Here is a 60,948-nt window from a genome sequence, read left to right as displayed (position 1 = left end):
AGATTATTTTTTAAAAAAATGAAATGAAAGTCAGTCTCACTCATTTCAAACACTGACTTCTGCATAAATTGCACTTTTTTCCTGTTGCTATTTGTATAATTTTGAAGAAATTATACAAATTCATACTCAACAGTGATTCAAATTCATTGATACAGATGTTTTCATTTGTGTGCTATGACAGATTGGAGGCCAACATCAGGAGTACAGCAGTTTTACTAATAGAAACGCTGTTGTGAAAATTGAACCGAAACAATTGTTAAACACTGTAATAGTTAATCTAACCTTGTCACCACTTCAGGAGCCTGATTCTTCATGTGCCCAGATAAGATTTTAGCATATAATATACTTTTTTTTTTTAGTTAGACATGCTTAGTCCATGCCAGATTGTTTGCTTCTCCGGCCAGATAAACTTAGCGTCAGGCTCAACATGTGTCTGTTCTCTTTAAATGCTGCCACCTGGTGGCTTATTTAAACTGGGACAGCTACATTTAGGAGGTGTCACATATTTCCAGGTCAGGAAATTGGATTTTTAAAGCCTCTATAATTTATTTTAATTCCACTCGTTACTTTGATTTAGTCTCAAACAGAAAAGGAGTTTTGAGTTTGGATAAAAGTGAGTTGTAGGTTTGGTTCACTCTGGATTAAAGCCAACTGATCAGTGATGATCAAATGAGCAGTAAAAAAAAAAAACAAAGCAGAAAATCCCTGCTGTTTATTTCATTAGTCTACTCCTTCCTCTTGGCTCTCCTCGAGGACTTCTTGGACTGCTGGGATTCAACCAGTCTAACGCTGCTGCGTTTGATCTCCTCGCGGGACGGAGAGCACTCTTCTCCATCATCACTGAGCTGGGAGGTGTCTGGGATGAAGAAAGAAAGAAAGACAAAGGCACTAATGACAGATAGTCTTTTATGTAAAATATGATTTTTAAAGACATTTCCAACTTTCACATCCTTGATCTAACAAGTCAATTGACACATTTATGGATGTTTTGTATTAATGCTGCAGTGCATCAGAGAGGAGAAGAAGAAGGCACTTTTTTATGATCATATTTTTATTCATACCACTATAACACCTATATGTCTTGAGCCAATGATGGGATGTCAGGTGTGACTGTAGTCATCGTGCATGTCCAGTTTGTTCTGCTTTGATGGTGACCAGAGTGCTAAAGCGGTCTCTGACGGGTATATTGTGAGGAATGGAAAGATGGCGAGCTCATTGTAACTGTCTCTTCTTGTTTTCAGTGTTCTCTTCTCTTGGAAAATGTGTCAGTAGCTCTGGTTGTTGTAACAAACACCACGTCTTTACTCTTGTGAGAAGGTAAGCTGCTTTTTATTTTCAACTTAACATACACATTTTAGAAAAAAATACATATATCAGAAAATATTGATCTTGAATTTCACTGTTTATTTTACATATTTATTGAAGAATGTGACCAAAAGCTTTGGTGACCTCATAGTGGGGAACCAGTGCTCTAACCCGTTATAATATTTCAGCAATATATGTGCTATTTTTAAAAAATGAAGACATTTGTATTTAAACCTTGATTCTTGCGGGGTTTTTTGCCCCAAACTGGACTCAGAACTCCTCTTACCAGATCTCACTTTTCAGTCAATACTTGTGTATTTCTCTCAACAATAATAAGTTCTGTATGTTCCTCCTCACCTATAGGGGTACTTGGTCTCTTATTGTTCCTCGAATCCGTCGTGTTGAGCAGTTCCAGAAAACTGAAAACCTGAAGAAGTAAAAGACTCAGAGGGTTATTAGGGGTTAACACACAGACCAGAACTGGCAGGTTTATGGTCACACCTATGAAATGTCTTAAAATAAAAATCAAGATAATCAATCAATAAAATCAAGATAGAAAGATAGAAATTAGAACATTGTCCAATTTCAAGTTGCTGAAATCTGCACAAAAAAAAAACTGGGTGTTGGTAGCTGCATTACATATTATGCTATATTACAAATAATATGGAATATCAGCACAAAACAACATGGATACAGATACAGAACATTGGCCTGTCCCATCCTCCAGACCAAAACAGAGAACTGAGGTAATGAGAGCGGACAGAGAAACTAAGCACCCTCTCCTGGTCCTCGCTACTGATCACAGGTTTCCGCTCTGACGCTCTCTGCAGTAACGTTGGCAGACGGGCGCTGATGTCCTTCAGTTTGTCTACGTTGTCAGTGCAGGGCGCGCTGGGCAGCCCCTGAAGAAGAAAGAACAACGAGCAACACAATCAGATGTTTGGAGATTCCCGCCCTTTTCTTCAAGAGCACCGGTGTTTTTTTGACTTTTTTGAGTGCATCTTAAGATTTATCCGTTAAGAACACAACTATGTTTTTGGACTCTTCTTACAGATAAATCTCATTTCTTCACAGCCGGTATAGAGAGAAGGACAGACAACAGCTACCCATGACGCCATCAAGGTACATATGGCATGTGAGTCCTGTATTAAGATAGATAAACCTGAATCTCACCTTTAAAGAGTAAAAAAAGTTTCCTAAAATATAGTACAGAGCAGAAAGTGAGAGTCTAGAGAGGACTCTTCATGGTCCAGACCTCCACGGGCACGCAGCTCATCCTGAAGTAGAGGTTTCCGACGCCCTGCTCAACAGTGTCCAACAGGTCCTGGGACTGCTTCAGCTCGGCCTGCAGTCGTTGAACACGATCCACTTGCAGATCCAGCTTCGCCTGCGTCTCTTCCTTCAGCTTGTCAAACCTTCAGACAAACAGATGGAGTTTTTGAGACAGTCCGTCTGTCCCTACGTTATAAAAGCAATGAAAGCGACCCGTAAACATGTCAGTAATAATGTCTCACTGTAGGATGAGATTCACAATTCTTCCTTTGCAAAACTGTCGTTTCTCATGTTATTTCCCTTCAGTACAAACTGTCCCTGTCCCAGATGTTTAAGAAGATTTAGTGATAAGCGCAGGAAGCGGATCAGATACCGAATATGCTACCGCGCGACAAAAACACTTTGAGAATGTCCCAAAGTGACGGGAGAGAGTGTTGTGAAAAGATCTCCGGAGAAATCAGCGAAGACATCAATCAGGCCCAACATCGCAGCACACAAAAGGACGCCGTTAACAGAGATTTCCTCGCCGTGCCAGACTGATAAATCTTCCATCCAGCCACAGGCGACCTCGCAAAGGCTGCCAGCTCTGAGACGCTTTCACATTATCATCATCCTCATTATTAAACCCTCCACACAGCTACAGGCATTAAACTACTACCTGACATGTGAATCAAAAAATGGATGCACTAACCCAGATTGATGGCTCGTATCATGTGACCAGCCCTGCCTCTATAATAGATTGAGTGGACGAGAGATGCTACATTTTGTGCTTATCTGTGTTTATTGTCTGTGAAGCATTAAGTCTTAAACTAGTCCTGATATAAGTTAAAAACTACACTAGACGACTAGATTGTTTGTGCCATTTCCAAAAACAATGAAAGTAATTTCATGCTGCTTAAATTACATTCAAATCTGACATATAGCAGGTCAGTCTGACCCATTTTGGCTGTACAACATATTTCACTATTTATAATTGGTGACAAATAAAGCTTCAACATGACACTTGACTATGATATTAACATTTGAACACTATGGAAAACTCAATGACGATACCTTGTAGCTGCAGGTTTGACACTGAACTTGAGTTCTGCATGCTGCAGCTCCAGTTCAGCCAAGGTTCTGGCCTCCTGCCTGACCAGTTCCTCACACTGGGTGATCTCAGTGAGGAGCTGCTGTGTGGTAGCCCGCTGAGACACCACCTTGTTCACTAGGTCCTAGTAAGACAGGCACACACCACCTGATACAGGCTATATACAGTATGTGTGTGTGTGTGTGTGTACAATCATAACTGTGTAGGACATAAGTTAATACATTAACACATCAGAAAGCATCCCTCAAAGACTCACTAACACAAACTCACAAAATGCATACAATACATCAGACATTTATTATGAAGTATACCAAGTGAACATATACTGTAATACTGTACCAACTACATACAGTGTATAATCACAGTTTATGCCTCTCATGTATTATTATTATATTCCAGCCGTCCACCAAATACCCGACCATCTTTGGAAAACACAAGTTGTTTTGTTGAAGGTATTTCCAGATCCAATATGAATGTGTTATTTTGTATAAAAAATATTTTTAAAAAAACCTGGTAAGAAACATCAATATATAACAATATAACTGAACAATTTTTGGTTCACATTGTAGAAACTGAGGGAGGAGATGTGTCATTTTTGGCTGCCATCTTTTTTTGTATTAGGAAACAGAGTCGCAACTTAGAAAAGAAGATGAAAATCTTTATTATCATGCAGCAGATGGAATATTTTAGATGGTTAAAAGAGTCTTTGAGGGTCGCCGTGGTAACCAAACGGTTAGAGAACATGCCACATGATCGCAATATCCCCGGTTCGACTCTGCCCGAGGACCTTTGCTGCATGTTATACCCTTCTCTCTACCCCCCCCCCTCCCCAAAAACAGAAGAAAAGAAAGAGCCTTCTGGAAATACATTCCAAACGGTCTTTTGGGTTGTTTTTTTTTAAATAACTGGGTATTTTTTAATCTACAGACTGGATTCTTAGCTCTGTAATAGTATTACATGAGATGAACAACTCAAAGCTTTATATAATGTCATTATTCTGGAATGTTAAATGTTAAATACTGCAGGTTTTTATAAATCTTAACTTTATGGGCTCATTGAGGTTTGTGTTGTTACATTAAAACAATGTTGTAAACACTGTGAAATATTGTAGCAGCTGTTGTATTCCCCACAGTGTCTTACTATATAAACCTGGTGTTTATTTAACCCACACAGGGATCTGAAGTTGTTTCCTGTACCAGGATTTAGACCTTTTACCTCTTATTTTATTTTTCTATTTGTGTCCCCGTCCTTCTATTCATGCATTTGTTCCGTGTACAACACTTTACAGGAAGTCTGTCTAAAACTAAAACTGCCTCATTAATAATACATGTGAATGTGAGTTGAGTTAAATCGACTACCTGCACGTCAGCGCAGCCCAGAGCTTCTCTCAGAGACTCCATATCCTCCACCAGTTTCATGTCAGACTGGGAAGCACCGCAGATGTCGTAACAGTGATGAGCTGCAGAGACACGAATCAACAGTTTAACTACATGATTGCATCATTTATTTATGTTTACAGTATTATCTCAGTGGGACATGCATTAGACAGAGGGGACAGGTAGCTCTACAGATAGTGCTGGTGTTGTACTAATAATGTATTTTCATGTTTGCGTTTTCAAGTTGAAGAATTCTAATAAGATAATTGTGTCTCAGTGATGGTAGCATGAAGCTCCCTTATTCTATCATGTTGTGTCTTTATTTACAAAAGACACAGGCAGCACATGCAGTTTTTAATATTATACTCCCTGTAGTAACTTAGATGAGGTTAAAAGCTTTAAAAATATAACAAGTAAGATCTTGAATTGAGCTTTTCGGTAAATCTTTTTAAGTCAATTAAAAATTGCAAGAAAACTAGAAAATAACTGCAATAATTTAAAGAAAAATGCACTGATAAGTAAGAAAGTAAAATATTTCTAAAGCACCAAAATCAGGGCCTGTATTTATCAAACTTCTTAGAAATACACTTGAGAAATCAGTAAAGAGTTAAAGTTAAAGAATAAGACATTTACTGATCTGTTTACTTACAGCGATGTGCAGGATGATGGACAGTATATGTTCAAGGGACAGACAGCCAATCAGAGACAAGAATTCACCCTCCAGCTGTCATACTGGTTTTTTTTTTTTTTTATTATTCTGATGACGTTTTACTTAGTGATATGTTTCCTAATTGTGATAAAATTAAAAATGTGTGGAATTGTCATCAATCTAATATGTTTAGAAGATATAATTATAAACATAGGAATATCATAGAAAATATAAACCAACATGGAAACAAATTCTGCTGCTGGTTAATAAGAGGAAACATGTCACAAGGAGAATTCAGTACCACACTTATAAGTGCAGACAATAAAGATGCATGGAAGGTTTAATTGTGTTGTTGCAAAAACAGATGTAACATCCTATCAAATGTTCAAATCAAACACTACTACTTTATTCTGAATGATATGTATTACTCCAGTTACTCATCTTGACCAATGAGATTCTGTACAGTCGCTCCAAAACATCTCTGAGAAAAGTCTGTTTCATCAAGAGTCTCTTAACTCTAAACTTCAATATTTTATAAGCAGCAAGATAAATTTAGGAGTTTATTATTCATTTATTTAGGAGTATGGGTTATCTTCCACTTCAGTCCAAATTTTGCTTTTAGCCGTTAGCTGATAAATATAGTCTCAGAGTTAAAAGGTGCTTCACAGATGCACTTAAAAACACAACTGACCTCATGCAGGAAACACTTGAGTTTTCTTGTACAGAGAATTTTCTCTTGGGTACAAAGAGAACTTACCAGCAGTCTAGACCTGTTGTATGAGTTCAGTATAATGTCTCAGCTTAAATATGATCCTGAAATCAACTAAAATACTCAAAATTCATGCAGCATATTATCATCATCATGGCCAGTTTACTGATTTTATGATTTTTATTGTCATATTTTGGTGCAGCAACTTCTCTCAGTCCGTCGGCTGCCTCTGTGTCTCTGCAGCTCTCTGTTCACTGTTCACTACATCACCTGTAGACTATAATATTCTCTCTTCTAATATCTCAGCCACTGTCACATCCTCTAACCACCAGCGCTGCTCTATGTCATCATATGAATGTTTTCTACTACTGACACTGACACTGTTTGTCTGCTGATTTCTGAAAGCAGGACTTAAAACTCAACAGTGTGAAATTCTTGTGAAATCTACTTTTTGTTAACATTTCTGTGAATGAAACTTGCCCACAAATGGAGCAACAGGTTGCCTTATATGGACATTTTGGGCGTCGATGATGCTAATGATCAGATCTCATGAACGCAGGTGACACTCGTCAGGCTGAAACGAGTAATTTACGACAGTTAAGACAGTTTGTTGAATCCAACCTGGAACACTCATATGAGAGGTTTAGGAAAGAAGAGGAAAATATTCTTGCATGAGGCCAAATAACTGGAACTGCAACGAGAATCTCGATGGTCCCAGTAAAAATGATTTTTTGTTGGTATACCTTCAACAGGACTTGAGTGTGCTTCCTCTTCCTCTTCCTCCCCTTCTTCAACTTCCTGCATGTGAAAAAAGACAGATACCGACAACAAATGAACGTACAGTAAATCAATCATAACAGTTATCTTGTTATTGACCTTCATCACAATCTCAGATACGTTCCTCTTCCACTCACCCGCTCTTTCTGTCTGCTCGGTGCTGCTGGGCTGAGAGGACGCCCAAATGTTTCCATAAGCTCTTTCAGCTCACTCTCCATCTGTCTCTTCTTCTCCATTATCTCATTCTCCATCTGAAACATCTCGTCCTGATGGAGTGAAAAGAAAGAAAAGAACACAGGTCACATTTTCAACTCTGAGAATCAGTTTTATTATTATTAGTACAAGGAATTTTACAGCACTGCAGCCTTCATTATAAAGGAATTCTTTCACATTGTGTCACTTCTTGTTCTGACAGCTTGATTGCATTTATGAGACACCGTAAGCTTTTTTCAGGCCATGTAGGACCATGAAATCCTTGCGGTGAAGTTCAATAAACAGAGTGGAAAGAGTGTCCAGCTTCAAATTCCTGGGCACCTCATGTGGACAACCAGCACCGCCTCTCTGGTGAAAAACGGAAGCAGCTCTACTTCCTCAGGACGGTGAGGAAGGCCAACCTGTCTGAGCATCTCCTGGTGTCTTTCTATCACTGCTTCATAGAAAGCACACTCACCTACTGCGTCTCATTACGGTACGCCAGCTCTTCTGCAGATGACGAGAAGTCTCTCCAGAGTCATTAAATCAGAACCAGAAAATCACCAACACGACCCTGCCAACATCGGAGGATGTGGTGCCTCCACAGAGCCACAAACAGCATCAGAGACTCCTGATCCCATCCTGGCCTCCATCTTTTTGTCCTCCTCCCCTCTGGAAGGTGCTACAGATTCCTGAATAGTCTTTACCCAGGAGCCATAACTGAACTCTTCCCCGAGATTCTGAAAGACTAATGCATGCCCTCAAACACCGGTCTGAAATCCTCGCTGTGGTTTGTGGTGGTGACGTCTTACCTGTGCGCTTTCTGCAGCAGCTGCTGCTGACTGGAACATTTTGCATGCTTTGTCCACCTCCGCTTGTCCAATGGCAACCGCACGCTCCTTCTGGTCCAGGACCTTGAACATCCCACGGACTTCCTGCCCGCATTACAAATAGAAAACATCAGATGATGGAGACGATTATTATTCCACAGGTTACACGGCTGCTTGCAGCTTTTCATGTGGCTACAAGGACCAGCATCTCAATGTGGTACTTTTAGTACATTACAAACAGATTTATTTCATTAATACAGTATGTTACATAATTGCGAGTTCTGTTTTGCACTTAGTTAGACAGCTTAACCCTTACTCCTGCTTTCACAAGCCTCGCTGAGAGCATGTCAGTTCTCACTAGTGAGTTAATTTTACCCAGTTCATCAGATCTCTCACTGACATGTTATATTTTACAGAGACCAGCCTCACAGCTTCAAAATATGAGTTATTTTGTCCTTCACAGCAGCACCAGGTTTCATATTACAGATCCCTCACACACAGCAGCTACCCAATAAAATCACATGATATGTCTGTCTGATTGTTTGTTGTCTAATTATTTGAATAAAAACTGCTGATGCATTTTTAATAAATAACAAAGGAGTAATTGTAGTTGTAGTTGTAGTTATTCCTGTTAGTTCTGAAGCAATATTTTTACAGTTTAGGGCACTTATAAAGTGAAACTTGTAGTGAAGCTGCAATAGAGCTTACAAATGTTTATTCTCATAATTTCTTCCAAAAGTAAAAATAATGGTAATTTCATATCATCCCTCTCATCAGTATGTACTCATTAAGTATCAGTATTGATAAAATCCTAAGGATACCCAAACCTCCCAACCATCACCTGCTGCAGGTGCTCAAGCATGTGCAGGTAAGTGCTCTGGACTCTCTTAGCCGCTAAGATCTTCAACTTCATCTTCTCTCGGTTGTTCTCCAGCTGCCTTATTTGCTGACATTACAAAATAAAACAAAGAGTTAAAAGTCTGTAATAAAGAGATTAGATTGTCTGCTAAGATATGCTACACCTCGAAATGTAAACTGATTCATCCAGCATTCGTTTTCCTTGTTAATGGTGCAAAAGAGTGAGTTGCATTGAACAGTTTATGTGGATGCTTGCTAACAGGTGAAGAGGTGCAAAAGTAGTGAAGAAAAACGTTTCAATTAATGTAAACTAAACCCACTTCCTTTTAAGAGTCTATCATTTAACAGGCATCCAATGTGTCAATTTCATTTACATGTCTCATTAAATTGCAAATCTCACTCAGTTTAGCTTAAATTGCAGTTTTAGCCTAAGGGGGAGAGAAATTGGGCCTGGGGGAGGAGGTACAGTATGTCAGGCATAGTTCAACTATATTAGTTAATATTGATATGAGTTTACAGGTCAGACTATTGACGTGTGTGCAACATAGTTCATATGCTGAGTTAAAGCTGCATTAATCTTTTTTTATATCAACAATGGCTCAAGTGATTTGTGTCACTCAGGGGTTAAGACACCGACCACGAACCGCAACTAAAAAAGGTATAAAATGGAAAATGGCAAAAAACTAATTAAAGAAAGTGTCCTCAACAAATCTACAGAGAATTTTCAGCAACTCTGCAGCTCCACCAAGGTTTTTAGCCTCTTTTGGCTCACTCTCATCAACCTGATCTCCAGCAGTAGCAGGCAGCTGTTTTCAGTGACAAAAGGTAAGATGAACCCACCTGCCCAGCAGTAGACAATGTAAGTGACTAGCTGACATAGTGGAGCATTGAGCAGCCAAAGATAAATTTTGTAGGAGTTAAAAGAAGAGTGAATATTGGACTTGAATTCAGAACTCCAAATGAATGCTAACGTTGCACCATTGTCTGCTGTATGGTGGTGATATGTCACATGTTGTGTTTTCTGCTTCCCTCAAGTGGACAAAAGCTTGAAATATTTTAAAGCTACCATGTTGTTGTGGGGGTGCTGCTGACGGTGGATGCCCAGGAGTATCCTTGAGAGCTCATGTACCTGTTGAGCTGTATCTTCACTGTTGTCATCTGTAGTCTTTGGTTCCATTGTTTTCAATAACTCCTGCAGCTCCTTTAACTTTGTTTCTTTTTCCTTCGCAGCAAACTTTAGTCTGTTGTACTCATTAACTAAGACATTCTTCTCCCGCTTCGCGTGTTCAATTTTTCTCTGAGTGTGCAGAAAAAATGAAAAAAGTTTAAATCTGAATACTTTAAGTTAAACTTCCTCATTTAGAAGAAAGAGTTTCCCAATTTAAAATCCTCATTTGTTAGTGAAACAGTCAGCATAAAGTAAACCTTTACCTCCAGAGGTAGTCCTGGCTTGCACAGAGGCTTTAGTCTTATTGTCAGTTTGTCATGGCTGTCCAAGGCCTGTTTAGCTGCACTGTCCTCTGCTTCAATCTGTTTCTCTAAAAATGAAAATCAAGCTTTGTTATTACTTTGTGAAAGTGGATATATGGTGGACCAGGGTCCAGGTATCATCGGATAATTCGTAATTCATTTGTAATTCAAAAACCCAAAAATGGTAAATCGGTTATTTGTTTCAAAACAAAAAACTGCTTTTGGTGTCGGAATCAAATAACGAAAAACCAATCAAACCCGGCCCGTTTTTGGTTTTTGCCGATTCGTTTTATCCAAGCAGTAACCCCCGGGGCTGAAAAATGAAGCCAATGCGGAAGTGCCAAAAACTGCAGTTCCTTGAACGACCACTTGAGGCTCTAAAAGCCAGTCAATCCCCATAGACCCCCATGTTAAAATGCCCAACTTTACAGCAGAAATAAACATGTTTACAGTCTGGTATAAACAACGGTTTTGGTCTCTGTAGCTAATTTCCCCTTTCATGACAACTGTACGGGGGGAGATTTTTTTTTATAACTCACCCGTTTAAATTTTATTAAGCCGTAAAGTTATGCATAATGAAGGACATGGCTGCTTTGAGCGACAGGTCCGCCAGCCGCTAGGTGGCTTGTTTCAGCTATTCGGCCCGCCTCTTTGCCCATTTTTGATTGGCTGGGAGTTAGGCAGCGTCACGCACTGCCAAGATGGCGACGGCTGGAGTAGCTCACTTTGAGCTTCAAAACCGCTCTTCAGAAACTAACGGGTGATGTCATGGTAACTACGTCCATATTTTTATAGTCTATGGTTTGAAACCAAAAACGGAAGTCACGTGATTTTTTCCTTTTTTGTTTCCCAACAAAAATCCAGAAAACCAAATTCAAAAGACCGTGCAATTTTAGTTTAGAAATCAAGTATTTTTGTCAAGCGACTACATTAGCCTACCCATGATCCTCAGCGACCGTTGCTATGGTGAAGACGCCAGCGACAGCCGCGCGTGTGTGTAAACGGGATGAAGACGGGGTTATAAAACTGAACTTTACATGTCACATCCCTCATTTAAGCCCTACACTTTCACTTTGGTAATTTTCATCAAACTGGACTTTAGATTGTGCATTTTATTCAACCTCCGTTGTTACATCATGTAATTATTTATTAATTATTTATGTTCAATTTATTGTCTTGTCACCTTCATATATTTCACACACTTCGTTTCTTTGTCCATAGGACACATTATTTTCTTTACAGTTCAGTGTACAGTAAAGTACGTTGATCCCGATCGTAACCAATAATCTGCAGTACTATATAATGTTATACTGACTATATGTTAAGGCTGTCGCTGGCGTCTTCACCATAGCAACGGTCGCTGAGGATCATGGGTAGGCTAATGTAGCCGCTTCCGCTATCGTTCTGTATCGTGTTTTGAAACAAAGAACAGATTTACCCTTTTTTGGTTTTTGAATTACAAATGAATTACGAATTATCCGACGATACCCGGACCTTAAATAAAGATACAACTTTCTGAAGTACGTCCACAGATCCCATCATTTTGATGATATTATCTAAGCTAACAAGGTTATAAATTAAGAAGTACAATCTCTCAAAGGACATCTGTTTTTTATGCATTTTTTTAATAGCTTCACCAGCTAGCTAAATTAGCTTAAATATTTATTTTCTAGTGGAGTCGATCTGAAACAAAGATTTGAATCTGGCAGGTGACCTAACTACATTCTAACACTAACTAGCTTAATTTTTTTTAGAAATTTACCTGAGAATTTGACTCGACGTGGAGTCGGAGTCCTTCCACCTTTCACCTTTTCCATTTGTATTTCTAGCTAACTAGCTGTTACCTGTAAGCTAACCTATCCTAATGTGGGCTATTTTTTGTTAGAGTGTGCTTAGTATTTTGGTTGCTGTTTTCAGATCATTTCAGTTTCAACTGACTGTTCACTGACCCCTGCCCTTAGTAACTGTTGCTATGCCTGTCATTTTTGAAATAATGCATCTTTGATAAAAGCAGGCTTTAGTCGGTGACTGTAAATTTTGCCAACTGAAATGACAACAGTAACTGTCACTGGCTGATTTTGTAGGCTTACAGTCTGTTTCAAAATGCAGGGATCGAATTAATGGTTTGACACAAAGCTAATAGGCTACAGCTTTAGTAACAAATTAAGGCATCTAAGAAGTTGTTTGTCTGAAAAATGCAGTCATCTAAGAAATACTTCTACACCCCTGCCTTGGCTGGGCTGTAAAAGAAAAGGGAGGGGAAATTTTCTCGCAGTTCAGTTTCTGACATCCTCCCTTTGCCTGAAATGATCCTAATCTAGTAACTAGAAAGAACATGCCCTTCAGTGTTGCCATGTTGGAACCTTTTGAGAATAAAAAGCAAAACAAAAAGAAGCAAGCTTTGAGCATCTTCTCATGATCTGATATAAGCATTCTGGGCTTAAATACACTGATATACAGTAGGTAGATGTTTTATGTTTTTGTCTGACATTTTGTCTGTCTGAATCAATATTTAATTTCAACTGCATTTCTATAGTTGGAATGAGAAATAAACTCAGTTAGACCACACTAGGAAAAAGTATTTCCTTGCTTCATGTTTATAATAACTTTATACCTCGGCTGAAATGATAGGGAATAAAGTTCTTTACAGCTACAACCTTTCAAAATGACTCATCCACTTAAATGAATAATACTATTTTTATAACATACTGGTACATAAGTACATAAGTTTCTGGGTTTCTGTTGAACCTTTGAGAGGATCTATACTGAGAGTTTAGACTATCAGAAAGCCAAAAAAATCAGACACAAATGGAAACAACTCAAATATCTGGGTTTAAATCAGCATGTGTTCTGGTTTATTAAGGACAGTAAGAGAGTACTTACAACTTTAAAGGCCTTCCTTTCCAGTGACTCAAAATGTGAAAGTGAAAAAACAAAATCAAAAAATTGTGACATGAGAAAAAATATTGACAACTCAAAATGGATAGAGGTGTTAAATAATGCTAACAGAAACAATCCTACAGGATTACTTTTTTTGGATTTGTATAACATTCCAAAGATCAAAGTGCTCAGGAGATCAAGTGTCCAAAGTGGTGTCACCCATGCAGCAAAGACAGCTCTGCCCTCGTTAGGAGAACAGACATCTTATTCCTGGCTAAAGAACTGGGGCTTTGCTTCTCTAAGTGGAACACCAATATCAACCTTTTAAGGCATTTGGAACAAATTGTGAAAAAGTTGGTAAATACAGGTAAAAGACAAGAAGAAAGCTACTCTGAATAGCAGATGTTATTGGGCCTTTTTCACCGGTAACCCAGCCTGCGTCGACTGAAGCAGCAAAAGAGAGGGATGGTGAAACACAGACAAACAAACTGCAAACAAAGAAGACAGAGGAAATATACAAATTAGCTAAAGTCAAACAATGTTTTGACATAAAAGAACATTACATTTAAAAGATAAGTCAAACAAAAGATTGTACTATACATTGTTCTGGCTTTCAACTACCAATACCCAGATGCTAGCAGTAAATGTGACATTAAAGCAGCTAATCAATATGTTTAATAGTGTCAAACTGATGTTTTCCATATTTCACATCTTTTGGGGGCTGGGGGGCCCTTTTCACAATTTTTCTGTTCTGGTTCACTATTATCTCTCCTATCACATCATATTTAAACTTGTTATTAGTGAAAAACCTCTGATAAACCTACTGTATTCTACCTATCTTGCATTAAGCAAAAGACACAGAAAGTTAGTGATAAGCTAGCAGCTAGTAGGATCAGGCAGCTAAAGAGCCAGGTATTTACTTTTTCTAAGAAAGTGAAGGAAGGGACGGACACAGTTGTTTTAGAATGAGAAAGCTGAATGTCCAATACCTGTATGATAAACATGGTGACAACACCTGCGCCTGTGCTACGATAGTTTCCGGCAAACCAGTCTCTCAATTTCACCAGACAACCCTGAAAGATAAAATTGGTATAGTTATCCTTTATTTATACGGCGTTAATTTACTGAGCATACATGCACTTCTATAGCAATATCCTGTTTACATTTACACCAAAAAAACTATAACAAGAATCTGGATTCAAAATGTTTTAATTGCAGATTATTGCAGGAGTCGGCTGCGCACTACACAGACAATAAAAACATCTTTCCTAAAATAGCTTCCTGAAGCATCAAGTATCGTCTGCATAAAAATTGTTTGACAATATCATTTATATAAATGCTGAACGGCACAGGGCCCAAAATAGAACCATATGGTACACCCTAACTAACTGGTAGGAACTCAGATAGGCTGCCACCACACTCATACACTGATGCCTGTTTGATAAACAGACATACATGTTTCTTATTGTGTAAACTACTTTAAAAAATGTTTTTATTAGTTTTAAATTTAAATTTAAATTTAATTTAATTATTTATGACTAAGAAACCAGCTGAAATGGTGTCTTGGTTGGCTCTAAAACCAGACCCATGAGGCCTAAGGACAGAGTGCTCCACAAGAAATGACTTCAAGTGTGTATTAACAGGTAATTCAAATATTTTTTTATATTTTTGAGATGCAAGACAACCACACAGTCGACCAAATGAGCAAATATCCAAGTGTAGGGGGAAATGCAATAATTGAAATATTAAATCTATATTTGATGTACAATAATAACTAGTGCAGTCAGAAGTCTTGGAACGCATTCAAGTTGTCCTCACCCATTGACTTCCAACCATCTATGGCATGCAACCCCATTAAGCACAGCATCAGCAGTGGAAAGCTAAACAGACAACAGAAACCTGGAGGTGGCTGCACGCACACATTTGCTACTTGAAGGAGGCATTCCTTTGTGACAATTTTGAATCATGAATCATCCACTATTCATTGATAAAAATGTGAAAAACAAACACAGAATCTGGCTAGAAGTCTGATCAGATGAGGGATGATAGAGTATTGTGTGTGTATATGGAGATGCTTATGGTTTACACAGTGATAATACAGTGTAAGTAACCTCTTGCCAGTTGGTCTGAGGGAAGATGTTACAGGGATCTTCAGTACAACAGGAAATTGGGACGTTACCCCTCCAATCTGCCTCACCATGAACTCCACAGCACCTAAACTGCACAGGAAAATAAACCTAATTCACTGGCATGAACACATATTTTATTTGAGCAGAAGGAACTGAATAACTAAAACATTCATCTATATGAGGGTGTGTACAGAAAACAAGACTGTCAAGAAGACAAATAGCAATGAAGTTCATTTTAAGTTGATAAAGCAGAGTAGTGGATCATTTACCAGGTGCTGGACAGCGTCAAAGTCAGCTTTAATGGTCCTGTTGCTTTCAGGACTGGACAGTCTATAGATCTCCAAGCTTCGCATTAGGTCTCTCTCAAAGAACGTGTTGATCTGCACAGCGGACAGGCTACATTACCTGCAATATATACTATTCCCTATGCGACATTAAAGTAACTAAAAACAATGAGTTGTGTGGGCTGCAGATCTTTGAATTGAAGCTCACTTTGAAATTTAACAGAAATCTTTACTAATGCATCCATTATGTCTGAGTATCTTAAGTATTTAACACATTTCAATTCTATGTACATTAAAATAACAAGCCTTGACATGAAATTTGTTATTGATAATGTCTAATATCTTTCTTGAAGGCAGCATGAGATGTGTTATGAACAAAACATGAAGGCAGAATCAAAAAGTACTAAATCAGTAAAATAAATCCAGAGCACTGGTTGATTTAGTTTATCATTTCAGGCTTTGTATAACATCGACATATCAATCAAACCTTCTAAGAATGTATTTTGGTTTTTGTATAGGCTCTATATATATATAAACCTACCTCTCTGCTGTAGACCAGGAACACACAGGCCATGGCCAGTTCCACCAGCATCAGGATGAACAGCAGGACGAAGAACTGGGAACAGTGGATCAGATTCAAACATCAGTGACTTTGTATGATCTGTGCACTTGTTTGCTTTTTCACCATATAATATGGACAAGTGTAACATACACAAATAATGTTTGGTTTATATTATGCAGTGTAACAAATGAGGAGGTTCAGTACAGTTATAAAAATGCATGCACATATCATGTACATTTCCAGGTCTATATTTTTAATCCGAGGCTCTACTGGAATATCTTTGCATTTCAACAATTATTGAATGGTTTGTTATAAAATTTCTGGTTTTGAGTGAAATGTCTCAACATCCATGTGGTACAAACATTCATGTCCTCCTCAGGATGAATTGTAATAACTTTGCAGAGCTCCTAACTTGTCATCTAGCACCACCATCAGGTTTAATTTTCAATTTGTCCAACACTGGTTTCTTATCAAATACCTGACATTCCCATCATGCTCAGCTGTATTTTGCATTCAGTGCTAATAAGCAAATGTGAAGCATGCTAACTAGCTGCTAGCATGGCTGTATAGTCGCAGTCTTATTAGAATAATTACACAAACCTCATAAAGTGACATTCAGTTTAATGCAGTACCATAAGTTATACAGCTTTCCCATTCAATATTCAACCCTGTAAACCACATTATAGTAAATATCATGGTTTATACTCACACTGATGAGCATGCAGCGGTTCTCCTTCATGCCCCCCAGCACTCCCACATAACACACACAGGTAACAATGGTACCAGTGACCACCAGAGTGTTGGCGGGGTAGATGGGCCAGAAGGTGGTGATGAGGGAGGCAAACTTGGAGTGCATCATCTGGAATATCCCAAACGCTACCACAAACGCTCCACACAGCTCCAACAGACACAGAACACACAAAATATTATTATTTTATATTGTCTGAGTTTGGGTTTGACTGTAAAGCATGAAGTCCAATGTAAACCATGACAACAATCATGACATTTAGGGAACTTGGCCAAATCCAAACTCCCAACTCTTTCAATCATTTGACTTGCACGGGATGTTGCAAAAAGTTTCAGGTTTTTCCAGACGTGCCCAGGACTTGCTCACACAGGTACTTGTGTGTGATCCAAATATTGTATTTGTCAGCTCACATTAAGGGATTCCTATAGACAACAGGTGGAATACTGATCCATTTATTTTTCAACTGTAAAACAGATCTTGGCCACAATTCTCAAATAAGGTACCTAAATCTAATATAAGTAAATGTAGTTTTAAAATAGGAAAATGTACATTACATCCATCTAGGAGAAAACCTACTTTCAAAACATTAGATAACCAAAACTGATGATAACTGAAACAATGGCTCCGTGCCAATTCCCACACTTGTGAGTAATCAAGTTCCTACTTGTGTGATGAATTTCTGGTTACTGCTACTTTGCCAAAGTGTTTTTTAAGACTGCAGGAGTGTAGAGGTTTATCAGAGCTCAATGGGACATATTTGATTAATAACACATATACTGTACATTGCTCAGTCGAGCTCATGTATTTGTTGATTTTATTTAATTTCCACATAATGAACAAATGAGTAGCATCAAGCCCACAGCATAACAGTTACATTCAGGAGCTGAGAGGAGAAATAACATTGATTAAGACATTGAACTGAGTTATGTAGAGGAACATGGATTTACTGTATGTAAAAGAGACATAACAAAAAACATTTTGAAAGTTTTCTGTCTGCTAAAAATTTTGGGGAGGGAACATCGCTGTCAAGATCATTGACAAGATATGATATAAAAACATGATATATTAAATATTTTTAATGTATATATTCTTATCAGTCTGATCAAGAAGAATATTAAGTTGTAGCCATCTATAGAGGTGTTTAGTATGGACATTAATAATATTATTAACACTGACTCCAAAATGTTAAATATATGAAATAATGTAATTATTATAATAATGTCTACTGATTATTGCGAGCTTATTACCGCCAACAAGTGGACTAGTGTTGCGCAATAAACTGCAGTGAATTGTGGGATACACCTGGCTCTGAATATCACTCCAAGGCAGTAAGAGGAATATGAGTGGAAGTGTGGGTCAAGTCTGTCTTAAAACAACAGTCAGGTGTACAAATGAACATTGAAAGAAGTTTTGCTCACTGTAAACATTCCTGCTTCTACTCCTGGACAATAATAGATCACTTCCTGATGCACTTACAGTGTAGGAGGTGGGGGACAAAATCCACAGTCCTTGTTTTGTGCAAAATTGTGAGCCTATCCTTAAATGTGTCGGCCTTCAATATGAGACACTGAAGTGGTGAAGACTGCAAGTGTGGGTATTAGGACGGACGCTATGCCTTGAGAATCATTGTCTCAAAGGGAACTTTATTGTGATCATCCTTAATAACGTAGAGTGACCATAACACATCCCATGTACTGGCTGTAACATACAGTGTTTGTATGGCTGTTGCAGTATATATATGGGTCTACCTACCCAGCAGAGAAAGTTGAGATATATCATCATATTTTTCAAGCAGTTTACACAGGAGCGATTCATCTTCTCTGATAATCTTCTTCTGTAAGATCTGTAAGATTAAACAAGTTGGTGTCACATTTATTAAAACACTGCAGTCACATACAGATAACCTTTTAAGCCTTTTAAAAGCTTTTAAAACAGATAACCTCAATACTCGTGAAGGAAAACAAGTGAAGCTGCTGCTGCTCCCGCCGGTGACAGAGTGTTTACAGGACACCACTGTTTGATATGGCAACACTGAACCATCAGGCACAATGGACACCTGTGACCTATTCAGCTCCAGTTAATCATTATTACCTGTTCTTATCTCCAGATTAACCATTTGTTGCAGTTTGTATCAAAATGTCTGAGAACGTGTTTCTTTAAGCAGTTTAGAAGTCGTTTTATTTTCTGCTGACAAAACACAGAGTTATGATTTACCCGTCCTTCTGCTCTGCTGTACATCCTCTACTTTCTATACTATTATTAATGTTCTGTATTTTGTAATATCTATATTCTTTCAATGTAAACTTAATGCCCAAATTGTACAATTGAGGGTGTGATTCATTTAAATTAATACTGAAAACAGACCTACCTTTATAACACCAGCAATATTGCAGATACTTAATTTGTTCAAATAAAGTTGCTCATTTTATTCATTTATAAATTCAATATCTAATTACTGGGATTAACTCATCTATCATGATAAAGCTGGTTAAATATCTGAGGGCTTACCTTAACTGCACTGTTTCCAGCAATAATCCAATGACAGGTGCAGTGAGCGGTGTTTTAATGTTGTTCCTAACATCCCCAGAAGCAGAACAGAGAGGTATGAGGAGGAAAGAGGAATAAGAGGGAGGGGAAAGATAACTGAGGCCTCTGTCTACCAACAGGCAGTAAGAAATGTCTACATGACGCATACTAAAGGGGGGGGCCGTCCACATTTACACCACAATAACAGCAGGAAGTGGGAAAGCAGTTGTAATGGGAGTGTTCTTTTAATAAAAGGTCAATCTCACAGAATAAATAAATAAATAAACAATAATATTAATAATAAGTGTCCAAAATGTGGCTTTTTTGACACTGATCAACAGGAAAAAAAAGCCTTTAAAGTCAAAGATAAAACATCTCTACAGAGTGATTCATTTGCATAAATATTCAACCTCTTTGATAAAACACATCTAAATCAGTTCTGGTGCAGCCAGAAGTCACCGTATCTGTATCTGGATGCTCCAACCTGGGCTGAACCAGTATTGTGTCAAAACCTGCACCATAAAGACAAAAGAACACTCAGGGGATTGACTCAAGAACATTTCCAAGTTGCCGTACATCACTTGGAGTCCAGATAAATCAATCAAAACATGGAAAAAGTTTGTCACAGCTGTAAATCTGCCGTCCTCAAAAACTGAATTAGAGGCAAGAAGACCAGACCGACAGCAGCTGGCCGAGCGACTCACCAGCCTTAAGGCAGAGAAACAAAAACATTGACTCAAGCCTGTAACTGCTGCCAAAAGTGCTTATAATACTAGAATACTAAAGCAAACAAGTATTTAGTATTCTGTATTTGTAATTAATTTAGATTACATTGTAGAGATCTGTCTTCACTTTGATATTATTATTATTTGATATATTAGCATCAAATTCCCTCTTTGTGTTTCCCTGTTGAGCTGTAGGTGGAAGTATAGTAACAAAAAGAGGGACTTTGGCACTTAAAAGACTGTAACATTGAAAGATATCTACTTGATTTGACTCATTTGGACGCTGAAGCTTCATATTAGCTTCAGATAAACTTTAAATACATTTTTGCACAGAAGGAGGACTGTGGATTTTGTCCCCCATCACTTCCATTGTAAGGTCATTATGAAGGAATCTTCTAATGATTACAGCAAGAAAAACAGGTTTCAATGTTCATTTGAACATATGTTTATTTGGGCTCCTGACTGTTGTTTTAAGACACACTTGAATAATCCTTTAAAGGTTCTTTGTGTTGATAAGAAAAGCCACATTAAATCTGCTTTAAATCAAAGTTGTAACACAATAAAACATGAAAACTTCCCCCCAAACAACTTTTTATCGGCACATAGACAAAAAAAAAAAAACACACCACATGTGCAAGATCACCACAGAAACTTTTACTGAAAAACACAGAACACAGAGTATGACAAGAATATTTTTCAGACAAGGGTTTGGATTAGAAGATTTAAAGAGAAGAAAAGGCTCAACAACATCATTTAAATAGTTAACTATAGGGCTCATGGTGAATTAAATCATCACAAATAGCTTGACATACAGTAATAAGTCTAAGAATAAAATAAGAACCTATGTTTAGAAGGACAATACAATACAAAACAAAAAGAAGCAGGGTTTGTTGGTAAAGTAGTAACTCTGAACAAAAAGTGGTTTTAATGAACGATGGATTGATATGGCTTAAAACTGCTTTAAGAACCAAAATGAAATCTGCAAGTATTCCTTCCTAATAGTCAATGATCCTATAAAAATATCACTGAAATAAAAATGTTAATGTCAGTTACACAAATATTTATATTGGCTAAAAATTCTTATTGATTTTTTTTTATTATCTTACATTGTAAACTTCACATACTATCAAGTGCATTACCAGCTAGGGAGATTTTCATGAAGAGTCTTATTGTGCACTCATGATGCCTCTCTATAGATGAGCACAGATCTCACATGGGCTTGTACAGTGTCAGCTTCTGGTCTGAACACGAGGTTTGTTCAGGTTGTAGTCACAAACACACCGACACGAGTGCTGATGTAACTTTTAGCTTAAAGCATCACTGGAATCTGACTTCAGGTGAAGTTTGCATCGTCATATGACTCAACCGAGAGAATCAGCACGACGATTCATACACAAGTGCAAAAAGGAATTCCACCAAAGTGGACTTAAAGGTCTTTCTGTGGGAGTACAGAGTTCCTGTTTATTAAAGGGGACTAAGACTTTCTTTCAATTCTAATCTTGACCTTAACATTTCATTGCTATGCTATGTCAGATAACTTCAAAAGAGTACTTTTGCAGAGTAACAAAGCCACCAATTTGTGTAGAGTTTGCCTTTAGGGACTACAGGACCTCATGGTAGAGACATTTTGAAAAGCACAGTTGTAAATCATAAAATGAATGATGACTTTATAGCATTTAGCTGCTTCAGTTTCAGGGTCCTGGTATTGTGCGTGTTGACTCATTGACACACAGTCGTTAATATCATTACCTGTGCTTTCCTGCTATGGGTGTAACCCTTCGTGTCCACTGGAGCATCTAAAGCAGTTTGTTCTTTAGCTGCCATTTCAAAATGATGTTTAGTAGTTTGTTTTGTATTTTACAGCATTTATGGTCAGTGTGGACAACACAGCCACATCCATGGGGACACTGGGTGTAAGGCACCTGCTGTATTAACAGGTTGGACAGCTTAACAGTACACAGCATTCATACTCACACACTCTTCAATTTATTAAAACTCACATTTGACTACATAATGCTGCTGATTGGAATTAAATTCACAGTGCATGCTAGAACTAAAGTCTAAGCAACATGAAAACTGATCACAAATGAAACAGAAAGGGTTTCTACTAACAAGGGTCTGATGAAAGTCAGTGCCGTTAGAAAAAAAGCTGAAAACTGCTACTGAAACTTGGTGCACATCAACATCAGCTCACCCTCCTATCAGAGAACTGTTAGTAACAGAAAGTGAGTGAAGCCAAATAGTTTGTGATGTCAAACAGAAAATAAAAAGGAGCTCAAACCTGCAGAAAGGACTGGAACATAACATGAGAAGCTGTCTTTATTGGTCCTTGCTGGGTACTTTTAACAGCACTGATTACCTGGTTCACTTCAGTGCACTTGTTACATAAGCTGCTGGAAGTGCTTCGCCTGGCGTTTAAGGTGCTGTCAAATGTACGAGAGCTCAAGAAAATGTTTGCGGTGCAGCGAGAAGTCTGCAATAATCCACAGGTTGATCAGTCTTCACAGCAGCTTCGGGTCACAATGCAGCTGCCTGTTGGCAGCACCAAGTGGCAGTAAGAGGTAACTACACTTTACACTTCAGAACCACAAAATCCTCTAACATGTCAGCACACTGCACACAGCATCTGGGATTCTCTAATTGATTCTGAAGTTTTTGTTGGTATTTTTGCTGGTGGAACAGCAGGATCTGATGTGGGCTGATATCTACAGTGTCTCAGTTAGTGCAGATGGGATGCTGGAGTCCCACTGTGCTTTTATCCAAGTTGAGATGAGTGTATTTTAAACACACTATAGCAGCTTTATCTCATCTATCTTCCATAACACTTACAATGAGAATATTTCACAGCTGGCTCACCGGTTCATGATCTCTTCACCTGTTCATCGTGGTAGTTTGTGTTCTTTCGGCTCTGGGCTTCACGAGGTTGTTCGTTCAGTTTGATTGTATGGTTCAGTAAAGCTATGGTAGTCTTTGCATTGTTGTGATCTATGTCAATTAAGAAACATACGGTTTGGAAAAACCTGTGTGGTTTAATTGTTCTTTTATCAATAGAAGCGTTTGCGTCTGTTTTCCTTCCAGCGGCCGTAAACCATCAGCCCCACCACCGCCAGCACGCCCAGGCCGAGGACGGAGAAGAGGAAGGTGAAGAAGAACTGGACTCCGCTCATCCCCTCCTCCTGGACTTCCACTGCAAAGTAAAAAGGATGACAGATGGATTATCAATCAGTAGACAGTTCACTTTACATCCAACACATTTAAGAAGAGGAATTTCTTGTACTCCTTCAAAAATGTGATAATTAAATTCAGTTCTTTAGCTCTAAACTGCCTTCAGCTGATCAAACCTGGTTCTGTGCAAGATAAACTGTCTATTTCCTGAGTTCCAACCACTGAATGATTGAAGAGTTTCTCCACTAAAAACACTGTTAAGGCTGTTTATAGACTCCACAGATACATACTTGGATTCTGAAACACCTTTCCAACATTGGGTTGGGGCGGGGGGGCTGTTATCCCCGTATTTAAATCATTTTGCAACATTCTGAGTTTTATTCAGTTGAATTTTTTTTAATTAAAGACATTTTAAAGGATCAGGCTGTGATTTTCTATATTTTTATTACTGTCAACAAATCTCATGTTTGGAGCCAAAACCAACAGTGAACTGATCCGAAGCCTGATATATCTGATATATCTGATTCCTCTGTGCTACGTATCACAACCTCTTGGAGGTTTACGGGACAGAGGACAGAGGAGCTGCTTCTACCTTGGAACTGTTCCATGTTGTCAACACTGGGGATGAGGACCTCCTCCTCCTGCTCCTGCTCCTCCTCTGGACTCTTCTCTACTTTCAGCTGGTACAACTTCATGGAGATGATGTCATGGTTATCTGGAGCGACAAGCACAAGTCAGTAATTAACACTTCATATAGAATTCATGCAAACCTCTCCTGTCCAATCAGCATTTCTTCTATCATTTCACTTCCAGGTTTCGTACCTGACAGGTCTCCGGTGGCGGACGAGGCACCTAAGAAGTAGCCTGTAGGCAGCCGCAGTCCTGTGATGTCAGCGCAGTCTTTCCAATCCTGCTTACCGTCTACATTCACCATGAGCTACAGAGCAGAGGAGGGGTCTGTGTCAATCACTGATGAGGGATAAACAGGCCATAACTAGACTTCAAACATGGCACAGGCAGAACTACACCAGGCTGGGAGAAAAAACTTAACATGTGTGTATTTGAGGACACTAGTTTTATTTTTGTCACTCACATAAAATCAATACTGTTGTTGCTCTTCAGAACATCCACCAACTAATGTTAGAGTCATAGCCACTGTAGCTGGAGGCTAAACAGACAAAGAATGTGGTTGTTCTGCCTCCGTTTGACCAGTTGGGACTAAGCTTAATTTAAAAACTACATTAGTGAAGGTATTAATGGTAATAATAGAAACTGTGGCGCTGTTGTTACCATCAGTATACTTACATGTTACGTCCTGTGCGATGGCGACTTTCCAGCACTGTCACTGATAAAGTTAGCAAACTGCTAAACTGAGCAACTCAGTGTTTTTCCATTTTGCTTAAAAATGACTGATATGATTAATCAATGATCAAACTATCTGATATCTAGTTACATTTCACTTTAAACAGCTATTCAGGCCTTTTGCTACAAACTTCATAGTTGAGATTAACTGCATCGTCTTTAAATTTCATTTTCTGACATGACTGTAATACTTTAAGAGATAAACTGTATCGATCCCTCCTTAATCAGAGAGTTTCATACCGTCAGTCTGTTTTTGGAGTATCTGACCAGGAGAAACGTGTCGTAGATTGCGTTGCGTGCCATGGCCGTGCAGCCTCCGAGTTCAGTGAGTCGTCCGTCGTGATCGTGGTCATATGACAGAGTTCCGTTCCCCAGCATCACCGACACATACGGGAAAGCCCTCTGTGAGGAAGAGACGGAGTTAGCCCAACACATGACACACTCTGACGGCAGAGCCTCTGATACACACCGTCATGCTGATGTTTCAGTTGTCGCATCATAATGACACCAAACAGAACCGATGACTCAAAACGGATGCATGTAATGAGATGATGAGGGACGGTGAACGTTTTGAGACGGATGGACGGACATTCAGTCGCTCAGCTCATGGAATAAACAATAGTTTCTGATGCTACCTGAGTCCCAGGTTGCCTCTTCTGCACATTCAAAAGGGAGGCAGGAAAAGAAATATGACACATTTTGGACATCAGTACAATTAATGTAAACAAGGAGTCTTTTAAATTGTGCGTCATATAGTCAGATTGCTTTTTATAATCAAACAGAAGGATGATATTATCGCAGCACAAACGTATACATCTGCTATTGCTGCTTGTTTATCTTCTTCTATGAATTCAAACATGGACAGGAAGCTGCAGGTTTTACAGGAAATAGAGTCTCCTTGTAAAGAAACACTAGCAGAAGCTGCTAAACGTCACTCACATCATGGTTCTTGTCAGCGTTGGGGTAAGTGTCCACAAATATTCCCAGTCCAACGAACTGGTTCATGTTGCCAAACACGGGACCTGCAGAGAAACAGTGAGGTAGTTCAGGAACCTGTTTGACCAAATGTGCAACATGACATCATTTCCTCTCGCGTTACTGTTGACGTTTAACTAATCGAAAGAAACATCATACTTACAACTTATCATATGATATATGGACATGACCTTGATCGTTTTTGCTGACCTCCATATTGCCCATAGTGTTTACACATGTGTTTGTTTACATAAGAATGTCACAAAGTGCACAGCGAGTGTGATATTGAGAGTATGAAGTCAGCAGTGTAGCTGTGAACGTGGCGGTGAATAAATGCTACAACTCCTCAAGATCCTGCTGAATAAAGTAAAGCAGGTTAGCCCTGAAGTTAGCGACGATGGGTTAGCCTAACCTGACGAGGCTCACTTAAGGTGGACTGACCTTTAAGGTGGACCAGCTGTTCTCATTTTAGTGACAATCTCAGCTGCTGCTGAACAGATGTGCAGCTGCTGTAGCGTTCTACATTTGTTTTTGTTTGCTTTTTTAAGACAAACAGAAAACGACTTATGTGTACATGAACTATTTAACTCATAAAATCCCTTTTTTGTGAGCATCTAACAAATAAAAATGGCTCCTGACATTTTCTAGTAAAACCAAAACTCTCCCAAAAACTCTTCATTTCTGCCAGTGAACACCATACCTGCTGGGGGCTGCAGGTATGGTGTCAGTAAATACGGTGAAGCTGGGGGTCCTGGCACCTGTGCAACTGTGGCATTAAATGGTCTTAAAATGACAATAATATCAGTGATCGCAATTAATTCTTGGACAATAAACCGTCATGCGAGAGGAGTGTAGGACACACGTTCATCAGCAGCTAGCAAGCAGTGGCACTGTTTGTGATCTGTTTGTGATCTGTTTGTGATCTGTTCGTGATCTGTGTGCAAGTTGCTTTTTGCGAAACGGACCCCTGAGTATTTCTCCCGACAGTCTCACAACAAACAGCACAGATGGTTCCAGCGAAGTTTCACCACAAATGTGAAGAAACAATCTTAAGCTCCAGTCAGACAGGATTAATACTTCCCTTATAATTAAAAAATAAATCAATAAAATGAATAAACAATAATAATAATGAACGTTCCAAATGGCATTTTTAGCCACTAGCAAATTACAGAAGCTGATTCTGTAATAGACAATAATATACTGGGAAAACCATGTGACCTTCATCACAGGCAGGCTTAGTATTATTTTGATCATTAGTACTACTTACCAGTAATTATTATTGAAGTAACACTGACAGTTACAAACTACTTAAATGTGCTTTAACTGTAAGACATCATATGCAAATCAGTTCAGGATTCTTGGGCAGTATCTATTTTTTCATACCATCCTGACATTTCACTGGGGTTTACGACGTTATATGACAGTATTTGTATTAAACTTGTTTTTTTTTCTAAAAACATCAAAGCTGAGCTGCTGGTGATAGAATTCATTGTAGCATGAACTACACTGTCTAGCCAACAATGCTGTGTGTCTAATATGCAATTAGCTTGCTGGGTTTAAATACTTATGGCCCATAGAATAATGAATAAATAGGAAATAAATGCCTTTCTTCCATGGATACTTTGCAGGAGTAACCACTAACACTTGTTGCTGCAGCAGATACAGCCAGCAGTGGGCTGAACGGAGATGAAATGCGGGACATGTTACCCTCTTTAGCCACAACTTTCTTGAGACAAATAGTGCACGCAGCTTCGTCCGTGGCGGCTGGCTCACCTTTACCGTCAAGACTGAACCCAAAACATTCCCTACTTTGAGGACTTCTAACTACCCTGGTATGCTGTAACACCTTGATACTGCCCAAGCCTACAGTTCAACTGTCCAAAGGCAGAGCAGAAAAGACACATGACAGTGATGAGCTCGCGGGCTCTTGCTCTCCTAATGTTTATCTTTACATTTTCCTTCATTGTAAGAGTTGACTGATGTTAACAAGCGGTCTATCGGGTTTGAAAAATCCTTGTCTACCTCTTCAGTTGTCTCACTGAGCTGATGAAACTCAGTAACAGCAAATGAGCTAAACTAAAAGATATACTTTTAAAATACACAGTGTGTCTCTAGATTAGACATTAATTACAGGAGGACTGGCAGGTTTGCTGCAATTAGGTAATTGCAATTATTAATGGGGTGGGGGTTAAAAATTACAAACATAAGCACTCCAGATGGGATCACAATTCCTGACCAGCGCAGGTAATACAGAAATCACCTCATGTCCTAAAATAAATCCTGTCTGAATGCGGCTTTGGAAACAAAAATTGGACTTTTTACTATTCACAGAGGCTGAAATTCTTACAACAGTCTCTCACACATTGTATCTTATGTATTTACCATAGTACAGGATGTACAGAAAGGAAAATGAGAAGCCCATCTACCAAAATGTTGTATTACTCCTTTAAAAACTGTTGAGCACTAAGATAAAAAAAAAACTCTTAATAACAGGTAATAGTGAATATGATCCTTGCATCTGTAGAGTGATCCAGTCTCTACCTACCATTCTGCATGCGATCTTTAGTTAACCAGATGGCGAGACCGTCCCCATTCAAATTCTTCTTTCCCTGGCCGTGGATTTTAAAGTGCACCTTGAGCTCCCAATCTCGCAGGTAGAGAGGCTAAACAGCAACAGAAATCAGGACAAGCAGGTTATTCTCGTGCTGTGCTATGTGTGGTATGTGTTCGTCAAATGCACTGAGTAACAAACTACACCTTTTTTGAAACATTTGCCTAATGTTGTAGCGTCAGTAAACATGTAATGGTGCAATAGGGACATCCGGTGATGATGCAAGAGTCCCGGTTGACTAACAGTGGACGACGGAGCGTGTGTGGGATTTGCAGTTTGTTGCAGTACACTTACAATGCGACTCCATACTGCTCCCTGTCTGCTCTGCAGGTCTGGGGTCAGTCTCACATGGTCAGGTGTGACAATGGCAGTGCCCATCAGATCCCACTGTGAAGAACTAGAGAAACCCAACCCTGCAAAATGATGATACACACGTTAACTACAGTATTCACACATGTACAGTCTGCCTTCTGGGGACTCAGAATGCACTGCTTGTTGTCCAAACTGCCTTCAGAAGCTGTAAATCTTTCTCTTTACTGTGTTGCTCATCAGCAAAATAAACCAACACAAACGGAGAGCTTTGTTTCACAATGAGATTCTAGTAAATTCGGCATACAGGTGACCTATCAGTAGCACGTTATTAAAATGAAATCACAACATTTGTTTATAATTGCCTCTAACAACTTGGCGGATGATGGCGGTTTTAGTGTAATTAACGCTAACACTAATTGGTTTAGCAGGTGTATAAGGAGCACTATACTATACTATTTATGTACTATGTTAACCTGATATGCTCCCACCAGAGCTGCACTTGTCGGAGTAAACACTGAGAGGAGACAGGTAACGTTAGTAGTAGCCTTAAATAACATGATTGACTGTCATTCATGGTGGGATATCATTTCCCGTATTGTGACATTAGCTAACTTAACGTTAGGATGTGTAAGTGCCCGAGGGGCACAAAGTTCCTCTTAGTTAATTATTATCCTAAACACCTAATACAGAATTATACATTCAACAATTGCTAAATTGAACGAAATGCTCGTTTACAGTAGGAATATTTGCTGCTGTTGGTTAATTTCAACTTAGTTTAGCTCGGTCGGGTTAATGTAGCTGACAGTAAACTCACCACGATAAGGCTTTGCCAGAGAATATTCCCGCTTCATAAACTCCTCCATAAAGTCCTGGTCGTCTGCTAACGACTGGCCCATTAAAACACAAGCGACAGTAAACAGACATGCTAATTTACGGATGTTTTTAAATTGACACATTGGATATAAAGACGAGAAACTTCTCAATCGATCCGGATTTGAGTTGGAAACAGCGGCAACCATCTTCAACCCTCCCACTCCATGGATGTAGTCCCACTCAGAGGCGACAGGAGAAACTACAGCTTCCGGTTTCAACCCTTCTTCTTCTGTTTAATGCCAGCGTGGAAGGCGCTTGTTGCCACCCGTTGTAGTGGAGTGTGTAACATCATGACTTCATGAGGAGTTTATATTGGTCTGGTTTCCTTTAAACGACATTGTACCCCCCATGGGGCACTTTAGCCTTGGTGACATTTCAGGATCCCTGAAACTCATTCTGACTTCTTGGTTGTCAAATTTAAAGATTTTCCTCTTAAATGAGACCAACGTTTTGACTGTAATCTAAAGGGTTGAAAACGGTAACCCTCTTGTTTTGGGTACATTATATACGGGTTTGTGCGCAAAAATGGGGTGCCTGGTAGGAGATTAATCATGGATGTATAGAGATAACTGGATACAGGAAGAGCGCCAGGCTTTGAAGCCAATTTGACATAGCGGCCAAACCGTGTAATTACAACGTCACGTGATGCACACTGGCCTAAAAAGACTTTTTCCCATAGACTTACATTGTGAAAGAGACGTCTGTAAATCAGCGGATACATTTTTCTGAGCGTCACAACTATCAGAATTAAATCCGATCACATTTCAAAAGCCTAGAAGAGCCGCATGATTTACTTGTTTTATCCCCATTCAAGTTAGCTAAACCGGGCTAAACCGGAAGTAGCCAACTCGGCCAGCCGCTAGTGCGCATGCTCTATGGGCCGCACAATGCGGAAGATCTGGGTACTTTCATACCGGGAAGTCGATTTTTTTTGGCTTCATGCGCCACTGAGCAACTTTCATAAGGATGAATGGGGCCCCGCCTCCGACGCTGTATCCAGTTCTCTTTATACATCCATGGGATTAATACTCCACCCTCTCCCAGCTTCTACTCAACATTTTCTTTGCAGGTACACTCCTCACATTTATCAGCTTCTGCCTGATGTGTTGCATTAAGTTGTTGTAAGATATAAAAAATACTCTGTTTGGAATAATAAGATGTGTCTAACATGTTTTTTTTCCTGAAAAGAAAATCTAATTGCCGAATTAAACACCTTAAAATTCCATCTGTTCCTTCTCCCTCAATGAAAAATCCAGAATCTATGAATATGCAAATATTGTTCATTTCAAAAGTTTAACAGCGGGATACAAGATGTTTACACCTTCACTCAGTGTGAGTGCACCGGATGCTTCAAGTTTGCACATCACAATTGTGTAAATTGCAGACAATTAGCCTCCAAACTAGTTGTGATGTCACAAATCATCCCCCAATCAACCCCTTAAACTCATCCAAAGATTTTGTTATTCCATGACATACTGATTATTAGTATATTCATTTAGTTTAAATTCTGTAAATATATTTAAATAACTATAATAGTGTTCTTTATGTAGCCTATTCTTGGTCTATGTAGGCTAACTGATATTTCTCTGTTGTACTGTTCTCTAAAATTTCACTTATTCACTTATGGTGTAAATGCAAACAGAGAGAGAAGAGTTTGATTCTTGTCATTTGAAAAGTTTATTCAAACAGTACAACAGGACTGGAGCCGCTGATCCATGTAGGAGATAAGGAGCCACAAGGTATGAGAACAGTCCACCATCTTTACAGTATAAAGAAAGATCCCTGTTTGCAGACCATCATATTTGATAATGCCATCAAGGATTATGTAAATCTATCCTTTAAAAATGTTTAAAAACACCCTGAGTCAGCTGGTAGAAAAAAGCTCCATCCTCTGGTCTTAATGATGGGATGGATGACTTCCATCTCTGTTAAATTGCAAGTCTCCCCTCCAAGCTGGTCATGTCCAATGTAAAACGCTTTGCAACTGGCTGGAGAGACATTTGCAGAATAACCTTTGATAGAGAAGAAAAGGTAAAGTCATACAAGTTTGAACCAAGAGGGTAAATCATCTATAATACCGAAAATAATTCGAAGGCACAACAATCTACCTCTTACTGCATCTCCAATTACTTCTATTCTAGTCATTTTCCTATAAATCGTTGGAACCACAATTACCATAAATTTGAACATATCTACAAGCAGAAGTTGTAGAGCTCTAAGTTGGACACACTAGTGTTTAAGAAATACATTTTTTTGCAAAGTGTAAATATATGTCTCACCAATAAAATTCCTTTTCACAGCTAACAACTATATGAATATAAGATGTACAGAGGATTATGATTTTATTCTCTTTGTTTTGTTTATTTCTTTGACGAGCATTCTGATCATACAGGTATCTAATTTTAAATATCTGAAACCAGGTCTTATCAGCTTGTTCAAACAAATCTAACACCAACACAGTGCAGAGTCGACACAGGCTGAGGTGAAGAGCAAACAGGAGATTACAGCTTTGTATTATTTGGTACAACTTGTCCTTTAAAGCAACAATTTGGTGTTACAATATTAAGCAATATCATAAACAATCATATTATTATTAATAATAACAACACCGGTAAGTAATCAATGCTCTTTCGCCCTGAAAAAAGCTGCCTGCAGCTGCTGGAAACGAGGTTGATGAGAGCAGAGAGAGTCATCACAACAGAAAACACCAGAACAAGCTGAAAGACCCTAAAAAGCTCCACAGAGCTGCTGACAGGAACTGCAAAGAATTCTCTGTGGTTTTGTCATTACGAGTGACCCCTTTCACATTATGCATAGTATTTTTTTTCCATTGTTAATGTAAAAGTACTGACTAGAGCAGCTTAAAGGTGAAAGGTCATATACTGTATATATCATATATACGGGAGATTATTACAGAACTACTGTGTGGATCTGATGGATGAGTTGGAGAGTGATGGATTAGAGGTTATCAAACAACAGATACCACTGGCATTTTGAGAGATGATAGTCATTTTATGGCTTACACTTCCCAAACCTGCATTTTTTTCATGATTTACCTCATTGCAAAACACATTTAATGAAGGCGCCTGGAGCAACAGTGAATAACATTTGACTCAGCTCTTTGTCGAGTCTGCTTGCTTGCTCACTCGGCCTTGTTGAGTCTCATAAAAGAATGGTGCGTGGTTCGATTAATGGACAGAGCCAAGTATTGACATTTAATGGTGGACGCCAGGCTTGTGTCAAGATCCTGGGAGGAATTACAGTAATGCGGTCGACTTTAGGGTGATGCTATTGCTCCTCAGAGACAGACAAAGAGACAAAGTGGGAATAAGAGAGCAAACATGACGGTGTTTATGATCCAGCGGTGACTCGGGGCCCTTAGTATTTCCTGTATATGCCCCCTGGGAAGATATATTATTCACTTGCATTGTAGAACTGCAGCTGAACCTTGAAACCTGAAACACCAGTGTCTGGCACCTCTCTGGCACCCACGCATCACCATTTGTGTATCCTGTAATCTGCGGCAGAGACCACTACATACTGGTGGGACTGTCTGTGGGGCCATGAACTGTGCCTTAGCTTATTGAGTGGAGAGGATTGCAGGGCATGCTGCGGTGCAGTTGCCACCCGCTGTGGCAGACTTGCACCATAATCCATGTTTGCAAGGTCAGGAGATATTATAATATCCGCTGGCCACAGTCAGATTCACTGCTCATCTTTATTGAAGCCATCCACACCTGTTCTAATGTAAACAATTGGGAGTGAATGATTCCCTGGGGATGAGAAGGCATCACTTTTACAGGAACACACGCTCTGAGCTCTCAGCAATGCAGCCTGTGTGTGTTGTGCAGGATTAGAAATGAAGAAATAATATACATAGCTTCATTATATTAGGTCACTACATAGATAGGCTACAACAGTTGTTCATGTGTTTGTCTATGTGTCATGGTGATAGAAACGATGTGTGGGAAAAGCATGGAAATGCACTCAGGCCCCACACTTTCACAGGCCCTGAAGGCTCCAGGCTTGCTGTGTGTCAACTGGTTTGTGCTCATTTATTTGTTTGGGAATATGTACCACTGAAGCTGTATCAACTGACAGTAAGAACACTAAGGTAGGTCCTTTTTTATAAGCTGATCTTGATTTGTCTTCTCCTATGTCAAAATCTACAGGTAAGACCTTTATTATTTTCACTTTTATGCTTCCATTATTACTAAAATTTGTGTTCTATCAAACTACCGTACAGCAAATCTGGGGCCAGGGAGTATTCCTGCATTGAAAACTGCACATATTGCACAGAGAATATGAGGAAACAGGATCTGAAAGTAAACTGAAATTAAAAAATCAACAAACCAAATCAAAGGAAAAACTGGTACAAGTCTGAATGTTTGACCCCTACAGTGAGGGGGTCTGGGGGCTCTGTTATGCTGTGGGGGGCATTTTGCTGGCATGGTTTGGGTCCACTTGTCCCCTTAGAGAGAAGGGTCACTGCTAATCAATACAAAGTTGTTCTGAGTGATCACCTTTATCCTATGATGAAACATTTCTATCCTGATGGGAGTGGTCTCTTCCAGGATGACAATACCCCCATTCACAGGGCACAAAGGGTCACTGAGTGGTTTGATGAGTATGAAAATGATGTGAATCACATGCTGTGGTCTTCACAGTCACCAGATCTCAACCCAACTGAACACTTATGGGAGATTTTGGATTGACGTGTTAGACAGCACTCTCCACCACCATCATCAAAACGCCAATTGAGGGAATATCTTTTTAAGAACGGTGGTGAAACAAACCTGCAAATGTCACTTCAGTCCTGTTAGAAACTGGTTTACTTCTGGTCTGTCCATGACTTGTAGCTTACTGTGTCTCTCGTTCCATATTGACATTATTTTTGACTGCAAAAAGAGATGATCAAATGTGATTTCAGTTAGACATTAATAAGGGCCCATCAACACATCCTTTATCCCAGGGCTCCCTAGCCAGGCACAAGAGCTTGATAGCATGTCACAAGTGGGTTAACAGGGCAGACAGGTGTAGACTCTACAGATGTGTTGGAGACATTTCCTCTGAACAGCTGTGCCAAAGAGCTCACCATTAAATATCGAAATCAGTTACCTCTGAAAATTAGTCCAGTCTTAATCTGTATGCAGCATCTCTCACTCTGACTGTAAGCTGTTTTATGCACAGCTGAGTTGGCTTTTAGGCTTGTTGAGATGAACAGTTATTATCACTGTAGGTGAAGGAATGAAACAGGCACAGGTGCCAGCTCTGAGGCTGCTGAGTGGTTGTCCAGGAAGTTCTAAATGACGAGCATGATTTAATCAAAGATCAAAGATGAAATAGCATCCTCATGGCCTTTGTAGGATATCAGTCTGTCTGTCATAATTATTTAATAAGTTCATCACCTCATGTAAAAGGAACCCTGTGCAGGAGAGAGAGAGACAGCTGTGTGCTCCACACCCTCTTGAGTAAACTCTGATTTTGTGCACAGCAGATCTGAAGTTGAAGTGTATAATCAAAATTTAAAATGTCTTGGTAACTGTGTGTGTGTGTTCAGATCACTCACGGTCTGAGGAAAACATGCATTAATGAACTTGTGACATGTTCCAAACTGTGAACAACAATAGTCAACATGGTTTCATTTAAATTAATTGAAAACTTATATTCATTACAGAACAAGTTGGACATGTGTGATGCTAAATTATTGCCTGTTGTAGGCTGACTATTTTTTTTTCCCTAACCCAATAATATTCATTCAAAATATGCCTCTGTCATTGTTGGATTAACTCTACCTGTATGAGTTCCAAATGTTAGTGGATCTCATGGTTGGCCAAAATTGTCTTTTTAAATACAACCAGATATATTAAAGGCATATGGTTGTTATAATATATAATAGTATGGTCATATCACCCAACCTTAATTTCATACGTTCTAATTTGTCAGACTTTTACTTGAGTATTTCAGAGGGACATATTTTATTATATAATACATTTAGCTAACAACTGAAGGTGTAAATTGAAGAATCTAATTTTATATTTAAAATATACTTTTATAGCCCATTAGTATGATGTATTTCTAAACTACCTGGAGCACATTTAAAACATTGTTTATATGTAAATGCATCAAGAATTTCACCCTCTTAAATGAAAAAATCTTCACCGTTACTTTTTAATCTTAAATACATTTCAACTAATCCTACTACTAATTTACTCAAGTTAAAGTTTAATATGTAACTGAATATTTCTTCTGTGATATCTAGTTTTTTTTTTACAAACAGAATTTTCAGTTAGTGGAACTTGTTGTATTTGTGTATATATATATATATATATATATATATATATATATATATATATATATATATATATATATATATATATTTATTTATTTTCCCTCTCTCACCCAGAAAAAAAAATACTCACACACAAACACACACATTTTTTTTTTTTGACAAAAAATTTTAATTACCCACAGACTTATATATAAATAAAAATAAAGATTTTCTGTACAATGACTTAAAATAGAAAATGACCTCCTTGATTGAATAGTACCAAAAAGGCCTGATGGAAATTCTTTAAGATCCCCACCAGACATGTTCTAAGACACATAAAAATACTTCAAAATTCAATTATCAAGTTAGAAATTCTTAAAATGACATTTTCTCCCTTATCAAAAAATAAAAAAAATAAAATAAAATAATTAAAATTTTGAATATTTCTGAATATACAAATATTGTTCATTTCTAAAGTTTAGCTGCTAGACACAAGATGTCTCTTACATCACTGAAAAGTCCATTCTCAGTCTGTGTGAACTTCATCGGCTTCCAAACTTGTTGTCCTGCTTCTAGTTACACGTCTTAAACTCAGATTTAAAGTGAGCAACAGAGAAACTTTCCTCCTTCAGCTGATGAATGTAAAAACAAACTCTGCACATACATCATTCTGCACAGTCAAGCAAAAAAAAAATCCAACAAGAAAAACACATTTCTGCGGAGACTTGAGGGAGCCTGTGAGATGTGTTTTTAGTAACTGAGCCTTGAGTTTAGAATATTTCATTACAGATATTTGTTTCCATGCTTAAGTGAATGTGTGATGATGCGTTCACTCTGTTTAAGTGTTTGTTGTTGTTGTTTAAGCAGAATGCAGCCTGTTCCTGTTATTCTGGATGTTTGCATTCTTATTGGTTGTTTTGAGTCACATTATTGTTAATCACAGGATCAGTTCAGAGGTTAAGCAGCTTTTTCTCGTCAAGCAAGCCAGAGAACAGCATGGTTTAAGACCTCTCTTTTGCGCCTGTGTAAGCCTCGGAGAAGCTTTGTGAGTAGATTAGTTCATCTATCTTATATGCAGATGATTATCTGCATATTTCATTGTATTTCATAATATTTATTTACACTATGTCATAACCACTTTTACATTGGTTTATTTACAGTTTCACACTACTACAAGCAACTTGACCACATGGAAACACTGTATCTTCAATAAATGGACGTACAAGTGCACGTTGATATCTCACTTTATGCTCCTTTGTCATTGAAGCTATCTAGTGCTACTTCGGTCGAGTTAGAGTGTTCAGCTATCTGGTGATGCGTTCAGGTGCCAGAACAGAATATATTCAAATTATATTTATATTTTTGTTTATGGAATTTAAAATTAGTTTGAAATAACGTTATGCATCAAATCTTTAAGACCAAAATATGTGCTATTGTGGCATCAAATACCTTCAAATTGATTCAATTTGAATGACTGATTGAATGATTATTGATGGTAGTGGTAGAACAGCAGGTTCTACACAACAGATACCCTCATGAACAAGAGAAGTACTCTTCATTACCAGCTCCAGTTTTGCCCGGCTGATGTCCCCATAAAGCTACAAGATGGACGCTACTTCACTCACAGAAGAACAGCAGGCAGCTCCAACAGCAGATGAAAGCTTTGTTATCAGGTCTGTAGCTGTTGGCTCCAGCTCAAGCATAAATACGTCTTCTGTTAGTTTAGCTGCCGCTAAAGCATGGGCTAAAGTGTTAGCTGCACATGCCTGCACAGCCTTCGTTCAGAAAGAAAACAAAATATTATTATTATTAAAAAAGCTTGGATGGATGCTGCCCTCGCTACACTAAAGCTAAATAAAGAGATTGCAGCAGCAGTAGCAGAGGCTGAAGGTCCCAAGTCTACAGCAGCAGAATTGGAGAAAGGTTCTAGAGCCTCAAACATGGGATCTTTTCCACCTCAGTCTCCACAAGAAAGAACCAGCGAGTCCACTGAGTGTCATTCCAAAGCAGCCTCTGAGCTCAGTGATCTGCTACAGGAGCTAGTATCAGCACAGCATGAGGGGAACTTACCTGGGCTGGCTTGCCCAGACACCACTAGAAGCCTGAACCCCATAGTGGAGAAGTTACTATTCGGGCTCCAAGACAAATGGATCTCTCATGGGAATAATTACAAGGCACACTACAAGGTGCAAAGTTGGATCCTGTCCTTGATGGTAACAGACTCAACTCTCACAGCAGAGGAGAAACACCCTCTCATCATCCCTGGTGGCAGCCACATCAGTGCTCTGCTCATCAACTACCATGAGAGAGTCAAGCACAGAAGCCAGGTCTTCACAGAGGGAACTATTTGTGCAGATGGCGTCTGGAGTGTTGGAGCCAAGAGATGCATCATGGGACATTTGCACAAGTGTGTGACGTGTGGCAAGCTCTGAGGTGAGACAGCCGAGCAAAAGATGGCTGACCTCCCTGCAGATCGGGTAAGCACAGAGCTGCACTTCACCAACGTAGGCATCGATGTATTTGGCCCTTGGAGTATCTCTACTCAATGCACCAGTTGAGGTGCTGCCAACAGCAAGAGGTGGGCAGTGATCTTCACCTGCCTCAGCATACGTGCTGTTGATATAGAGCTCATCGAGGCCACGGACACATCAAGCTTTGTAAATGTTTTTTGTCGATTCCTTGTGATCCGGGGTCTGATCTGAGCTGAAAGTACTCCTAAAATGGCCAGGAGCCTCAGTGAAGAAGGCTGTACATGGATCTTTAATCCGCCCCATTCCTCTCACATGGGTGGCATGTGGGAGAGGATGATTGGGGTCTCCAGGAGGACTCTGGATTTTATGCTATCCCGTACTCAACCTTCTCATCTCACCCCAAGAGGTTCTGTCTACAATTATGGTAGAGGTGTTTGCCATAATCAATACTAGACCTCTGACAACCATCTCAACAGATGTGAATGCCCTGTCACTTCTTATGATGGAGCTTATTCTTAGCTTATTCACCTCTTATTATATGATCTACACTGCTAGCAATGGAGAAGAGTCCAGCACTTGGCCAACACCTTTTGGGAGAGGTGGAGGCGCGAGTATCTCGCTACGCACCAGAGTTGTTCCAAATGGCAGAAGGGCTGTCCCGACATCAAGGAAGGGGACCTAGTGCTTATCCAGGTGAAGAGAAACCAGCGGCCAGCGGTATTGGTCATGAAAGCCTTCTGTGCAAGTGACGGTAAGGTCAGGAAATTGGAGCTGATGGTCACCAGAAGGGGGGATGTCCAAGACCTTCCTCCTCCCCATCACTGAGATGGTGGTGCTCATGTTGCTACTACAAACAACTTGACCACAGGGAAACGCTGTATCTTCAATAAATGTACGTACATGCGCATGCTGACAACTCACTTTATGCTCCTTCGTGGTTGAAGCTATCTCGTGCTACTTCAGTCGAGTTAGAGTACTCAGCTATCTGGTGATGTGTGTATCGCTACATGATCAGGTGCCAGAACAGAATATATTCAAATATATTCAGTTTTGTTTATGGAAATTAAAATGAGTTTGAAATAATTTTATGCATCAATGCTATTGTGGCAGCAAATAACTGCATAACTGCAAATTGATTTCATTTGAATTACTGATTGAATTATTATTGATAATAGTGTTTATATTTGGTTACCATGACATCACCTGGTTGTCATGGTAACCGCCTTCTTTGAGTTTACATTGCACATGTACAGCTAACAGAGTGTGTCCAGCCTCCTGACAAGCTCACAGTGTGAAGCAGTGAATGATTAAATAATGAGGAGCCCTTAATGCTTCCTCTGGCAGGACATGCCTCTGTTAATATACGAGCACTTACAGCAGACAATAACTGTCCTCTTTGTCTGCTTAAAGAGTGCAGACATTAAGAACAGGCAAACACCTCTGGACATAAATATTCACACTATTCAAATCAACAGGCCTGAGAGAATATTGTCAGAGCAGTCAGTGGGATGAAATACGGTCGCTGCTCACTGCAGACGCACTTTAATGGGCTTTTCATCCTCCGGCTCTTTGTGCTGACAAAAAGGAAAACACATCTTCTTAATTGAAACGCTCATTTCCTAACTATTTTCTCTTCAGGATGTGTTACCCAGACACATTCACTGTCAGTGATGATCACATGGGCATTAAATTACCACACAGTGATTTTATTTATTTATGATATTTTGATTTATACATATGTAAACGTACATATATATGAAAAATGCACTTACTTTTAAACCTACTTTTACTTTTTAAATGATGATAAAGATCCATTCATTCTCTACTGTTTGCACAGAAAATATAATGTTAGGAACAATGACTGATGCACCGTTGTCCATACTTGGACTCAGCTGTTAGAAGAGCGGGAAGCCGTCTGGCTTTTTGAACAAATTTGCAGAGAACACTTCTTCTTGAAAAGATTGACTCCCTGACGGAGTGAAAAACTACTCCAGAAAATTAGTGATGGTCTGCCAGCTTCTGTAAATTATCCTGAAAAGTGCACTGGTGTTCAGTTCAGGGCACTGGACTTGAGTAAAAGCTTTTTCCAGTTTTAATTACCCTCCATGCTGTGAAAATTACACTTGATTAAAGTTTTTATGTAAACTCTTTATGATATTTTTGCACACACACTATGATGGCAATTTTGACTGAGAAAGTGTTAAAACATCTTAAACATTATTATGGATTTTCCATATAATAGTTGTTTAAACCATGAATGTTTTAACTACCATTACTACTTAAATTGTGTAATTTTAAAATAACAAAACTACAGGAGAAATCCTTTCAGCATTTTGTCTGTATTTGTCTTTTAATGCCAGTGAGAATTTGACGGCGTCTGCCATAATCTCAGCTGGCGCTCATATTTCTGAGGTTCATTAACTTCATTTGGAGAAGCTCAAACGCAGTCGATATGGTTGTACACTCTAAAAGTGAAGTATTATAATATTAACTTTAAAACTTGAATATTACTGTGGTATAATGTAAGATTACACAATTATATAGAAAGTAGTATGTAGAAATCAGTTTTTCTTTTTTCTTTTTCTTTTAGTGTTACTTTTATATGTTTATTATTATTATTTGCTCTATTTTATTGCTGTTTTATTCCGTGATTCAAAATGTGAATTTGAATCATTTGTTAATAAATTTCTGTGTGTGTTGAAGGGGCTACAGCTGCATTTCATTGTGCAACCCTGTATTGCATAATGACAATAAAACTGAACCTTGAACCTTAAAATACACCCGGACGTCACCACATGAACATTCAAGTGAGGCAACGTGTGACAGTCTCACTGAAATGTCTCCGTGAACATTCAATGCTCCATAAAGTTGTTCAATAATTCTCTGTGGGTTTGTCACAATGAGTGACCCCTTTCACATTACACGTAGATATTTGATAAAAAAATATATTGCATCTTTAAGCTGTGAGGTTTGTTTTAGGGGCATTTCAGCTAAATTATATCTAGCATTTAAATCTGGTTTGGGAACTTTGTTGCATGTCAGATAAATGTAAAAATGCAACAGTCAGTCCAGGCTGATAAATGCTCACACCAGTCAGGTAGTAAATCATGTTATTCACAGCACCTCATACAATAAATCACTTCATGAGGGTTGAACTGTGACATTAAACCCAAACTGATGCCATTAAGAGCTCAAACATGGGCAGAGAGCCTGGCATGGCTGGAGAGATATAAATCATTTTTAACTTTCAACATGCATGTCAAATATTGAGTGTTACACCTGAGAACATAGAGGAATGTGTTTAGATTAGCTCCTAATATCCATTAAATATAATTAATAGTCTGTCAGATTCTTACTATTTCTCAGTGTTATTCACTATCCTAAAAAGGCTCTAATTTTATGATCAATCATTAAGTCAGTCATGTTTTCCAAATAAGTGACATTTCATTCTTTTTATACATCTGAAGCTGACTCCTCTTCTTCTTCATGGACGTGAAGTAACGACAGACAGATATTTAAGTGTTGCTCCTCACAGACCGTCACTTTCCAGAAAGCTCATCAGTGGAGAAGCTGATTTCCAGTTACAGCTCTCTTTAACGTCCAGCCGTCGATCCGTCTTTCACCTCTCAATAAGCTAATAGTTCTAATGTGACAAAATTGATTTCTAGGGGCCTTCAGCCTCCTCCTCCCATCGCTCTTCCTCATCCCCCTCTCTCTCTTCACTCACTTTCCCATACAACTGATTTATGGCCTTTGTTGCTGCTGGAAAAACTACATTGATTTTTTTTTTTTCTTTTCTTTGCATAAAGCTTTTTTTTATCTGATAAGTTTGCTATCTGAGCAGAATGTATTTGCAAAACAAAACTTGTGTTGATGAACTGTAGCTCACTGAATACACTGAACAAAGATTAACCAGAAAAATGAAACTTGATCTAGTCTAAGGCTGTGACTCTAGTTCTTCCATATTTTAGTGCGTTGGCTCATTGTTGATGCAACAAACATTATAGCAAACATCTAAATTTGCTGTTACAGGTCAGTATGTCATAGCTGCTGTAATGGGGTCTGTATATTATTTAAGGCAACAATTAAATTAATAGATTTTCAGAAAAAACTTGCACATGCTTGTGTGCAGTTTGACCTATTATAGTCTTTTAGCATTTTGTGTTTTTAAATTCTACTTTAAAGATGCTCTAATCAATATTTAAGTGAACTTCCTCTGTAGGCTGTTACTCCGACGTTTAATCTTCAGAAGACACCAGTGCCTCAGCGCTGAAGGGTATTGTTGTGATATTCAGGCCCTCTGAACAAATATATCTTAAAGTGTGTCTGACTTCTTCCACTGGGGATCTGAGGAGCTGGGAAATGTGAAGAATGCTTAGCGTTGCCTTGTGAATCCTCTGCTTCAAACCCCCCACTCATCCCAGCAGCCCAAAGGTTATCTGCCGCCGGCCTCGTCTGAATACTCCGTCTGATTCTGAAGCATGTTTGTGACTGATCCACGCTGCTGGTGTGAATCACGGCCTACAGTAAACAGACACACAGTGTGGGCTGGAGCTGCCTCCATGTTCTCCTCTACTGGCTGCTCGTAGTGTTTGCTCTCAGGGAACGAAACTTATGCTGTTGTTGGAAACATTGTAATCTGCCACAGAAAGATTATCATTCATTTCCTTCACAGTAGGATATGTTCAGTTACAATTGTACAACAGTAAACACAGTTTGTTTAGCTTTATCATAACTTCTGACAATACGTTGTTTTCTGGATAGTGTTACATCTATCTTAATTAATTAGCATGGTGCTGGTTCTGGGGATGACTGTGAGAGAATGAAAGGTGCCCTGTGGAGTTTTTACTGTAAACATACAGAAGCTACGTTTGCATTCAGTGTTACTCACCAGAAGACATTGTGTGTATATTTGCGGTCTAACAAAGAGGTTGAATGTATTTCCTTCCTCATGTCTCAAAATATCCTTATTTTTATATCCTGCATTTACATCCATGTCTACTAGCTTTCACTCATCCTCACTTCCTTTGCACAATAAAAACAAAGTGGGGATCCATAAAAACAAAAACTTGCCAGAGTAAATATCTGGGCCCAGGACTACAGAACGCTCGCCACAGCAAGGAGAGCTTGAGGGGGAGAATACTTTTATTTCTGTAGTTTCTTATCAAACTGTCTGTCTGGTGTTTATTTGTAGATAATTTGGTCCTTGTGTTCATATATACTGGCTGGAATGATCAGCCTGTTTAATTTTAGTCAGTTGTTCAGTTTGTTTTCCAGTTTGGCCTAATTTAGTGAACGTTCACTTTTGCTTTGTCTTTCCTCAATTTGGGGGGTAAATAAATAAAACCAAAACCTGCTCCCCTGTGTCTAGCTGCTCAGTATAGAATATAATATAGAATAGAAATTAATTTCCAATTAGTTAAATTACCACAAAGTAATTGCCACACAGTGAAACCCAAACCCCAGAGGGTCTGGGACCTGAGTATGTGTCTGTTTTATGTGGTTGGAAATCCACCTTTGCTCTCCCGTCTACCTGCTCACATGACACACTGCTGAGATCTGAAAACTTCTGTAAAGAGCCTCACTTTGGACTTCAAAAGATATCACAACACAGAATACAACTTTAGAAATTCAAAGTTTTGTGAAAGTTTTAAAGCTTGAGCGGGGTCTGTCAGATAAAAGATGTCCAAGCAGTTTCAAATGTCATTTAAGGTTGTTCAGTTAGTTCTGACATTTCACTGCATTTATTTTAATTAAAATAGTTCCATACAAAAATATACTGATGTTGCATTAATCATACCATCATATCATTTTTTTAACACAAGCCCCATATTGGATTTGAGGGATCAGACTCAAAAACATGGACATTAACAGACAAAAATAAAATCTAAATAAATAAACAACAACAAAATAATGTTTCTGCACAAAAAAGAAAGAGTGTTGCAAACAGTACCGGTACCTTTCTATTCACTTAGTGAGTATGATGAACTAAAAGCTGTTAAAGTAATTTAATTAGTTTGTAATTAGCAAGTAATTTAATTTAAAAACAAAAATCAACCAGTTAATCACACCAACATAAATAACTATATTTGTTATGAAATATCATATCATATATAATATAAAATATGATTGTATGTTACATTTAAAATGAAGATGTGTTTCAGAGGAGTTGTGAAATATTTGGAGACTATTTATCTCTGAATTGGAGAATAAATTGCTGACAGACATGACCAATTAACAAAATTTATGTTAAATTTTATTTGAAATTTTTCCCCATTTTGATTCCATTTAATACATTTTTTCACTTCCTTGCATGACTGAAACTAGAAATCAGAGACACATCACAACACAAATCACAACACAAGTAACATGAACACAACATAATACTCCAGTATTTCTTTAGTTCTGAATGAAACTTGAATATATGAACGATCTACAGGAGAGAAGATGATGCCATGAATGCAGTGATGATACCACACTCTGCAGTCTGATGGTGACTGGCTACACTTGACTTTCTCATGGCTCCTCTTCCAGTCTGCCTAACCTCAAGTCATGTGGCCGCCGTGTGTGTTTGATATCAACTCAGGCACCGTGTCTTTTAGCACCTCCGCTCTGCTGTTAAACTACATTCCTCCCACCTCCGAAGCCCAAATATGTTCACTCGCACTAACCTGTTACCGTTCAACTGTCCAAACATGAGAGGTGTTAGGGAGACAGCGCGGCCAGAGCAGTTTGGAAGCTTTCCAGTGACCCCGGCTGTGGAGACACTTTCCAGTAGAGGACATCGTGTCTGCGGGAAAACCACCTGATCAGACATATTTCTCACTGTAAATGAACTTTCTTGTCAAAGAGACTGTGAATAAATGCTGCTGGATGCTACAGCTTACTTTGGAGTCAAACCCATTAAGGGCCTGCTCACTTTAACAAAAAAGCTCTAAATTTCCTGAAAAACTGTTTGACTTTTTGATTGTTGTTTTCACATTTCTAAATTATTATTTTTTTTATAGTTTCATCTCTTTAATATCCTTTTGAGTCTCAGTGGCTGCAGAGGTCCATTTGTTGTTTTAATATTCTTACAATCTCGCTGGTTTTGAAGTGTTCTCAGTGATGTGGAATCATCCATATCCTCTATGAGACTTGTTCATCATTCACTTTATATAAAATGAAATTAATTTATAGGTCAGTGTTGGATTTCACCACTGCAACATTAGATAGGTGTAACATATGTGATCATCTTTCATTCACTGTGTCAGAGAGCAGCAACTATAAATCCCCCTTTAGGGAAAAGATCAGGTTGGATTGACTTGGACCCAGGAGACTGTGGTTTGCATCAAACCGCCAGGAAGAGCGCAGAGCTTTGAAGCCCGTTTGACATAGCGGCCAAAACGTGTAGTTACACCGTCACGTGATGCTATTGGGCCCAAAAAGACTTTTCCCTGTAGATTTACATTGTGAAAGAGACGTCTGTGAATCAGCAGATACATTTTTTTGAGCAAAATGATTTGTTTGATCAGAATTTGATCCGTTCTGCCCGAGCACATTTCGAAAGTCTAGAAGAGCCAAATGATTGAATCATTTTATCCCCGTTCAAGTTAGCCGGAGGGCTAAACCAGAAGTTAGCAGTCACGGCAGAATTCCCTACCGAGTATCCTTCATGGACACACTGGGCCCATAGAGAATGCACAGTATGTTTTCACCAGGGTATTTCTTTACATGGGGAAGTGGCTTTTTTGGCCCTTATGCATCACTGAGCAACTTTCATAGACATGAACGCGGCCCTGCCTCCAACGCTGTATCCGGTTCTCTTTATACATCCATGTTTGCATCGCATCACCTACCGATAGTCGATGTTGGTAGGCAGCAAACTCCTGAATTTAACCAAACCTTACCCTCAGAGGTTGTTGGTAAGTGAGTAGTGATCATATGAGTCACTTTGGAAGGCAATAATGAACAACTTATTTTGTCATTTATGTAGAAGGGCTTATTTGAAAAATGAAAGACAGCTGACCTATGACTTTGCTTTCAAATGACTTTCTATTGCATTTACATAATGATGATCTAGGACAGCCTGAAAAAATTAATTCCACAATTTCAAAAATGGATCAATGTCATAGGACTTACCGCCCACTACAGACTGACCAACCTGTAAAACATTCAGCCATTAACATACATGTTACCTCACTTCATCTGGAAGAACATGTTTTGGTAGTTGGATGTAGTTTTTGGCTGATGTTGTTCCACCTTTTTGGTCCAGATTGAAATATCTCAACATCATCAGATATTCATGGTTCCCAGAGGATGAATCCCAATCATTTTATTGATCCCTTGACTTTTCCAACTAGCACCACCTGCTGGTGATAGTCACAGTCACAACACGATTTTGTCTGAGCCTGCATAATTGGCCCACCACAACTCCAAATTCTAGTTTATATAGATAATTTATGTAAAGAAACATCTGACATGGTTTATATTATCATCGTTATGGGTAAATAACACATTGATTCATGTAAATGGACAAACCAGACACCTTAGCTAATATATAGCAGCCAATACAACAACTATGTCAAATTATGTCTCAAATTCTTGTGTTTTATCCAAGATTTTGTTTTTAATTTATTTTTTGTTGGTTGTTTGTGTTGTTTGTTACATGGGTCTCATGCCAATGATTTATGCTATTGCTTCATTTCAGTTATTTATATAATCTTAAGTGGAAACTTTATTTCAGATTTATTGACCCCTGAAATGTACATTTATTTAGTTAAATTTTATTTTCCCTCTTATACATTCATATACTTGTATCATAAGCTTGAATAAAGTTCTGTTTGGCTTTACTCCCTGCCTCTTTTGTTCTTTCGGTGGTAATATTCAAAATATAAACTTTAAACTTTACAGTTATCAATCAGTTTAGCCAGTTCTGTCACTTTTGTTAGGAAGTAGGCACGGTAGCACTCAGATTCAATCAGAGTCACTTCATGTGTTTACTCCAAACAAACTGGAAATGGAAAATGCATGACTTCCTGTTTCTTGGGAAAGACCGCAGTTGTCTAGTACGGAAAATGGGTGATGATGGTTTCCAGCTCTCCAAGCTGAGGTGTCAGCTCCAGCCGTGTGGACCATTCCCCACACTCCAATGGGTACATCCAGTAATGTGGAGGTTTTACTAGGGAGAGTGTGTTCTGGGCAGTAACCCAGTGGAGATCTGCGGGTTTATCCTCAGTGACAGGTTTCACACGCAGCTTGTGGGCCAAACCCACAAATAACAGCCAGGCGTCTTGTTTGCCATCATTCTCGGGCCTGTTTCAGATTACTGACTGGCTCTTTGAAGTTGGCTGACCGACAGGCAGGGTTTTCCCCTGCTTCTCTGCCAGAAAAAGATTGGGTCATCAACAGCTCTGCCACCCACCGCATATCTTGAATGACCTCTGAATAAGACGTGTGCTTACTTAGGCATTTGATCAGACAGCCATCAGGGAAGCTGTAACAAAAGGTCCAGTGTGAGTTATTTCCTGATTTCACAGCAAAGTTCTCGCTGAAATACAAACCTCAGTGTGTTGCTTTTAGAAAAAAATTGCTGTTACCTCATACCATTGTTTCATCAAAGGCCACCACATAGAAGCTGTAACAAGCTATAAATAATTAGACACAGTCATTGACACTGAAGTTTAAGCACAGTGGCTGCAAACGCTCTATGAAACTGAACTGATTTCATTATCCCAAGTCAGTAATAGTCCGGTTATATACGTGTCATTGATTCAATAGTTTTTAAAAAGCAAAATGCTTGTCTTTGTTATGTACAACCTGTCATCCATGTAGTTATGGCAAAAAGACTGCGGTTAAAGACACCGATTTACAGAAGACTGATGCTGCTCTCATATCTGTCCATCATGTAAAGAGCTAGAGCAAGGAGGCAATTAGCTTAGTTAGCATCAAGCCTGGAAACAGGAGCTAGCTTGACTCCATCATCAGTTGCCATTTTACAAGGAGTTGCGTGCTGTCACAATTTCTTTCCGGGATCAGTGACTTCCTTGTAGTTTTGTCATCACTGTGAGGTTAAAACCAACCAACTGTTAAACCAAAACTTCAGACACAGCTAGGCCAGCTGTTTCCCCTCCAGGCTTTATGCTAAGCTAAGCTAAACTGATCGTCTCACTCCACAGCCTACTTAACGCACATACATCAGAATGGTATCAATCCTCTTCATCTCAGTCTCAGTAGAAAATGTCCAGTTATTTAAAAAATACTATGCAGGATTTGTCAGTTGGTGTTGGTGTAAACACATGGTCTTCTCTCTTTTAAGGAGTAAAAAGTGAAAGAAAGTAAAGTAGGCTGGTGCTGTGGAAGCTCACTCCTTAATAATTTGCTTGCTGTGGATTTCTGTTGTGATTGTTTTAGATACTTGGCTGTAAAAAAAGGCTAGTATCAGATTTATGTTCATATAGGACAACGCCTACGCAGGAAGTAGTGTGCCCTTTATGTAGTGATGTGGACTGTATAAAGGTGTGAGGGTCATTAGTGAGTCCAGAGTTTGCGTTACATCATAGACCTGCAGTACACTTACTCTTTTTCATTAACTGTAACCTCAATTAAATGCCTACCCTGAAACTTCATTTATTTTCCACATTATTTAGATCTTTTCTTAAATCTATACAGTAGTTGCCATGAACAGGTGTTATAGAAAGTGAGAATGTGAAAAAAATGTCGGGTGTTGGATATAAAAACTGTTGGTATTGAACACAATCCTGGATTTTGAAATTCTTGTCTTCCTTCCATCAGCAGATGAAGGCCATGAAATGTGGCTGAAAGCTCCAAAAGAAATTAGTAAGAAAGAAAGTAAGTGGACCTTGAGTAAAGGATTTTTTAATCAAGTTTAATATTTCCAAAGTCAAAAATGAATCTTCAAGCTCAGAGTAAAATATTGAATATGTGACTCAATTATGTCACAATAGTAATATTTAATCATAGCTGATTAAATGCCTGCAGAGGAACTTATCGACTGTTTTGCTCTGATGCAACAACACAGAGTAACTTTCTTCTGTCTTCATACTTTTCTGACTTCATATTGAGTGCCACCTCCCCAGAGCCTACTGTAACCGCCCATGCAGCGCCGCACATCACGGGCATGTATCCTGAACCTGCCCCCCTCGCTCACGGAAAGTTCTCCCCGGGATGTTCCTGCGCTGTCCCGGGCCTTAGGGCAATAAAAAACCTGTAACCAAATCCAGAGCCTAATCCAGCAGGGACAATCGCAGGCAGAGACTGAACCTACACAGAGCCGAATCCCTGCAGACTGTCCCCATGCAGCGCTGCATGTGAGGGGAGACCACATCAGCCAGGGCCAATCAAACCACAGGAATGATGTGGGAAGACAGAGAGTCAGTGTCTGCGTCAGAATGTTGGGTTATTGGTGATTTTTTATTGGTGGGGTTATGGTGTTCATGACAGTGTTTATGGAGGACTGATTGAGTATCTCGGAGTCTAAAATATATTGCTATAAACTGAGTGGGAAGAAGTTAGAGATGCTTAAGTCAGTCTCATTGCTGTTCCTGATAAAAAAAAATGCTCCCTGTGAATGATTAGTTCAGGTTTGATGTGCTGGACTGTGATGAATAAAGATTTATTTCAACACCAAATTGTCCATAACAGCTTCATCAGCCAGTGAAGAAACTTGAGGCGTCATTTCCCTGCACAATAAATACAATACCATGGAAACCCCACCCACCGCTGGGTGTCATACTGAGTCCAAACGTGTCAAAGAGCAAATTGGACACACAGGCTGGGAGGCATCAGAGCGCACTGGACTGTGGGCTGTGGGATTTTTCTAAGACAAAACATCCAGCGAAAAAGAAAAAAAAATAGTTTTAAAGCTGCCACCTTTACTTTGTTTATTTGTTTAAAAAAATGCAGATACGTTTACTCTGCAGGTATCAAAGAGGCACAAGACTATAACGTGCGTAAAAGTTGATTTTTCCTTTGGAGACCATGCGCAGCTTCTCGGAGCAGTGCGTCCCAGGCAAGTTACCGCAAGTTTTTCCTACAAGAGCCCGAGATGCGGCCCTTCAAGGGACTATCCTGTCCGGACCCTCGCTGTTCCCAGCCATCCCGTTATCCTCCCGGGGATCATCGGATCCCAGTACGGATGCCAGCGGGGACCCAATGATTCACACGTCGCCACCGGAGCAGGTTTTGCGCAGGCCTCCCGACTTTCGTGAGGGAGGGGAGACGGCAGAGGATGAGCCGAAAGTGCATTTGGAAGCCAGCGACCTTTGGAGACAGTTCCACAAATGCGGCACTGAAATGGTCATTACAAAATCTGGGAGGTAATTATCTAGAATTTACGCACGGATGTAAAGTTTTGTGTTGGTATGAATGCTTGCTTTCACGCCCGAACCTCTGCTCTCCTTGCAGGCGCATGTTTCCGCCACTCAAGGCCAGGTGCACCGGGATGGACAGAAAAGCCAAATATATTCTTCTGATGGACATCGTGGCGGCTGATGACTGCAGGTACAAGTTTCATAACTCCCGCTGGATGGTGGCGGGGAAGGCGGACCCGGAGATGCCCAAACGCATGTACATCCACCCGGACAGTCCGGCCACAGGCGAGCAGTGGATGTCCAAAGTGGTCAACTTCCACAAACTGAAGCTGACCAACAACATATCGGACAAGCATGGATTTGTAAGTTTGTGTTTATATTTTATTATTAACGAATTTTATGATGCTGTCTGGGAATATCTGTAAGATATCTTATGTTTCTAAGATATATACATACAGTAGATTTGCTGTTTTGCACAAATAATCAGTTTACATTTTATATTATTTCCCCAAATCTGGTTTTAACTTAATTATTATTCTTTTTCATTTGCAGACAATCCTCAACTCGATGCACAAATATCAACCGAGATTTCATATCGTGAAAGCAAACGACATCCTGAAACTGCCTTACAGCACCTTCAGGACATACGTCTTCTCTGAGACAGAGTTCATCGCAGTAACAGCTTATCAGAATGATAAAGTGAGACTTGTACATGTTACTCCAGCACCTGTGTCTTCATTCTGTCCGTGCATACAGGCCTCATTGATTACTGCAACTACAGCAGCTTATATTAGTTACAGCTGGGAAGTTCATGATCAATAATCAACCACGTGACATAACGAAATATCACTTTAACTTGCATTTCTCCTCTTTTTTTATTTATTTATTTATTTTTTTTTTATACCAACTTTCAGATCACACAGCTGAAAATCGACAACAATCCTTTCGCGAAGGGATTCAGAGACACCGGCAACGGAAGACGAGAAAAGAGGTGAAATATATATATTAAGTTATAATTAATCAACATTAATTTAATTTTTAAAAAGGAGAAAATGAAGTATGTTTTACATTATGCAAAAATCTGATTTGATTTACAGTGATGAAGCATTTTAATAGAAGCAGGAACACAGAAACACTGAGGTCACTAAAGTGTTAAACTGTTGTCTTATTAACTTATTTGAATTTGTCAAACTTTGTTTTCTTAATATTCAGTTTTATTTTCTGTAAATGTTATTTCCCAACATGAAGGCCTACAGAAAATACAGTTTCAAAGCCTTTTCCACCATCGGTAATAAGAATCTTGTATGTATTTGTTGACCTAAAAGTAGTTCAATATAAAAACACTGAGCTTAAAACACTGAAATCAGCCAATAAAATAACCACAGTGAGTAAACAAAGTCTCACTAGAGTTTGAGATCTTTTTATTGTTAAAACTAGAACAGTAAGTGTTCATTCAAAATGAGAAAATCCTTTTTGTCATAATGTGACATATTGTCCAGTGGTACAATAGTCTCAAAAGTTTAATTTTTTGTAAGTTAAAAATCAAATATAAATATCTGCAAAACATACATTTTATTTTAAGACAAATACATATAAAGCAGAACAACAGTGTGTTTGTTTCTTCAGTGTAAAGCTTAACTTCATCCAAGTTTATGATGAATCTTCAGAATAATACTGATAAAAGAATCATATTTTCACCACCCTGGGTATTATATTGAAAGTATAATAACAACATAATTCTTTCATTTTAGTTGTCCTGCGTTACAACCACAGACCTCCATCTCTATATAGTCTAATAAGTCAAACTTTTTCAACCAGAGCAGTTGAAGGAAATGTTTTTCCAATTCCTCTCAGTGATGGAGCACAAGTGACACAGTGAGAATTTAGTAAAACTGCTCACAAAAAAAATACTTAACGTCCTGTTAAAGTCAACATCATGTTTCCAGTTCAGTTTCATTATTTCTAAAGGATGAACAGCTGCTCCAGATCCACGTTCACTCTGATCAAACAATACTTCATTCTACATTTTCTCAACTCCGAATAATAAAAAAATCAACTAAAACGGGTCATTGTGAGCAGTGATTTCAAAACAATGTGGTCACTTTAAACTTATTGATGTCCTGATGAATGATATTATACTAAAGTTACAGCAGTTACTAAATGTATTCAGTTCATTATTTTCCTTTTTATTCGTCGGATCAGGAAACTACAACATTCATCACAAAGGTCTAAAGAGATGCGGATGACTGACATGAAACCTTCTTCTCTACAATATTCAGAGAATTCCAAATCTTCAGGTATGAAAATGTTGTTTTTCCCCAGATGTCACCAGGCCTCTGTTAAAAATATATATCCTTCATTTTTAGTTTTTCAACAATCATGAACCCAAAACTAATTCTCCTTTGTGTCATTTCTTAATATAAGATGCTCATGACAGTGACAGTGACAAAGAAGACAACGTTGAGGACACTGCTGGAGAAGAGGAGAGCAAAACCTGCAAAGAAACTGACCCTGAGCCGAAGGTTTCCATTACAGAAAGGACAGTACAGAATCCAGCTGGGACACACAGAGAAACGGACCCCACAAAAAGCCACGTTGTCAATAAAATAACCAACGCAGCAGGTTGCTGCCAACCACAAGATTCAGAGAAGGAAAGATTACACAAATTATGCAGCGGCTGTTTTTATCCACCGGAATTAAACAGACATCTCCGGGATCCGAGTATCACCAGGGTAAACACCTGGTACAGCTGTGCCAACGTAGACGGAGCGGCGGCGCCCTGTGGACCGAGCCTGGCCTCACCTGTCCGGACTCCGGGGACACCAGGGTTTCCCATGAGCCTCCAGCAGCACGCACTGGTACAGGTACACAGATGAGCCAGTGTAGCCCTTACTGGAACTCACTGGAACTCACTGAAACTCATGAAACAAATAAATAAATAATAAATCATATGGAATTAAAGTGCTTAACAGTAAAACCAACAGAGTAAAGAGTAAAAATGTTCAAATAATTCAATTACAAGAAGAAAAATAAGACCAGAACAGGATACAGACATATTTACAATGAAAGAAAACATAAAAGTCCTTCATTCAAAATCTGAAGTGACCCAAGAGAATGGCTCTGTTAGTGTTTTACATGAGTTTTATATATATTATCATATTGCATTATTATTATGACTCATGCAGTAATATGTAAGCCACGTTTTAAACTCATCATGAACTTTTCTATAATTAAAGTGTAAATATAATTATACATTGTATGTAATATAATTTATTATATATTATATATAAATTAACTTCTTGTTATTGAATTATTGTCATAACTCGCACATGTATTATAGTTAAGTATCTCAAATATCTACTTAAACACAGTACCTGAGTAAAATAAAGGTTGAATGTAACACACACATTTATGTCAGTGCACAGTATTATAATATATTGAGTCCAAGCTGCATGGTAATAATATGAATATGAATTATTTGTTCAACTGCTGTACAAGAAGGATTTTATTTATATTTATTTATCACATATAATGATATTCAATTATTTTTTATCATTATTAAACAAACATTGATTACAGAAAACAATATCAGTGCATTAATTGGCCTATATTTTAGTGATGTAGCCACATTTGTATGTAATTAGATTATGACACCATTACATTAGTATTATAGACTATTTCAGCCAATCAGGACCTGAGCTGTCATGTTTCTTCATTAAAGAACAGCTGATAATCATTTCTATGTGCTTTCTTCTTGTTAACAGGACCTGGTGAGTCTTTCACACTTTGGAGGCTTTCTGTTTTATCCCTACTCCAGCTTCCCCGCAGCATCAGCCCAGTACCTCATCCCACCAGTGCGGTCCAGAACGGACCTCGGAGCCTATCCGGGCATTCACAGCCAGGACTACTTCACCTCTCCCATGATACCTTCACCTGTTCCTCCTGTGGGCGATGCTGCCGGCGGCTTCAAATATCTCATCCCGGATTGGCTGACGCTGCCTAAAACAGAGCAGAAGTCGTCAGTGGATGAAGCTGAAACTGCAGAGTCTCAAACAGGCTGAACACTAACTGCAGAGAGGAGTCAATGCATTTGATCTGCCCACTTCCACCAAGTGTCATACATCCGCCTACATGACTTAAGATTGAATCCCTGTGGTATAAAAAGCACTTACTTCAATAAATATATTGTTTTGATTTTATTGAAATTAGGTGCTGCTCGGTAGATGATATAGATTCAGGCTGTTTTACGTTTGAGCCCTGAATGATTAAACTGACAGATTTCTGAATGAAGTCTGACATAAGAAAATATGGAGTTATTGAACAAGTAACTTCAAAATGTAAAACCACTTTGAAAATCTCTCCCCAGAAAGATATTAGCCAACTTTTGTACTGTTACACACATGCACTTGTGAAAGTAATACCTTAAACATCTGTTTTCTTTTCATTTAAAGAATAATATTACTCCACACTCATCTATGAGTTTGTGTATAGTTTCTGTTCTCAAAGCTGAAAAAACTGAACCAATAAAAAAAAAAAAAAAAATTCTGTTTATACCAAAAGAGTATCTTTGTGTACTTGATTTAAAGGACTAATGTCTCTCACAGTTTTCCCTCATGTACATACACCACAGAGAACTATTTACTCTCGCTAAAGGACAGTTCGACATGTGGTCAGGAGGAGATGGAGATCGAACCTCTAACCTGCGAGTCAAAATGTAGAAACGACAGATGAGCAGCTGTTATTAAAACTTCAGCTTGGTAATACCCCTCTGTGTTTGGCTGTCTTGTCTTGTATCATTCAGTCACTAACCTATACGTGACCGTCCTCGCTGGCAGTCATTATTGTTGGTGTCATTATGAAAAACTCCTGCGCTTGGCTGTGGCCAGGAATTTAGACACACTGAGGTCATGATTCAACATGTCCCCCAGGCACCAAAAGAAAGTAATTATTTTGCTTTTTCACATTTTATTATTTAGTTAGGGGCGAAAATACATGTTTCACAAGTTGTATTTAAATGGAATAGTTTGTTCCAAAACTCCTCTGGAAATAAATGTCTCAGAATTTTGTCTTTGGTACCAAATTACATGATACATTCCAGATTATTTGGAAGGAAATTATTTGGAAATTGTGGATACGTGAATCAAAGTGTACTGTTTTTGTTCCCCATCATGAATAAAATTCTGGTCGATAAATACAAAATCAGTTTATTTTGTTGGCCTTATAGTAATCAAATTTAAATATACCATTCTAGAAAATACTGGAAACAGCATCAAAATACCTAACATGAGGTCAGGACATGACCTCAGTGTCTTCAATAGAAGTGACTTCCCTGCATCTATAAACCCAAATATCTAAACACAGTTTTCTTCTTCTGTGGTTTCATAACATTATAGACATGTAGACTCAGCTGCTGCAGGAGGTGCCTGGCCGTATACAGACGTGAGAGGGTGATGCAATGACTTATTCTGTCATGTGTTTGTAGTGAATTTAGATCAGACAACAGACATGTTTTCACTTTAACGTTTCACTTCACTTCTGTCAGTCAGTACCTATAATTACACGTACTGTGATTCTATAAAATTAGGGGTAAATAGTGCCACCATTAAATACTGATATAAAATATTTTTGTGCTATTGTTCAACATGTTACCTCAATATTTTCACTATAGATTAAAGTGTGATCTTTGTGTGTTAGATACAGAAAGAATGAGTGTGTAAATGTGCTTTTGTGTAAACAGACAGATGACAAATTAAAGGAAAAACTGCTCCAGGCCTGCATGCTTGACCCCTACAGTGAGGGGATCCGATGGCTCTTTTCTAGCTGTGGGGGGCATTTTTCTGGCATGGTTTGGGTCCACTTGTCCCCTTAGAGGGAAGGGTCACTGCTTCACAGTTATGCTGAGTTTATGAGCTTGTTTTGTAGCTTACGCTGACTTAAATGAACATGTAATAATGTTCAAAATGTATCTATTTTAATTAGACTAATAACTTAAGTGACATGATGAATTCACTCGGCATGACAAATATCATTTTATTTGCTCTGTTTTGCTTATCACTCTCTCCATGTGCGTGGATAGAGTAATGTGAAATGTGAACTATACTTCCTTAATTTGTGGTCACATGATTACTTTTGCTTATGGTTACCTAGATAAAGGGGGTGGCTCATTTTACCCCGCTCTCCCCTATATATATATATATATATATATATATATATATATATATATATATATATATATATATATATATATATATATATATATATATATATATATATATATACACATACACATACATACACATATATACATACATACATATACATATTCATATATATATATGTATATACATATCTGTATTATATATCTTTTACATTGTACATTTTCATTTGCTCTTGTGTTTTTCTTCCCAGTACTCCCGGTATTGTTTTTTGTCCTGTAATGTTACCGTGTTAATAAAGTTAGGAAAAAAAATCTTTACCGATGCTCCGGACGCTTTTCTGATGACGTCATAAACGCGAGACGGATCTGGACGCAAATAGAAATAAACCGTCGCAGTCAGCTAGCTACATGTTCCCGTTAAATATGAGTAGCGGCTCTGTAAAGGTTACTGTGGTATTTTGAGGGTGACAATGATTTCAGTGAGCTATATTCTGTTGTGCGGGCAGCTTCTCCTGCTACTGACGGTGATACTGTTACAATGTCTGGAAGGAATTCACTCCCAGAACTCGACGACAGCGGAGACACCCGCCACTGTCCCCGGTGAGGGAGCCACAACGCTCCCGTCCACCAAGCAGCCGCCCGTAGTCGTGAAAGATGACATATCGGCGGAGAGTGCGAATAATACAGAGGCCTACGAGTACAGACCCCCATCACCCGTCGTCCTCTGCAGCTATCTGTAAGTAACATCTGATAGTGAAACAACAAACTGCTCTCAGACATCTGACAGCGACTTAATTTACATTCAGGAAACAACGTTATTACTCAAAACGAGACTCAATATCTTCAACATTCCTTCGTGTTTAGCAGCAGTGAGAATTACTGAACCAGTCTCAGTCTCAGTCTCTGTATGCCGAATTTAAGTTAATGTCCTAATGTCAAACATAAAGACTTTATGCTTTCATGTATTTAGACATCTAAAAATACTCTGCTTGGAACAATGATGTGTGTCTGATATGGTTTTTCCACAAAAAGCATAATTACCACGTCAAAACCATCTCTTCATCCCTGTTAATGATTCAAGAATCTCTTATAAAAATATGTAATTGCTGGACACAAGATGTCTCCTACTTCACTGTAAAGTTCATTCTCAGTGTTTGTGCACTGCAGTTTTTAAGTGTGCACATCACACTTGAATAAGTTGAATATTGGACCACAACTGCGTCCAGACTGTTTGTGATCTCACAGATCCTGTTTGTAGGCCCGCCACTTAAAATAGTTTTTTCAATGAGCTCAGAGAAACTTTCCACTTCCAGCAGATGAATGTGGAAACAAACATCTTTCTGCACAGTGAAGCTCAAACCTGAACAAAAATATTTAGTGGCAGATTCAGTTTTTTCAACACTTACGAAAGAATGTTAGACATGGTAGCAGAAGCCTTAATGCTGTTTAAACCCTCCTTCAGATTTGTGACACTTTTATTTCACTGTCAATGAATAAAAGGTGATTTCACAGCACGATTTCACGTCTCTCCACTTCACTGGTTATGGCCATGTAGAGCTCCTCTTTCTCACTTAAAAACAAAAAGGTAGAAAAGTTATTTTTACCTTCTGAAATACAATCAAAAAATTTCTTTATAGAGTCAATTTTCTAATCTGTGTAATGTGGTCTGGATGGGAAGAAAGAGTGAAATCGCCCTTTTTTTCATTGTTCACAAATGTGAAACTGTGTTTTAATGAGTCTCTGGAGTCTCCTTGTTAATGAAGTCCAGATTTGACAAGTCCAATTCTAGGGTTTTTTGATTTGGACCTGGTCTTTCACAAATCTGAAAGTGGGTTTAAACAGTGCAAAGGCTTTTACTACGATGTCTAACACTCTTTCATAAGAGTAAGTGGTGAAAGAAACGGAGAATCAGCTGTTAAATATCATTATTTATGTTTCCTTAACTTTTTAATTAACCCCAAATGGGAAGCTGTGATTGGGAAGTTAAGTTCAGCGTTACTGTTCTCTCAGGGATGGATGGGTGCTTGTCATAATGGAAGCAAATGTTACAGTGTGTTGTGATTTAAAAGTCATTCCCTATAGTATTACCGCACTACATTATGCACTCCCTGACTTTTTTCATCCACTTTTTTATATGTGATGAAGACCGGAGGAGTTCATCTACTGTCAAGACCCTGTAGATCATGCAGGCAATTACAGCGCCTATCAGGAGATGGGCCATGGTTGTGTTGTGGTAAGTGTTTGTTTTCTTAGCAAATGATGTTGTTAATTAAGCAGCGCTTTAATTTATGGTTCATATATTTAGTGGGGTGGCCAGACTGAGAGGGAGGTGAACCACACAGAAGTTATGTGCACTGCACTGGATGATATCGAGTGTGCCGGGCCCAGAGACTTCCTCAGAGGGGACGTACCCTGCATCAAGTAAGAGACATCATTTTACTGCTCTCAATGTGACCCAAACAGCCTTTTTGTCTGGTTTTATATTGCATTGTGATTTGATATTGTAAATAAGTAAGTTTTGTTGGACAAAACAAGCAATTTGGAGTCATCAGGTAAAATCCTGAGGAGCATTTCACCCTATTTTTTTGAGCATTCATTAACAGATCAATCCAGTAATTGACAGATTTGTCACAGCCTGGCTCCAGACTGTGACAAAAAAAAGATGGCTATTCCATAAAAGTACTCAAAACAAGCCAAATGAACAAATTGGTGGGTGAGTCTGTAAGATCATTAATGTAGGGAGTGGATGGGTGGCAGGAGTGTGTGGGGGGGAGAGCTTTATATACGAGGCACACCAGGCTCAGGTGTGTCCCATCCTGCCCTCAGGTTCCCGCCCCTGCAAACAGAGCACAGCAGCAAGCAAAGCTGAGGGGCCGTCACAGATAAATCGTTCAAATAATGAGTTGTGTCCACATAAAAATCTGCTGTCCTCCCTTTTCCCACATGTTAAATAATGGAGAGGCAGAATGACAGCACAGTGGCAGATTGATCTGTTCAAGATACTGCAGCATGCCTGCTTATGAAAAAGTTTGCTGTGACAGACAGTGGGCTATTTATTGTTTCTGATTATTAGCCTAGTCTGTGACAAATCCAGACGGACAGAGAGCAGAGAGATGAGAAGGGAAAGTTCCTCTCAGTCCAGACTTTTATTGATGTTAATAAAAAGACTGGCCATCGGTAGCTGTGCAGGATGCAACTTTTTGACAAGTAAATTTATCTTTCACATGTCCGAGCATTGCGCTGCGCCCACGCTTTGCGCCCGTCGTGGCGTGCCGCAAGCCATTGGAAATAACGGGTTTCAGAAAACAGTGATGCCATCGTCATGTTGTGTCTGAAAGGGCCTTAACGCACCCAGTCAAATTCATCTCTCCAACTGTATATTAATTTTCGTTCTCTCTTTGACTGGTATGATGTCGTTGTAATGTTAGTCGTTCATGGCCGGGCTGTGGAGCCCGAAGAAACATCGCTGAACACACTCACACAAACACACACACACACACACACACACACACACACACACACACACACACAGAGACAGCAGGGTTATGCTAACATACTGACACTCCGCCACACACACACACACACACACACACTGAGTTGGACAATGCATTTGTTTCAAATCAGTATTCATTTAACTAAGTAGCCGAGTAATGAGTGGCACATAATGTGAAGACACAGTGTTTTTTATGTATTTATTTTTTAATGACTTTTAGCTTGTCCTATGTGGCAAGTAAATTTCTCTTCCACTTGTCCCGGACAAGCGGACTAGCCTTAATGTTGAGCCCAGGGTGTATATGTGTCTGGGAACGGTGTGACATACCAATAACAAGAAATAAGTCCACAGAGTGCAGTACAGAGGCTCTGCTGGAGCCTAATAACCTCCCCATTTAACAATTGCCTTCACAGTCAACATTGTAGCGGGTGGATGAAAGAAAGGCCAGATGGAGGTGGTGGAGGAGAGGTGATGGGCAGAAACAGGCCAGCAGGTTTGCTCATTAGAAACAGGAAAGTTGAAACTGTTGTTGGCGCTAGAGGAGAGATGGTAAGAGCAATGAAAT

The 60,948-nt window shown here is 38.9% G+C and overlaps 5 protein-coding genes across 8 annotated transcripts in view; 2 read left to right on the top strand and 3 right to left on the bottom strand.

Annotated features, from left to right (window-relative positions):
* Window positions 1-697: 697 nt before the first annotated feature.
* LOC122989377 (MAR-binding filament-like protein 1-1) lies at window positions 698-12,503 on the bottom strand. Of its 2 annotated transcripts, XM_044362225.1 has the most exons (13): window positions 12,291-12,503; window positions 10,490-10,596; window positions 10,188-10,355; window positions 9,042-9,146; window positions 8,183-8,305; window positions 7,316-7,444; window positions 7,145-7,199; window positions 5,026-5,126; window positions 3,631-3,791; window positions 2,561-2,720; window positions 2,082-2,207; window positions 1,663-1,732; window positions 698-856 (listed from the first exon to the last, which is right to left on the bottom strand). In XM_044362225.1, the coding sequence occupies exons 1-13, from the start codon at window positions 12,343-12,345 to the stop codon at window positions 726-728; spliced, it is 1,491 nt and encodes a 496-aa protein (XP_044218160.1). In that variant the 5' UTR covers window positions 12,346-12,503; the 3' UTR covers window positions 698-725. The 2 variants fall into 2 exon arrangements, with proteins under 2 accessions (XP_044218160.1, XP_044218170.1); XM_044362235.1 differs by lacking the exon at window positions 10,490-10,596.
* An 857-nt stretch (window positions 12,504-13,360) lies between these two features.
* On the bottom strand, window positions 13,361-19,880 carry LOC122989444 (leukocyte surface antigen CD53-like). The gene is made up of 8 exons (XM_044362330.1): window positions 19,640-19,880; window positions 18,884-18,974; window positions 17,093-17,281; window positions 16,363-16,437; window positions 15,807-15,917; window positions 15,520-15,627; window positions 14,398-14,481; window positions 13,361-13,896 (listed from the first exon to the last, which is right to left on the bottom strand). Exons 1-8 carry the CDS (start codon window positions 19,846-19,848, stop codon window positions 13,828-13,830), a joined length of 936 nt encoding a protein of 311 aa, XP_044218265.1. The 5' UTR covers window positions 19,849-19,880; the 3' UTR covers window positions 13,361-13,827.
* Window positions 19,881-21,014: 1,134 nt separating this feature from the next.
* On the bottom strand, window positions 21,015-29,903 carry lman2lb (lectin, mannose-binding 2-like b). The gene is made up of 8 exons (XM_044362258.1): window positions 29,622-29,903; window positions 28,790-28,908; window positions 28,430-28,547; window positions 25,849-25,931; window positions 25,150-25,311; window positions 24,370-24,484; window positions 24,140-24,262; window positions 21,015-23,569 (listed from the first exon to the last, which is right to left on the bottom strand). The coding sequence occupies exons 1-8, from the start codon at window positions 29,824-29,826 to the stop codon at window positions 23,427-23,429; spliced, it is 1,068 nt and encodes a 355-aa protein (XP_044218193.1). The 5' UTR covers window positions 29,827-29,903; the 3' UTR covers window positions 21,015-23,426.
* An 18,878-nt stretch (window positions 29,904-48,781) lies between these two features.
* Window positions 48,782-55,357, top strand: tbx3b (T-box transcription factor 3b). Of its 2 annotated transcripts, none has more exons than XM_044362205.1 (7): window positions 48,782-50,739; window positions 50,828-51,095; window positions 51,286-51,432; window positions 51,648-51,724; window positions 52,936-53,030; window positions 53,158-53,597; window positions 54,498-55,357. In XM_044362205.1, the coding sequence occupies exons 1-7, from the start codon at window positions 50,402-50,404 to the stop codon at window positions 54,792-54,794; spliced, it is 1,662 nt and encodes a 553-aa protein (XP_044218140.1). In that variant the 5' UTR covers window positions 48,782-50,401; the 3' UTR covers window positions 54,795-55,357. The 2 variants fall into 2 exon arrangements, with proteins under 2 accessions (XP_044218140.1, XP_044218147.1); XM_044362212.1 differs by having other exon boundaries at window positions 48,783-50,739; window positions 53,158-53,591.
* Window positions 55,358-57,218: 1,861 nt separating this feature from the next.
* Window positions 57,219-60,948, top strand: part of tm2d2 (TM2 domain containing 2) — a 9,442-nt gene continuing 5,712 nt past the window's right edge. Inside the window, exons 1-4 of one of the 2 annotated variants that reach the window (XM_044362310.1) lie at window positions 57,219-57,626; window positions 59,036-59,123; window positions 59,196-59,311; window positions 60,797-60,948. The exon at window positions 60,797-60,948 is cut by the window's right edge and continues 116 nt beyond it. In XM_044362310.1, coding sequence (XP_044218245.1) covers window positions 57,361-57,626; window positions 59,036-59,123; window positions 59,196-59,311; window positions 60,797-60,948 — 622 coding nt within the window. In that variant the 5' untranslated portion in view covers window positions 57,219-57,360. The remainder of the gene's footprint in view (window positions 57,627-59,035; window positions 59,124-59,195; window positions 59,312-60,796) is intronic. The other variant, XM_044362318.1, reaches the window with a different exon arrangement.

Source organism: Thunnus albacares, chromosome 2, assembly GCF_914725855.1.
Source record: "Thunnus albacares chromosome 2, fThuAlb1.1, whole genome shotgun sequence".
Taxonomy (NCBI): Eukaryota; Metazoa; Chordata; class Actinopteri; order Scombriformes; family Scombridae; genus Thunnus; species Thunnus albacares.
The sequence above is the reverse complement of the archived record's forward strand: the minus strand, read 5'-3'. Positions and strand labels throughout refer to the sequence as shown.

Coding starts and splice junctions, on each gene's coding strand:
- LOC122989377 (XM_044362225.1), bottom strand. CDS start 12,345: ATGGAAAAGGTGAAAGGTGGAAGGACTCCGACTCCACGTCGAGTCAAA. Junction 10,597..12,290: donor ACGTCGAGTCAAATTCTCAG/GTAAATTTCTAA, acceptor TTTCATTTTTAG/AGAAACAGATTGAAGCAGAG. Junction 2,721..3,630: donor GTCAAACCTGCAGCTACAAG/GTATCGTCATTG, acceptor GTTTGTCTGAAG/GTTTGACAAGCTGAAGGAAG.
- LOC122989444 (XM_044362330.1), bottom strand. CDS start 19,848: ATGTGGACGGCCCCCCCCTTTAGTATGCGTCATGTAGACATTTCTTAC. Junction 17,282..18,883: donor ATCTCAACTTTCTCTGCTGG/GTAGGTAGACCC, acceptor TGTCTGTTGGAG/CTGTGTGGAGCGTTTGTGGT. Junction 15,628..15,806: donor TTGACGCTGTCCAGCACCTG/GTAAATGATCCA, acceptor TTTCCTGTGCAG/TTTAGGTGCTGTGGAGTTCA.
- lman2lb (XM_044362258.1), bottom strand. CDS start 29,826: ATGGTTGCCGCTGTTTCCAACTCAAATCCGGATCGATTGAGAAGTTTC. Junction 25,932..28,429: donor TAAAGATCGCATGCAGAATG/GTAGGTAGAGAC, acceptor GTTTCTCTGCAG/GTCCCGTGTTTGGCAACATG. Junction 23,570..24,139: donor CAACATGGAACAGTTCCAAG/GTAGAAGCAGCT, acceptor TTTACTTTGCAG/TGGAAGTCCAGGAGGAGGGG.
- tbx3b (XM_044362205.1), top strand. CDS start 50,402: ATGCGCAGCTTCTCGGAGCAGTGCGTCCCAGGCAAGTTACCGCAAGTT. Junction 51,096..51,285: donor TATCGGACAAGCATGGATTT/GTAAGTTTGTGT, acceptor TTTCATTTGCAG/ACAATCCTCAACTCGATGCA. Junction 51,433..51,647: donor CAGCTTATCAGAATGATAAA/GTGAGACTTGTA, acceptor ACCAACTTTCAG/ATCACACAGCTGAAAATCGA.